Source organism: Neoarius graeffei, chromosome 12 (genome assembly GCF_027579695.1).
Source record: "Neoarius graeffei isolate fNeoGra1 chromosome 12, fNeoGra1.pri, whole genome shotgun sequence".
Lineage (NCBI taxonomy): Eukaryota > Metazoa > Chordata > Actinopteri > Siluriformes > Ariidae > Neoarius > Neoarius graeffei.
In genome coordinates this window covers 81,519,755-81,574,735 of record NC_083580.1, presented here as the reverse complement: position 1 = coordinate 81,574,735, position 54,981 = coordinate 81,519,755, and the positions used below count along the sequence as shown (strand labels likewise).

Below are 54,981 nucleotides of genomic sequence, written 5' to 3'. Positions count from 1 at the left end.
ACTACAAATCAGCACTTTCTTATTCTGGAGTTGTTCGGCCCACTGCACAGCCATCAGGATGGCATATAATTCTACTGTAAAAACATTTAAAAAGTTTGAGGGTCGCTTACAAGCATGAATATTAAACCTTTGAACAATGAAAGCTGCACCTGTAACACCTGTGTCTTGGTCTTTTGATCCATCAGTGAATACTAAAATATGATCCCTGTATCTTTCACCCACATGACAATGAAACTCATGTACTAAATGAATCCACTTCAGGATTATCACACTTGATTCTAAGCAATCCTAGATCAGTCTCTGGAGCCAGTGGCGCGCCGCCTGTGCTGGGGCCCCTAAAAATGCCCGCGCGGCGCGCTCGAGCTGCTCAAAAACGGAAAAAGAAGCGGATGCTGTATTCTGATTGGCTTGTAGCTCGTGTCACCCGGAAGTTGCCGGACCAGTCGAGTTGTGTCAGCGCTCCCTAAGATGGCGGGGGTGTTTGAGGTGGAGGTTGACGGCGTAGAACACGATCACGGGCACGACGATGAACCCGTTCAGGTAACGACAGCTCCGCGGTTTTACTCTCGGACTCTCCGGTTTTGTCGGAGCGAGACGCGGAGCGAGTTTCTAGTTCTTCCAGGAACGGAGCTAAATGCTAACAGCTCTGACTGGAGATTCGACAGGCGAGAGGCTGTGTCCCAAATCACTCTTTATTAGACAGGTAGCGCACTAGAATGCGGAAGCAATCTTTTCCCCCTACGGCATATAGGGTATAGTATGTAGGGTGTAGGGATCGGGAAGAGATTTGGGATTGGTGTTCAGTTGGCTGGTTCCTTGTGTTTAGCCCTCTGGGTTTATTTTTTTAATTTTTTAAAGTGTTTAAGCGAGGTGTTTATTTCACGTATTGTTTCTTCCTAATAGGAAAATAGTCAGATAAAAAAAAGTTAACATATTAGAACATTGACCTGAAAGATAAAGTAAACATTTACAGTACAGAATAATCTTTGCTATTGAGTTGTGGATCATGGTAGAGTTGGGCGATATGATGGTACAATATCGATATCGTGATAAATTATCACAATAACCTCCTTTTTTAAAAAGATGTCGTTTATATCATCATTATTAAAACTATTTATCTATGTACAAATTCAATAGAAGGAGCTGATTTGATGACAGTTTTGTATGTAATATTTAAAAAAAATTTAAATTCCCCAATCATTTTCAGTGTCAATTCTTTTTATTTTTGTGAATGAGTAAATTATAATTTTATATATAAAATATATTTAAAAATAATTTTATTCTTAATCAAATCTCATCTCTAGCCGCTTTATCCTTCTACAGGGTCGCAGGCGAGCTGGAGCCTATCCCAGCTGACTACGGGCGAAAGGCGGGGTTCACCCTGGACAAGTCGCCAGGTCATCACAGGGCTGACACATAGACACAGACAACCATTCACACTCACATTCACACCTACGCTCAATTTAGAGTCACCAGTTAACCTAACCTGCATGTCTTTGGACTGTGGGGGAAACCGGAGCACCCGGAGGAAACCCACGCGGACACGGGGAGAACATGCAAACTCCACACAGAAAGGCCCTCGCCGGCCCCGGGGCTCAAACCCAGGACCTTCTTGCTGTGAGGCGACAGCGCTAACCACTACACCACCGTGCCGCCCTTCTTAATAAAATAAATTTTTAAATAGATATAAATGTCTGAGAATTGTGATGTACAACCCCGATTCCAAAAAAGTTGGGACAAAGTACAAATTGTAAATAAAAACGGAATGCAATAATTTACAAATCTCAAAAACTGATATTGTATTCACAATAGAACATAAACAACATATCAAATGTTGAAAGTGAGACATTTTGAAATTTCATGCCAAATATTGGCTCATTTGAAATTTCATCACAGCAACACATCTCAAAAAAGTTGGGACAGGGGCAATAAGAGGCTGGAAAAGTTAAAGGTACAAAAAAGGAGCAGCTGGAGGACCAAGTTGCAACTCATTAGGTCAATTGGCAATAGGTCATTAACATGACTGGGTATAAAAAGAGCATCTTGGAGTGGCAGCGGCTCTCAGAAGTAAAGATGGGAAGAGGATCACCAATCCCCCTAATTCTGCGCCGACAAATAGTGGAGCAATATCAGAAAGGAGTTCGACAGTGTAAAATTGCAAAGAGTTTGAACATATCATCATCTACAGTGCATAATATCATCAAAAGATTCAGAGAATCTGGAAGAATCTCTGTGTGTGAGGGTCAAGGCCGGAAAACCATACTGGGTGCCCGTGATCTTCGGGCCCTTAAGGCCAATTTATGCTGACAACCCAGTCCTTGCAGATGGCGTCGCAGACAGCGTCTGCATAGCTCCCCCACCTTCACAGACGCTCTGTGCGCACCTCCCAAAAATTGTGACCACCGCAGAAGCCTCGCAGACAGCGTCGCAGACAAGAGGGCTCTGATTGGTCCACTCTACAGCCGCTGTACACGCACTTCCACTTCCCTACTTTCCCGGTTTGTTTTGTTTTCACGACCGCCATTTTTAAAAACACGAGCGAAGATGGAGCAGCACGAAGAGCGGTTGATCAAGGAAGTGAGGAAGTACGTACATCTATACGACTCCAGTTCTAGTCATTATAAGTAACCAGAGGATAAACACTCCACTAACCACACCCACCAACTACTCCTAGTGATTTCGCGACTTCGCGCCCCCTTGCGTTGTGACGGTGAATAACATCGCGCACGCCTATTACTCCCCGCTCAACGATAAATTATAACTGTCTGCGAAAGCCTTGTCGCAAGAGCATGCAGAGGCCCTTAGACGGCACTGCATCACATACAGGCATGCTTCTGTATTGGAAATCACAAAATGGGCTCAGGAATATTTCCAGAGAACGTTATCTGTGAACACGATTCACCGTGCCATCCGCCGTTGCCAGCTAAAACTCTATAGTTCAAAGAAGAAGCCGTATCTAAACATGATCCAGAAGCGCAGACGTCTTCTCTGAGCCAAGGCTCATTTAAAATGGACTGTGGCAAAGTGGAAAACTGTTCTGTGGTCAGACGAATCAAAATTTGAAGTTCTTTATGGAAATCAGGGACGCCGTGTCATTCGGACTAAAGAGGAGAAGGACGACCCGAGTTGTTATCAGCGCTCAGTTCAGAAGCCTGCATCTCTGATGGTATGGGGTTGCATTAGTGCGTGTGGCATGGGCAGCTTACACATCTGGAAAGACACCATCAATGCTGAAAGGTATATCCAGGTTCTAGAGCAACATATGCTCCCATCCAGACGACGTCTCTTTCAGGGAAGACCTTGCATTTTCCAACATGACAATGCCAAACCACATACTGCATCAATTACAGCATCATGGCTGCGTAGAAGAAGGGTCCGGGTACTGAACTGGCCAGCCTGCAGTCCAGATCTTTCACCCATAGAAAACATTTGGCGCATCATAAAACGCAAGATACGACAAAAAAGACCTAAGACAGTTGAGCAACTAGAATCCTACATTAGACAAGAATGGGTTAACATTCCTATCCCTAAACTTGAGCAACTTGTCTCCTCAGTCCCCAGACGTTTACAGACTGTTGTAAAGAGAAAAGGGGATGTCTCACAGTGGGAAACATGGCCTTGTCCCAACTTTTTTGAGATGTGGTGTTGTCATGAAATTTAAAATCACCTAATTTTTCTCTTTAAATGATACATTTTCTCAGTTTAAACATTTGATATGTCATCTATGTTCTATTCTGAATAAAATATGGAATTTTGAAACTTCCACATCATTGCATTCTGTTTTTATTTACAATTTGTACTTTGTCCCAACTTTTTTGGAATCGGGGTTGTACTACTTTTGTCATATTGATCACTCTTAGTGTTGATGGTTTTCTTTTAAATTTTCTCCTTTTCAGTGTTTATTTTTTTTTTATAAATGAGCTTTTCAAAAACTGAAAAATGTGAATCATATATGAAATGCTGAACTTTTTAAAATTTACTTTTAATTAATTTTTAAATTGCTGACAGTTTGTGAGCAAGTCTGTATTCATTAGTGTGGGTTTTTAATTAATCCCAGATGTAATAAATCGATAATAAATAACATGGTAGTCTGTAACCGTGTCTCACACTCAGTTTGAAATAGTTATAATGGCAAATTATGGGCATGTAGAATAGTATTTCAGGATAATTTTTATTTATTTAATTTTTTATTGTATTCATAAAGTGAAATTTGATGCCACGTGCGGTCGTGTCGTACAACAATGTGCAAAATAGCCAACATTTTATCAACCTGATTTGAAGAAAGCAGCATCGAACAAAACTAACAGATACGTCATGAAAATATTACAGACAGCAGATCTGACAGCTTTTCAGAGGATATGACACATGATTTATTACAGAATATTTATATCCCATTTATAAATGGAAATGTAATTCTAACACAGCTGGATTATTCCATGTTGGGTCTCATAGTACTGTTACTGCAGATTTTGGTTGTTTATTTTTAATTATTTGTTGCTTGTGATCTGAAACCAAAGTCTGTAGAATATTTTGGATGAGTTATGAATTTTTTTTTTCCAGTCCTGTGAAATATTCAGTGTGGATTGTTTTTTATTTCTCATTCAAAAACATTTTATCTGGGGAGACATGTTTAGGATTTATTATCTCCAGAAATATTTATTTATTATTCTGAGCCACTTGAGCAGATATAAAGACGAATGTGTTTTCTATCACCACAGAAGGCCGGAGCGGTATCAGTCGTTTAGTCACAAATTCTGAAAGTCAGCACAATTTGTAATTAAACTACTATTTCACTGAGTTTTTGACTCAACTGGTTTAAAATCTGAGCTTTGAACAAACAAAGTTCAAGATATTGACAAAATGACAAGATTTCTAGTTTAAAATTTTGACATTCCCTGGTGGTGATTTACGAGTAGAATCTTGAAAAAATGTGTGAAATGTGTTTAAAGAGAGCTCGTGTGATGTTCCATGGGATATTCCAGTTCTAAAAATGAAATCAAGGGAGGGAAAAAAAGGTTTGCATATTCAAATAAAGCACAGCTGTTGACGATAACTTAATGTTCCTGTTTTTATTCTTTCTTTCTTTCTTTCTTTCTTTCTTTCTTTCTTTCTTTCTTTCTTTCTTTCTTTCTTTCTTTCTTTCTTTCTTTCTTTCTTTCTTTCTTTCTTTCTTTCTTTCTTTCTTTCTTTCTTTCTTTCTTTCTTTCTTTCTTTCTTTCTTTCTTTCTTTCTTTCTTTCTTTCTTTCTTTCTTTCTTTCTTTCTTTCTTTCTTTCTTTCTTTCTTTCTTTCTTTCTTTCTTTCTTTCTTTCTTTCTTTCTTTCTTTCTTTCTTTCTTTCTTTCTTTCTTTCTTTCTTTCTTTTAACAAGAGAGATACAATTTCCTTTTCAGACGAGCCATAGCCAAGAAGTTTATCACAAACGCCATTCACACGCGGGACAAAAAATTTAATGCGTAATTGTAAAATTTCTGTTTTGTATCTTGACCAGAATGTAATTTCTTTCTCTAGATCGATCTCTCACACCTTTCACCAGAGGAGAAGTGGAGGTTCGTCCTCTTTATTTTATTTATTTGTTTATTTATTTTAATAAAATCAACAACTTTTAGCATATGGTAACATCTCGGATCCTCTTATCCAATCACGCACTGCTTTACGTCACGAACACATTAATAACGCTAATTATCATAATGTAATTCCAGCATGTGTTAACATTCAGTGTACAATTATATTACATATAATTTGAAATTATTTAATTATTATTAGCACATTATTGTATTTAATAAAATGGCATATTTGAGGACATTTCAGATGTTGGCATAAATAGTGTGCATTTAGATCCAGTGAATTATTATATTATGATGATTATATGACAGTCAATGAGGTTGAAAGGACAGATCTAATTCTTGATAATTTTTATTTTTTATTTTTATTTTTTATCTGATGCTATTTATTTCCACTTGACCATATAGTTCTCTTCTGTTTGAGTTTTGCTTCACTTCCTTCACAGGAAGCCATTTTTATGAATTAATCCAGGTCTTTATACGATCTTGATATTTGTCTCATCTGCACGCTTGCTCATACTCTGCGCCGATATCTCCTCCTGTCTTTGGAGCTTGAAACCGTGGCTAGTATTTTCACTATGAACATCAAATCCGCGATAATGAAGCCAGGTTTCTGTTTTGATTCTGTCTTGTACTAGTAAAGGAAACCTCAGGTCCTGAACTTTTTTTTTTTAAATAACAGACTGGAACATGCGAGAATGCACGCCAAACACAAAGGGCACGAAGCCATGCATGCTGAGATGGTGCTCATCCTCATCGTGACTCTTGTTGTCGCTCAGCTCGTCCTGGTGCAGTGGAAACAGCGCCACCCCAAATCCTATAACGTGAGTACTCTGTGCACACCTGCTTTAAAAAATAAATAAAATACAACATGATCTCATAAAGGTCCCAGGGCTCAAGACTCACTCGTGTCTCTGAGTACTTGTGGCTCTCTCACCCGAGGAACACCATCATCCTGTCATTTAAGGATTCCACCAGTGTCTCTGACAACATTTCTGACAATGTTTCCCCCGTAACCTGGACTGCAATTCAGCCAGAGAGAAACCAGATGGGTTTATAAGGTCATTCTTACACTTGTGGGTTTTTTCTGGAACTCACAAGCACCTGAGTTCGGTGACGTGTGAATGCTGTGTTCCAGAGATCTGATCCCTGAAAAAGGTGGTGCTGTTGGATTCACTTCAGTCGATCTGCAACATGACGCTTCGCATCGTGTGTGTGTGCCACATGAATTTATACTTTTTTTAAAAAATCTATTTATCTTAAAAAATAAATAAATTGCCTGTGTGTTGGAACACAGGACAGAAAGCATTATGCCTGAAATTTTAAACAAATTTTGAATGTGTTTATGAACAAACAGTTAACATTCAGGACTAAGTTATTTAACATTGAACAAAGTGACAAATTATTCCTAACGAGGTCGAGCGCAACCAACACTGTGGTAATAATAAGCCATCTCTCCGTCATCTTCCTGTTCTATTTTTTTTAAACCTTTTTTTTAAAGATTTCTACACAAAATACCAAATGACTTTTTTTTTTAAATTATTAATTGAAAATAGATTTAATTTACCTTTGAAATCAGCTCCATCATGCAACAATCCTCATATCAAGAATGTCACAATATTTTGTTCAAAAAAATTTTTTTCTGGGCTCCCCATCCTCCAGTGATCAAGACTTCGAATCTCAACAGTAGCAAACATGTCCCTGTGTTCTCAGGGTGGGAGGGGCATACTCTCTCTCCTGTCAATCACAGTGACACTAACCAGTCGTGCATGTCTGTGAGCTCTTGTATGCAGAAGAGGGCGGATAGCGCTCTCCTCGGTGTGTGACACAACATGAGCAGCAGTTCAATGAAATCATACGGTTGCCTGAAAGTACGTATTAAAGGAACAGTCCACCGTACTTCCATAATGAAATATGCTCTTATCTGAATTGAGACGAGCTGCTCCGTACCTCTCCGAGCTTTGCGCGACCTCCCAGTCAGTTAGACGCAGTCAGACGCGCTTTCACTCCTGTTAGCAATGTAGCTAGGCTCAGTATGGCCAACGGTATTTTTTGGGGCTGTAGTTAGATGCGACCAAACTCTTCCGCGTTTTTCCTGTTTACATAGGTTTATATGAGCAGTGATATGAAACAAGTTCAGTTACACAAATTGAAACGTGGCGATTTTCTATGCTATGGAAAGTCCACACTATAATGAGAGGCGTACTAACACCTTCTGCGCGCTTCGGCAGCGCATTGATGCATATATCAATGCGCTGCCGAAGCGCGCAGAAGGTGTTAGTACGCCTCTCATTATAGTGCGCACTTTCCATAGCATAGAAAATCGCTACGTTTCAATTTGTGTAACTGAACTTGTTTCATATCACTGCTCATATAAACCTATGTAAACAGGAAAAACGCGGAAGAGTTTGGTCGCATCTAACTACAGCCCCAAAAAATACCGTTGGCCATGCTGAGCCTAGCTACATTGCTAACAGGAGTGACAGCGCGTCTGACTGACTGGGAGGTCGCGCAAAGCTCGGAGAGGTACGGAGCAGCTCGTCTCAATTCAGATAAGAGCATATTTCATTATGGAAGTACGGTGGACTGTTCCTTTAAACTTCACCCTCTCCGGTTGGTATCTGTCAAGAATTATTTTTCATAATTTTGTTCATCAACAAAAACTTAGACATGAATGTTATCTATTTTTATTCCGAAATCTATTTGATTTTTTTTTTCAGGAAAAATGTTTTCTATAATGTATTCCTACACATACAATTAATTTACTTTTGAATGTTTAAGTAAAAAATTCACATAACATGCAATTTCAAGTGATACACAAATTCTTTAGATGCATTTTTGTTTTAAAATGTTAAAACAAAAGGATATGAAAATGACGTCAGACTCGGATATATTCTGTGCTTGACCACTAGGTAGAGATGTTACGTTTGCAAACTTGATGGCTCGTGCGTCTCTGATAGAGCACTTTAATATGACGCCATTCCCAGATGTTGTGTAACTCGCTGGTGGAGTAACCCATGACCTCCCTTTTTTATGACAACAAACTTTATTACGGTAGTTCTAGAGAATAAACTGGTTTTCCAAATATTTGCAGCACTGAGTCACACGTCACCTTTTAATATTAGGGTAATTCCGCCTAAGGTTTGTAACTGTATTGTAATATGCCTTAAAACAGCATTTCCGTCTATCGTAAAACATGCCGTAATTGACACCTTAATATTTATAGTTTGGTTTAGGGTACCAACTTCATATTTTGTGCATTTGCTAATCAAAACAAGCTCTTTCCAGTGGTATAATTGTTTTTATGGTAGACCTTGTCATACATTTGTAATATGCATTTGAATTATAGGTGCAATATTTTTTATTTTTTTTTAAAGCCTAATAAATCAAGGTTTTTTATTTCTTTTGAACACATACCAAGTTGTCTGTGTCTGTGTGTCAGCCCTGTGATGACCTGGCGACTTGTCCAGGGTGTACCCCGCCTTTCGCCCGTAGTCAGCTGGGATAGGCTCCAGCTTGCCTGCGACCCTGTAGAACAGGATAAAGCGGCTACAGATAATGAGATGAGGCATACCTAGTTGCCTAAAGAGTACTATAACATGAGTAATAAATAAGAAAATTTGAAAGATCTGGTGTGCTTTAATGTGGAGATATGGGGGGTCAAAGTTGCTCCAAAGCACATTTTGTAATGATTTTCAGCAAGCCATAACTTGGCAAATACTGAACTAGGAACTTCCTATTTTAGTATTTAAAGGCATCTGGCATTGAAGAACAATCCTTGAAAATTTCATGTATCTTGCATGAATAGTTTAAACGTAATGACTTCTGGAAGTTAGGTCTGTTTTCTGTAGCACACATTTCAACAGTGAAATTGGGGCCACGACCCTTTTTTAAGCCCCTGTATCTCAGAAACTAATGAAGGTACAAGCCTAAAATTTGTACACTATTTATTGGGCACACTGACAATATTTCCAGAAAGTATGAAGCAAATCTGAGATGGTCAGTGGCGAGGCCTCTGGTGATATCACATGGATTGACCCATTAAATATTAGTCTTCAACATATAGAAACGGGTTTCTCACAGACTAAATTAAGATGATTGTTATTTGGTGAGGTGAAAAGTGAGTGAGTCATCCTAAAGCACGTGCTTGCTGTTGTGCAGTTGGTGACCCTCTTTCAGATGTGGGTGGTTCCTCTTTACTTCACCACAAAGCTGCACTGGTGGCGATTCTTGGTGACGTGGTCCATCTTCTCTGTCGTCACTGCTTTCATCACGTTCCGTGCCACTCGCAAACCGTTGGCATGCACCACACCAAGGTAATGTGAATTGTGATGTGGTAGGATTTAAAAAAAAAAAAAAAGAGCTTCTTGAGGCTGGTCATGAGCGTCTGAGGTGGGGAAGGGATGTGGATGGGGCTTCTGAATGGGTGTCAGTTTTTTATTGGAGTATTTTTGAATGTGAAAACTTGTGCTAGATAAGGAGGGGTGGTATCACTGGATGTTATCGTGTCCTGTAGAAACTAAGAACTAGCACGCAGTAATAGAAAGGCAGTGACACAGTGACTTAATGATGTGACTTATGACTCACAGGTTGATGGTCAGCGATTGTGTAAACTCTACTTGTTGACACATCTGTAAAGAGTAAGCAATAATCCCCACTCCTCCTTCTGCAAATATTATCTCATACAGCTCACCTGTTCTTTCTCTTTCTAGATTGGTTTACAAATGGTTTCTCCTCTTGTACAAGATCAGCTACACGACAGGCATTGTGGGATACAGTGTCGTCATGTTCACACTCTTTGGCATCAATCTGATATTTAGGTGAGTGTTACACTCGGTGAAATCAAAACCAGGACATCGTTGTAGTATTAATAGCCAGTGTGCAAAATACACTCCAATAACGAAAGTAAGATGCAGGGCAGCTTGGCTGTGAAATACAAAGAAGTGGAACAGCTCATGACTTGGCAATATTTTTATTCTACGTCACAATTACTACACATAACCTCAGTCAAGGAAGTGCTGAATGAAATTGTGACAGTTCGTATGGGTGGGTGGAGCACAGAAGGACGGCAGGCCAGAACTGAGTTCACAAAACTCTTTTTATTTTCACTTTTCAGTGCACAACTTTGGCTCTCCCAGCCACACACGCACACACGCACACACACAAGTCGTCTGGTTGGGGAGAGAGCTCCCTCTCCTCTCCTCTGCTCTCGCTCCCTCTGCTCTCGCTCCCTCTGCTCTCGCTCTCCTTAAATAGGGTGCGGTCACTGGGGAAGACACACAAACACATTAATCAACCTCAGGTGCAGTGATTCTGCCACTTACCTTCCCTGACTCCGCCCTCCGGTCACAGACCGACGCTTGACCACGCCCCCGCTTCCACAGAAATGAATTGTCCTTGTGAACAGGCAGGATGACCTTTCACATAGTGCTTATAATACATGGGGCCAAATTACAGGTAGTCGTCGACTTACGACCGATCGACTTTACGACCGTCTGGTTATGACTGGCAGGTGTTTCCTAGCTGAGCGTACGGCAGTTTCCGCCCCAGCTCCCGGCAGCGCCTCTCGCCGCGTACGGCAGTTTCCGCCCCAGCTCCCGGCAGCACCTCTCACCCCAGCTCCAGGCACACGCGCAGTCTCTCTCGCACTCCGTCATACAGTTTCCGCCCCAGCTCCTGGTTTATGAAACGAGCAAATCCTCCCGCCAGCCCGAGCGCTGCAACAGCTGATGACGTAGACGACCCACACCCAAGCACCAGTGATGCCAGCGGTCACTAAATTTTGTATTTTGCTATGCTTTACATTTGTATTTTGGTATGTTATAAACTAAAATCTTTTCTATTTTTCACACCTGTATTTCGTATTTTTTGTTTTGCACACATTAAACGAATTGCACTGTACGCAGTGTAGTATGCAGTGTTTGATTTAAACCAAATAATGAGCCAAGGTAATGAAATAAGAAAATGTTGATAAAATAAGACTTTAAGATGATTACAATATCATTACACATCACAATATACTTACGTTCATTTAACATAGGCCGACTTACGACCAGATCAGTTTACGACCGGTCAGTTGTAACCAAACGCAGTCGTAAGTCGACGACTACCTGTACTCAATTCTGATTGGTCAATCAAGGAGGGCTTTTTTCCTTAAACACGGGGCCGTATTTCTGAAATGCTATTGGCTAGTTCGTTGCTTGGTTATGGTTAAAAAAATTAACAGATTTTGTCAACAAAATGGCTGACTCTGCTGACTCAGCAATGCCATGTTTCGCTATATTTGACAAAGAAATGATAAACCAATTGAAAGCTGCAAGCGAAAACGAAAATACCAAAAAAGGTACGAATTTTTGGCTTTCCGCGTTTAAGAAACGGGCCGCAGAAAGACAAATAAACGACTCTCTAGTGGCATATGAATGCTACGAGTTAGACAAGGTGCTATCGTAGTTTTATGCAGAAGTGAGGAAAGAAAATGGGGAAAACTACGAACCAGCCTCTTAAAGTAATGCAGGCAGCATTGGATCAGCATCTGAGACGAGAAATATCCGGGATCAATCCTGAAAGATGTTACTTTTCAAGAGTCACGAAAAGTCCTCGAGGGAAAAGCGAGAGATTTGCGAAAACAAGGAATGCTTTAGAAACTGATTCAAACGTGCAAGATAGTCTCGCGCCCTGATTGGTTCAGAAAACGTGAATGACAAATGTTGTGAACTTGAATGGCTTCCGAAGTATGAATTTGGCCCTATATATTATAAACAAGTAATCGTATGGAGCCGAGTAAAATTAAGGATTAATTTCACGAGTGATTTCGAAGTTTTGAAAATTGCCCGAGTCGCGAAGCAATGTTGCTTCGCGACTCGGGCAATTTTCAAAACTTCGAAATCACTCGTGAAATTAATCCTTAATTTTACTCCGCTCCATACGATTACCTATACAAACAGAATAAACCACATGAATCAGGATTTATAATTAACAGCTATTCACTTCACCTTTGGAGAATATCAGTAAATAATATTATGAAATCAAGGTGGATAATTGTTTTAGTACAAATACACAGGTGATTATTTTTAAAAAATCGTATTTAAAAAAAAATCGCTTACTTCAAAAGCTTCGTGTAAATGTAATAACTTTGCTGTGCAGACTTGTCACTTCTCTACACCGAGTCACACAGAATACTTTGTTCTGAAATATTGATAAAATAAATCACAATTCCACCTTCCCTTTGAATAGTTTTAGACCAAACTTCAGAGCATCTTTTAGTGCTTTTAGGAACAGCGTTTTCTTTCATCAGCTGTAATTCTTCCTCACTTACGGTGACAGTGATTGATTGGCCGCCATTATGCCAAGTTAGACTAGCTTAGATAGAACTTTATTGACCCCTTTGGGAGGGTTCCCTCAGGGAAATTAAAATTCCAGCAGCGTCGTTACAGGATAAACAGAGAATAGAAAATAGAGAAAAACTTCTAGATAAATTAAATTAAGTATTTACATCTACAAATCTAAAAAAAGAATAAGATATGGGGGGGGAGTCCAGCAGGAGAGGTATTGCACATTGTCCTGTATTGCTTATTGTTAGGCTAGGCTACTGCTCCTTCCCATCCTCTGTCCTCCTGTTACCCTTCCTCCCCCCCAGAGAGGAGTTGTACAGTCTGATGGCGTGAGGGACAAAGTGATGGTGAGGTGATTTATCAAGAAATAGTTGGAATTTCTTGACCAATCAGCACGTGATTTCCTCTAATCACCTCCGCATTTATTATTAAATGCATCATAACATTAAAAAAAACCTCGATCATATGTGCTGGATATTTTTTAAAATTTGCATTATGTTCATACGTTTTATTTGCTGTTTGTTTGTAAATTAGCTCATGATTTAATAGGATCATTAATAATCAAAAATAGGCATCCATGTCACCAAGTAAATATTGATCACTGTGTTTGAGTTTTCAGAATGTTTTACCTTTCTTCCTGAATTGAAACATGGCCCTTCTTCGTGTTTCTTGCTCAGAATAAAGCCGGAAGATTCCATGGATTTTGGTGTTTCCATGCTCTTTTACGGTCTCTATTACGGCGTCCTCGGCAGGGATTTTGCAGAGATGTGTGCAGACTTCATGGCTTCCACAGTAGGGGTGAGTATTTCCTGTAGACTCCTGTCCTCAACATGACGCATCAGGAGATTGTGAGCTTGAATTCTGATGAAGCCACAGAGATCCGTGGTTAGGAGAGAGTTCTAGAGAGCATGTTTGCACTGAGGTGAAAATGGTTGCGTGACTTACAAAACCTCATCTCATCTCATTATCTGTAGCCGCTTTATCCTGTTCTACAGGGTCGCAGGCAAGCTGGAGCCTATCCCAGCTGACTACGGGCGAAAGGCGGGGTTCACCCTGGACAAGTCGCCAGGTCATCACAGGGCTGACACATAGACACAGACAACCATTCACACTCACATTCACACCTACGCTCAATTTAGAGTCACCAGTTAACCTAACCTGCATGTCTTTGGACTGTGGGGGAAACCGGAGCACCCGGAGGAAACCCACGTGGACACGGGGAGAACATGCAAACTCCACACAGAAAGGCCCTCGCCGGCCCCGGGGCTCGAACCCGGACCTTCTTGCTGTGAGGCGACAGCGCTAACCACTACACCACCGTGCCGCCCTGTCAAAACCTGACCGCCAATAATCATTTGAAATATGAAGTATTTTAGGAACGCACTTTAATATTAAAAAAGCTATCAAAAGGATATCAGCATTTTCTTATTCACCAGCACAGACACAAACCCTTTAGCTTACATACATCCTGTTATTTTTAGCTCCATGTCAATCCTCAGTTAATTTAGTTCAATTTTCATTTGGGTGTTTTTTTTTTTTTAAACAACAGTTTCATTATGACTAAACACTTTTTTTTTTTTTTCCATTTACTTTTTATTTTATGGACATTTGAAGGTTATTGTTTGTTACCAGCCACAATTAAATGCAGCAGTTATTCATAGTCCAAAGTAATAACCATAAATCAGCAGTTAATCATAGTCCAAAGTAATAACCATAAATCAATAACATTATATACAACATTATATATGGGTCTCATCAACAATGGCGATGAGACAATCTACAGGAGTGAGGTGAGCCGCTTGGCCATGTGGCGCAAGGACAACAATCTCCGTCTGAACGTGGAGAAGACGAAGGAGATTGTTGTGGACTTCAGGAGAGAGCACGTCCAGCATGCTCCACTATCTATTGATGGTGCTGCAGTGGAGAGGGTGAGCAGCACCAAGTTTCTGGGTGTGCACATCTCTGAAGACCTGTCCTGGAGCAACAACACCGCATCACTGGTCAAAAAAGCCCAAAAGTGTCTGTACTTCCTCCGCAAACTGAGGAGAGCAAGAGTCCCGGCCCCCATCATGCACACATTCTACAGAGGCACCATCGAGAACATCCTGAGCAGCTGCATCACCGTGTGGTACGGCGCCTGCACCGTGTCCTGCTGCAAGACTCTGCAGCGCATCATGAGCGCATCATGAGAGCAGCTGAGAGGATCATTGGTGTCTCTCTCCCTTCTCTTATGGATATCTATAACTCCCGCCTCACCCGCAAAGCCATCAGGATTGCAGGTGACCCCACCCACCCATCTCACAGCCTCTTCAGCCTGCTGCCGTCGGGGAGGAGACTGCGGAGTCTCCGGGCCAAAACCAGCAGGCTCAAGGACCGTTTCTTTCACCAGGTGGTCAGGAGGCTCAACTCCCTCCCTGTTCTGCCCCTCCTCCCCCCTCTGCCCCCTGCCACAGATTCTGCCCGTACACCCCCCTGCCCCCCCTTCAGCATCTGACATGTCACCCTCACAGTCCCCCCCCAACACACATACACATATATATATATATATATATATATATATATATATATATATCATCATTCATTAACACACTGAACTCAGGGACCGCACATCTCACTTTACCTCGCTCATTTGCACTATTCCGCACTACCTCATCTTAACAGCTGCTAGTTTGTTTATACTGCTTATTTCATGTTTCATGTTTACCTGCTATACCTCAAGTGCCCTTGACTGTTTGGTTATTTGAACGTGTGTGTGAGTGTTTAGTCTACGTCTAGTTCATATCTAGAGTGTTTATACTGTTTATATTGTCTGAGTGTTTAGTCTATGTCTAGTTCCTATCTAGAGTGTTTATACTGTTTATATTGTTTGTTTGGTTTTTTTTTCAATTATTCTATTTTTATTTATTGCATCGCCTGTTTGCACCGTGGGTCAGAGAGGACTGATATTTCATCTGTGCTGTATGTCGAGCATGTATAGCATATTTGACAATAAAGTTGACTTGACTTGAACATTCCGGACCAACTTAGTTTTAACGGAAGGTGCTGAAGGTGGCCTTGAGGTTGTTTTGTGCTGCACAAAGATTTACATCAAATCCTCTGATATTTCTGTTTTGGTTGCTTTGGGGCTTTTAGAAGTAAAAAAAAAAATCCAATATTCTTTTCTGCACCATTGATTTACACTTTGACCCGATGTGGTGGTGATTTAAATTTGTGCATTTTGAAACTTTTTTTCTCCATACAGTACCAGTCAAAAGTTTGTGCACCCCTATTCTCCTCATTCATTCAGAGGTTTTTCTTTATTTTGTATTCTCTACACTGTAGAACAAAACTCATCTCATCTGTAGCCGCTTTATCCTGTTCTACAGGGTCGCAGGCGAGCTGGAGCCTATCCCAGCTGACTACGGGTGAAAGGCGGGGTTCACCCTGGACAAGTCGCCAGGTCATCACAGGGCTGACACATAGACACAGACAACCATTCACACTCACATTCACACCTACGCTCAATTTAGAGTCACCAGTTAACCTAACCTGCATGTCTTTGGACTGTGGGGGAAACCGGAGCACCCGGAGGAAACCCACGCGGACACGGGGAGAACATGCAAACTCCACACAGAAAGGCCCTCGCCGGCCACGGGGCTCGAACCCAGGACCTTCTTGCTGTGAGGCGACAGTGATAACCACTACACCACCGTGCCACCCCATCTGGAACATATCTGGAATTATGTAGTAAACAAAAAAGTGTTTAAAAAAAAAAAACATTTGATATTTTAGATTCTTCAGCATATCCAGCGTTTCCCTTGATGATGCTTTAGGCAGCTGGGCCATAGAAGGTTCACGCTGCATGCTGCACGCTACACGTTCACGTGAAGAACCGGACCCTGGGCCATTAAACTTCATGCTTGGATGTTCACGTGTTGCGTCTGTTCTACTTTGACCGCAATATGGACTCTTCGGATGACGACGATTGCCTCATTCTGCTTTTACTGAGACAGAGGAAGAGAAAAAGGAACAGAATTTGGAGCCGAGAACACTTCCTTCTGAGAGAAACCCGTGGTGAATTTCACCGAACATTCTATAATCTGCTTGACAATCCCGATGAAGAACTATTTTTCAATTATACCATTCAATTATATTTTTTCTGAAGTTTTCCCCTGAAAGCATAGAGTTATCTCCCTAGACCCGTTCTGATTGGCTAGCGCGGCGGTGACCGCATGCATTGACTGGAATTTCCATCTTCACGCCTAGAAAAAAGTGTGCATGTTCATTTCACGCTTCACGCGTGAAGCGTGCATCGTGCAACGTGAACGCCGTTCTATGGCCCAGAGCAAGTCATGCTACGTTTGTCCACTTTTCTTTACACGCGTGTAGCGTGTAGTGTGCAGCGTGCAGCGTGAACCTTCTATGGCCCAGCTGCCTTACACACTATTGTCATTCTCTTAACCAGCTTCATGAGGGAGTCACCTGGAACGCTTTTCAATTAACAGCTGTGCCTCATCAAAAGGTCATTGGCAGACGAGTTTCTTGCCTTCTTAATGCGTTTGAGATCAAACAGTAAATGATAAATAGTGTTCGAAATACCGGTCTGCATTTTGCAGAATGATTTTCAAGATTGCAGAAGAAAAATTAAACAACCTGCAATTTTGCAGAATGAAAAAATCAGGCTCGGGATTCAATGGTTCTCAATTTAGCAAACTAGCGGCGCTGTAAATAAACTGAAAACTGCGCCGCGCAAACCTGACGGCGTTTTCCAGGTCAAAGTTGAGCAATATTTACGTAATACCGACGAAAGGTGACGACAACCAAATAAGGGCAGTTGCCATTTTCCAATGTAAGATTTCGTCACTTTAAATACCCGCCGGGAGGACCCGACAACTACCGCGGCAGTGTTCAGCAGTTTCCGCCATGCATCTCCCAGAATTCAATGTGGCACAACAAACATGGCTCCCAAGAAGAGGATTGTTTCTTCGGGGCAAGAGTCCGACAAAAATGCCAAGAAAACAAGGACGATTTTATCGTATCTCGGCAAAACCGGCAGCCAGCGTAACAACAACGACAGATCGCGCATCTGCGAGGGGGACAGAAATGAAGACGGTCGCTGTTATAGTTGCGCATATATATATATATATATATCATATTGGTAAATTGTATAGGTTTGTATATATTGTATTGTTGAATCATGCAAAATTATACTGATATTATATCCCTTTTGAAGACAGCAACAGTATTTTACCTTCATTCATAGATACTTTTGAATATTTTGTTTTCTCATACCAAGCTGCACTAATACATGTTTTGTGTACATGTTCTATCTCTCTCTCTCTCTCTCTCTCTCTCTCTCTCTCTCTCTCTCTCTCTCTATATATATATATATATATATATATATATATATATATATATATATATATATATAAAATATATATATATTTTTTTTTTTACTAGTGCTGTCTTGCCTGTGGTGCAGACTAGCACAAAGCAAAACAGTTGCCCTGTAAGACAAAGCTCATAGGTTCAGTTCTGTAGCTCTCAGTAGTTCTGTAGCTCTCAGTTCTGCCATGATTAGTTTGTACCCAGTTCTCTGTTGTTAGTTTAGAGCAGTGAAGCCCCTGCAGTAGTTCTCAGTTCAGTTCATGACCTTGCACTTTAGAAGCCAGGCAAACACAATGAACCCAAACGTCTTTCCATTTGCCAGTTGGGTTTTATTCCTTAATGGCATCAATTCTTTGCCTCATCGTAAGATGTAACAGAGTGTAGAATTGAAACCTTGCTTTCAATTTAAAACTACAGGTTGCAGATGCAAACACTGTGAATGAAGTACATTTTGGGTAACAATCTATTGTTCAAGCTAGAAACTTAATCTTGACAAAATGTAACATGACGTGTAACATGAAAATGAATGTTTTGTTTCTTGAAGAACAGTTGTGTTCTATTTTTTTATTGTGGTGATACCTTTATTAGTGTGTTGTGTGGAAGGATAATGTGTGGGTGTGATAACTAGTACATTTATGAATTAGTTGGTATACTTCAAGTTGTAGGGCGGCACGGTGGTGTAGTGGTTAGCGCTGTCGCCTCACAGCAAGAAGGTCTGGGTTCGAGCCCCGTGGCCGGCGAGGGCCTTTCTGTGTGGAGTTTGCATGTTCTCCCCGTGTCCGCGTGGGTTTCCTCCGGGTGCTCCGGTTTCCCCCACAGTCCAAAGACATGCAGGTTAGGTTAACTGGTGACTCTAAATTGAGCGTAGGTGTGAATGTGAGTGTGAATGGTTGTCTGTGTCTGTGTGTCAGCCCTGTGATGACCTGGCGACTTGTCCAGGGTGAACCCCGCCTTTCGCCCGTAGTCAGCTGGGATAGGCTCCAGCTCGCCTGCGACCCTGTAGAACAGGATAAAGCGGCTACAGATAATGAGATGAGATGAGACTTCAAGTTGTAGTAGCCCGTAGTGTCAGGGCGAGGGGGATGAAAGACCTGTGGCGGTATCATGGAATGATAACTTTGCTGCAGAGAAGGATCTGTGAAGACTGAAATTAAAAATAGAGTGAGAGAATAAAGAATTACAGTAATGCTATGAGTTGTAAAGCTAGATATGATGTAAATATAGGCATTATTAGGTTGAGAAGGGTGTAGTATGGAGGCTTGTGTATTTGCAGAAAATATTTCCAAATTGCAGAACAAAATTTTGACATTCTGCAATATTGCAGAACACTGGAAAAAAGTATTTCAACCACTGAAATACTATAAGTAAATAATACTATTCAACACCACAACTGTAGTAATCCATATTATGTCCAGAACCGAACAACTTGAGTAAAGAGAAATGACATGCATCATTACTTTAAGACATGAAGTGACTTTTAATGAATAAAAAATAAAGAAAAATGTTGAATTAGGAGGCGTGTCCAAACTTTTGACTGGCTTTGTATAATTTCTGAAAGGCACTTTATGATATGCTAGACAAAATTTAAGACAAGTGTTCAGATCACCAACTATTTACATACTGTTCTACCACTTGAAAATAGGGGGAGCTGCAGCCCCCCCCCCCCCCCCCCCCCAAAAAAAGCCACCTGTGCTGTACCCATGGATGGCGCTCTTCTCCAAGATGTGGTTGTCTGTTTTCTCATGTCCCAGAGGAAGTGTGTGTTAGCCTTTACACTCCCCACCAAAAAAAGACTGACATGTTGCTTATTGTGTTTTCTTGTGCCCCCCCCCCCCCCCCCCCCCCAACCCTTTGTGTTCAGTTTTACAGCGCATCCGGAATGCCCACTAAACACCTCTCGGACAGCATCTGTGCCGTGTGCGGTCAGCCCATCCTGGTGAGCGTGGATGAAGAGGGGATCATGGAGAACACCTATAGGCTCTCCTGCAATCATGTGTATCCTTTCAGACACTCCTCATGATTTAATATTACGATCTGATCAGTGCTCACTCTTCTCTCTGTAGTAATTATGATCAGTTCACACAGGACAAACGAGTTCTGGGTGAATCACAGACAAGGATGTTTCTTCACAATGCATGCTAAAAATTGCATGCCATGTGTGTGCACATGTATATCTCGTTTTACAGTCACATGACTATAACGTGGTGTGTGTGTGTGTGAACTCAAGTAGGAACTCTGTAAGGTATTTAATACCCTCATTAGTGTCACTTGTCTGAAATTACAGGTTTTTAAAGGTCGCTTATTATATTGTTCTGCTTTTTGAGCTCAGACCTTTGGGTAGAGATGCACGAGTGCTTCCTGGGGGGAAGCACAAAACTGCCTACACGCAGAGAAAAAATAACTCAGTTTTCCCAGCAAGTCATTTCAGATGGGATATACTGTACTGTGTGTTTGTATTGTTCATGCGCTTCATAAGGAAAATACGACAATCTTTCCACTCATGTATAAAAATTACCATTTCAAGTTCATGATATTTTCCAGGAATAATTACATTACCCACATCCTAAGAGCATGGACACTAAAAGCAGTTTCACCAAGCTGCTTCTGATTAAAGTCCACCTTCAGGAAGCCAGCTTTTGTTGATCTTTTTAAAAAAATAAAAAGATTTCGGGTGTAATCCATCAGGTATTCTGCTAGATACCCAGGTACAATCATGAGGTGAAAATGTGACTTTAATTGCATTTAATCTAAATCTTAAAGGAACCTTAAATTTAGTCGTGTTCAGTTTAAGTTACCTTTGCTGAACATTTTTTAAATTCTTTAAATATACTAGTAACTTTAAGACCCTTTACTGGTATTCTTAAAAGTAGTACGTGGTGACTTTTTAATCCATCCATCTGTTATCCGTAGCCGCTTATCCTGTGCAGGGTTGCGGGTGGGCTGGAGCCTACCCCAGCTGACTGTGGGCGAGAGGCGGGGTTCACCCTGGGCAAGTTGCCAGATCATCACAGGGTGACACACACAGACACACAACCGTTCACACTCACATTCACACCTACGGTCAATTTAGAGCCACCAATTATCCTAACCTGCATGTCTTTGAGAGCAGCTGAGAGGATCATTGGTCTCTCTCCCTTCTCTTATGGATATCTATAACTCCCACCTCACCCGCAAAGCCATCAGGATTGCAGGTGACCCCACCCACCCATCTCACAGCCTCTTCAGCCTGCTGCCGTCGGGGAGGAGACTGCGGAGTCTCCGGGCCAAAACCAGCAGGCTCAAGGACAGTTTCTTTCACCAGGCGGTCAGCAGGCTCAACTCCCTCCCTGTTCTGCCCCTCTCCCCCCTCTGCCCCCTGCCACAGATTCTGCCTGTACACCCCCCTGCCCCCCCTTCAGCATCTAACATGTCACCCTCACAGTTCCCCCCCCAACACACACACACACACACTCACTCTCTCTCTCAACATTCATTCGCACACTGAACTCAGGGACCGCACATTTCACTTTACCTCGCTCATTTGCACTATTCCGCACTACCTCACCTTAACAGCTATTAGTTTATTGTTTATACTGCTTATTTCATGTTTACCTGCTATACCTCAAGTGCCCTTGACTGTTTATTTGCTCCAATTTGTGTGTGTGTGTGGTCTCGTCTTCATCCGCTTTATCCGGGGCCAGGTCGTGGAGGCAGCAGTCTGAGCATGAAAGCCCAAACTTCCCTTTACCCAGACACCTCGGCCAGCTCCTCGGGAAGAACACCGAGGTGTTCCCAGGCCAGCCGAGAGACATAGTCCCTCCAGCGTGTCCTGGGTCTTCCCCGGGGCCTCCTCCCGGGGGGACATGCCTGGAACATCTCCCCAGGGAGGCGTCCAGGAGGTATCCGAAAGAGATGCCCGAGCCACCTCAGCTGATTCCTCTCGATGTGGAGGAGCAGCGGCTCTATTCCGAGCTCCTCCCGAGTGACTGTGCTTCTCACCCTATCTCTAAGGGAGCGCCCAGCCACCCTGCGAAGGAAACTCATTTCGGCCGCTTGTATCCACGATCTTGTTCTTTCGGTCATTACCCAAAGCTCATGACCATAGGTGAGAGTCGGAACGTAGATCGACCGGTAAATCAAGAGCTTCGCCTTTTGGCTCAGCTCCTCCTTCACCACAACGGACCAGTAAAGCGACCGCATCACTGCGGAGGCCGCACCGATCCGCCTGTCGATCTCACGCTCTATCCTTCCCTCACTCGTAAACAAGATCCCGAGATACTTAAACTCCTCCACTTGAGGCAGGACTTCTCCACCAACCTGGAGAGGGCAAGCCACCCTTTTCCGGTCGAGAACCATGGCCTCGGACTTGGAGGTGCTGATTCTCATCCCAGCCGCTTCACACTCGATTGCAAACCGCCCCAGTGCATGCTGAAGGTCCTGGTTTGAAGAAGCCAACAGGACATCATCTGCAAAAAGCAGAGATGAAATCCTGTGGTTCCCAAACAGGAGTCCTTCCAGCCCCTGGCTGCGCCTAGAAATTCTGTCCATAAAAAATTATGAACAGAACGGGTGACAAAGGGCAGCCCTGCCGGAGTCCAACATGCACTGGGAACAGGTCTGACTTACTGCCGGCAATGCGAACCAGACTCCTGCTCCATTCGTACAGGGACCGGACAGCCCTTAGCAAAGAGCCCCGAACCCCATAATCCCGAAGCACCCCCCACAGAATACCACGAGGGACACGGTCAGATGCCTTCTCCAGATCCACAAAGCACATGTGGACTGGTTGGGCAAACTCCCATGAACCCTTGAGCACCCTATGAAGGGTATAGAGCTGGTCCAGTGTTCCGCGACCAGGACGAAAACCGCATTGTTCCTCCTGGATCCGAGGTTCGACTATTGGCCGAATTCTCCTCTCCAGTACCCTGGAGTAAACCTTCCCGGGAAGGCTGAGAAGTGTGATTCCCCTATAATTGGAGCACACTCTCCGGTCCCCTTTCTTAAAAAGAGGGACCACCACCCCAGTCTGCCACTCCAGAGGCACTGTCCCTGACCGCCACGCGATGCTGCAGAGGCGTGTCAGCCAAGACAGCCCCACAACATCCAGAGACTTGAGATACTCAGGGCGGATCTCATCCACCCTCGGTGCCTTGCCACCGAGGAGCTTGAAAACCACCTCAGTGACTTCGGCTTGGGTAATGGACGAGTCCACCTCTGAGTCATCAATCTCCGCTTCCTCAATGGAAGACGTGACGGTGGGATTGAGGAGATCCTTGAAGTATTCCTTCCACCACCCGACAATGTCCCCAGTCGAGGTCAACAGCTCCCCACCCGCACTGTAAACAGTGTTGGCAGAGTACTGCTTCCCCCTCCTGAGGCGCTGGACGGTTTGCCAGAATTTCTTCGAGGCCGACCGATAGTCCTCCTCCATGGCCTCCCCGAACTCCTCCCAGTTCCGAGTTTTTGCCTCTGCAACTGCCCGAGCTGCGGCACGCCTGGCCTGCTGATACCCATCAGCTGCCTCCGGAGTCCCGGAGACCAACATGGCCCGATAGGACTCCTTCAGCTTGACGGCGTCCCTTACTTCCGGTGTCCACCACCGGGTTCGGGGATTCCCGCCACGACAGGCACCGGAGACCTTGCGGCCACAGCTCCGAACAGCTGCGTCTGCAATGGAGGTAGAGAGCATGGTCCACTCAGACTCAATTGCCCCCACCTCCCTCAGAAGCTGAGAGAAGCTTTTCCGGAGGTGGGAGTTAAAGACCTCCCCGACAGAGTGCTCGGCCAGACGTTCCCAGCAGACCCTCACCATACGTTTGGGCCTGTCAGGTCTGTCCGGCTTCCTCCTCCGCCAGCGGATCCAACTCACCACCAGGTGGTGATCAGTTTGACAGCTCAGCCCCTCTCTTCACCCAAGTGTCCAAGACATAGGGCTGGAGATCAGATGAAACGACAACAAAGTCGATCATTGACCTCTGACCTAAGGTGTCCTGGTGCCACGTGCACTTATGGAAACCCCTATGCTCGAACATGGTGTTCGTTATGGACAAACCGTGACTAGCACAGAAGTCCAATAACAAAACACCACTCGGGTTCAGATCGGGGAGGCCGTTCCTCCCAATCACGCCCCTCCAGATGTCACTGTCGTCGCCCACGTGAGCGTTGAAGTCCCCCAGTAGAACAATGGAGTCCCCAGTCTGAGCACCTCTCAGTAGGGTGACCACCTGCTCATAAGCCCAAGGGGGGACAAGGGGTATGTTTTTGAGGGACAATGTGGGACGCCGCCCCCACTGCGCCGCGCCGGCTGCTGGAAGACTCACAGATAGTGGTTTACCCATTTCTAGCACATACTACCTTACATGGTATATCAATAATACCCTAATCTACTGTTATTGGTGATGTATGGTCATGAACAGGCCACCAAATGTGTGTTGTTTTTTTTTGTTTGTTTTTTTTTTTTTTTAAATAAACATTCATAATATTTTGACCATTCAATTATGACTTGACAGACACACTTCCACTTATGATTTACTGAAGCTACTCAATTTTATTTATTTTCCATTACAATTTATTCACTTTAAATCAATCATAATATAATATTGAGTCTGAGGCTTTGCAGTGCATCAGTACAGCAGGAATAGTGACAAGTTTCCATTTAGTTTTCAGTGGATTAACAGGAATTGTTAATCCAGATTAGGGATAAAATTAGCTCATGTTTTAAGTCGTTCAAATTCTGTAGAGCTGCTTTGCGACAATGTTTATTGTTAAAAGCGCTATACAAATAAACTTGAAATGAATTGTAGTGGCTCAGCACCACAGAAACAGTAGGAAAAAAAAAGTCCTTCCCGATATGATATTGCGTGTTGGACAGTGTGATACACACTCGTCACCTCTGCCGCAGTCACTTTGTCAGCTAGAGAGTCGTTTTTAGGTTGGAGGAAAGCATCCATAGATTTAGACGTTTCTTTCTGTTGCACACGTTTCTTGTGAGTCTCCGCGAGCCTGTGTCGTTTCACATCGTATTCCCCGCCATGTCCGATTGAGAAAGATGTTTTGCAAAGGTCACAAAAAGCCCTCTCGGTATCCCCCTCAACCCCTTTCAGCCACAAATATTCATTTTCCCACTCTTTCCTGAACATACACCTTCTCTTTTTAACTGGAGGTGGCGGTGCCTCACCTGCCATCTCCCCGGTACCTTTCTCCATTTTTTAATATGAAAGCAATGCATGCGTTGCACCTGCGTCCCTCGTCACTGTCTGTGCACGTGAGTGCAGTGTCATAGCAACAACAAAAAGTTGACAACAACCAGTCAGTTGTGAGGGGTGTGTGTGTGTGGTTTTGTTCTACAGTCTATAGTGGCGACGGTGGTGTGCTGAAATGTCAAGTAATATTCGTTTGGCTACCTGGGTGGCCCGGGGAGAGCGACATCCCCCTCAGCAAGCATCGATTATGCGGGACACGTTCTGAATTTGCGGGACGCATAAATTCAGCTTCAAATGCTGTACGCGCGCACGCGCTATGCGGGACAGGTGGTCACCCTACCTCTCAGTACTTCTCACAGGGACTCCAAGAAGGCCGGATACTCTATACTGCTATTCGGCCCGTAGGCACAAACAGCAAGACCCGAAGGCGCAGAGAGGCGACCCTCTCGTTCACTGGGGTAAACTCCAACACATGGCGGCTGAGCTGTGTGTGTGTGTGTGTGTGTGTGTAATAAATATATATATATATATATATATATATATATATATATATATATTATATGAGCCCCTAAGAACCAGGGTGGGCCATCCCACGTTTTTTGAAAAAAATGAGTTAGAGGGTCCATGAGGTGAGGCATATAAGTGTAATTCATAAAAATTCATAAAATTTTTACCTTTGCTAGTGATGCCTTTCTATTCTAGTTTTTGTTAAATTCTGTACTTCAGAGATGCAACAAAACAAATTTTAAATTGAAATTTCTCGAAATCAAAAAAAAATGTTGGATGGCCTGCCCTGGTTCTTAGGGGCTCATTATTTATTTATTTATTTATTTATTTATTTATATATAATGTGTGTGTGTGTGTATATATATATATATATATATATGTGTATATATATATATATATATATATATATATATATATATATATAATATGAGTGTTTAGTCCATGTCTATTTCTTATTTAGAGTGTTTATATTGTTTATTTCAATTATTCTATTTTTATTTATTGCATTGCCTGTTTGCACTGTGGGTCAGAGAGGACTGAAATTTCATCTGTGCTGTATGTCGAGCATGTATAGCATATTTGACAATAAAGTTGACTTGACTTTGGACTGTGGGGGAAGCCAGTGCACCCGGAGGAAACCCACACAGACACGGGGAGAACATGCAAACTCCACACAGAAAGGCCCTCGCCGGCCACTGGACTCAAATCCAGAACCTTCTTGCTGTGAGGCGACCGTGCTAACCACTACACCGCTGTGCCGCCCTTAATGACAAAGTTATACTATAAGAATTCTTACAGTTATAAGTAAATACACTGAAATTTAGCATTTTGTAAACTTTGAGGATCCTTTAAGAATATCCTAAAGCTATTAATTTGTCTAGTGTCTCATTCTCATCTCATTATCTCTAGCCGCTTTATCCTTCTCCAGGGTCACAGGCAAGCTGGAGCCTATCCCAGCTGACTACGGGCGAAAGGCGGGGTACACCCCGGACAAGTCGCCAGGTCATCACAGGGCTGACACATAGACACAGACAACCATTCACACTCACATTCACACCTACGCTCAATTTAGAGTCACCAGTTAACCTAACCTGCATGTCTTTGGACTGTGGGGGAAACCGGAGAACCCGGAGGAAACCCACGCGGACACGGGGAGAACATGCAAACTCTGCACAGAAAGGCCCTCGCCGGCCCCGGGGCTCGAACCCAGGACCTTCTTGCTGTGAGGCGACAGCGCTAACCACTACACCACTGTGCCGCCCTTTGTCTAGTGTACAAATTTTATAAACTAATAAGAGCACTTTAAAACCAGGTCTGGATGTCATACTGTTGTTCCTTCAGAAGAGAAGTGATTTTTTTTTTTTTAAAGTTTGTGTTAGAAACTGAGCAGTTGCATTTTTATGCTAACTGTAATATTTTGGGAAGGGGTAAGTCCATAAAAGAAATCAGTACAGTAATCTAATCTACATGTAATAAATGTTATTGGGTGGTGCAGTGGTTATCACTGTCACCTCAAAGTAAGAAGGTTCCAGGTTCTGGATTTGACCCTTGCAGTTGACTGCTGTCGTCTTCTGTGGAGTTTGCATGTTCTCCTCGTTCCTCTGTAGGTTTCCTCCGGCAGTCCAAAGACATGTGGGTCAACTGCCTACTCTGAATCTCCTGTAGGTGTGAGTGTGATGGTTGTTGATCTCTGTGGTAGTCCTGTGATAGATTGATGACCTGCCCAGGGTGAACCCCGCCCCTCACCTGAAGTTAACCTCGACCCTGACAGGTATAAAAAAATGTAGATAGTGGGATGGATGGATGATCTTTTACAATGTTCCTGAAATGACAAAATGCAACCTTGGAGATATAATTGATCTGAGGAACAAAGCTGAGATCGGTCTATAACTATGAAAACTGATTTCATGCTTTTGAACGAGTCCGTCAAGAGGTAACAAGTAGAAAGAGAAAAGTAAGCATCCCAAAATGGATCCTTGTGGCCCTCCAAATGAAATATCATATGGTCTTGGCGACTGACTTCCCGATTTAACATCTACTACTCAAGTATGATCTGAACCAGCTTAGTAATGCTCCTGAGAGACCCAGCAGCCTCTGAGGGCATTATCACGCTGTGGACATGTCTGTTCATTTCTATGGAATCCTACGCACTTTCGTATGGGCGCTGTGTGAGATGGCTGCCTCTCCAGTAGCTCTGTAGCTTTCATCCGTTCCCTCCGTTATCATGGGGAATGTGAACTCGCTGCCGAATAAAGTCGACGAGCTTTCCGCTCTGAACAACCAGCGGATTTATCGAGAGAGCAGCTTATTTATCTTTACAGAGACATGGCTAACACACCTTGTACTGGATGCTAACGTGGACCTGTGGGGATTCACTGCTGTGAGAGCCGACAGAGACACTAACACATGCGGGAAAAGCAAAGGTGGGGGACTCATCATTTATGTTAACCGCTGGTGTAACCCGGGACACATCTCCGTAAAGAGAGTTTTATGTTGCCCAGACTTGGAGCTGCTAGCCGTTAGCCTGCGGCCATATTATCTGCCGAGGGAGTTCAGTCACGTGATCACCATCTGTGTTTACATCCCTCCTAGGGCAGACTCAGCTGCTGCATGTGAGAGGATTCACTCTGTCACAGCAAGGCTGCAGACACAGCACCCTGAGGCATTTATCATCATTTCTGGGGACTTTAATCATGCTACTTTGGACTCTACTTTGGCTGCTTTTTACCAGGCTGTGGATTGTCCAACAAGGAACAACAGGACAATTGACTTGCTGTATGCTAATGTGAGGGATGCATACAGAGTCACACCCCTTCCCCCACTAGGAAAGTCTGACCACAACCTGGTTCTTCTACAGCCAAAGTACACCCCCCCTGGTCCAAAGGCAGCCTGCAACAACTAGCTCCATCAGGAGGTGGTCCCCTGAAATGGAAGATGCCCTCAGAGACTGCTATGACATCACGGACTGGGATGTGCTGCTTAGCCCACACTGTGAGGACATAGAGGGGCTGACACACTGTCTGACGGATTACCTTAACTTCTGTGCAGACGTGGTCTCCCCCGCTAAGACTGTACGGTGTTGCCCTAATAACAAGCCATGGGTAACACAGGAAGTCAAAGCTGTCCTCAACAGGAAGAAGGCTGCCTTCAGGAGCAGGGATAGGGAGGCAATGAAAGCAGCACAGCAGGAGGTAAAACACTGCAAGAGGGAAGCTAAGGACAGCTACAGGAGAAAGGTGGAGCAGAAGCTGAAGGAGAACAGCATGAGGGAGGTCTGGGATGGTGTGAAAACCATCACAGGCCACAACACAAAGACCAGAGTCGTTGAGGGGGACAGTGGAGAGGGCGAATGAGTTTGAATGACTTTTTCAATCGGTTCAACCAGCCCATGTCCCCCCCCACCCTCTCCCTCACTGCAGCCATCTCTCCTTCTTCCCTCAACACACCTCCCCCCAGTCATCACAGCAGCTCCCTCCTCCCCCACCTCAACACAGACTCCTCTGTGCATTACTGCAGACCAGGTCAGAGGTCAACTGAGGAAGCTTCACCCCAGGAAAGCAGCAGGCCCGGACAAGGTGTGTCCCCGACTACTGAAGACCTGTGCTGCTGAACTGGGTGAACCACTCCAATGCATCTTCAACCTTAGCCTGCAGCTGGGGAGAGTGCCAACCCTCTGGAAGACATCATGTATCGTTCCAGTTCCCAAAAAGAATCGGCCCAGCGAACTGAACGACTTCCGACCAGTGGCACTCACTTCACATCTGATGAACACGTTGGAGCGGCTCTTCCTCAGCTTCCTCAGACCCCAGGTACAACATGCCCAGGACTGTCTGCAGTTTGCGTACCGGGCAGGTGTTGGTGTGGAAGATGCCATCCTCTACCTGCTACACTGAGCCAACTCGCATCTGGATAAGGGAAATGGCACAGTGAGGATCCTCTTCTTGGACTTCTCGAGTGCCTTCAACACCATCCAGCCCCTATTGCTTCAGGACAAACTGAACAGGATGCGAGTGGACCCCTGCTTGGTCACCTGGATCTCCAGCTACCTCACTGACAGGCCGCAGTACGTCAGGCTGAAGGACATCACGTCTGATGCTGTGATTAGCAGCACCGGAGCACCCCAGGGCACGGTGCTGGCCCCTCTTCTCTTCACCCTGTACATCACGGACTTCTGCTACAACTCGGAGCTGTGTCACATTCAGAAGTTTGCCGATGACACAGCCATCGTTGGGTGTATCAGGGACGACAGAGAGGAGGAGTATAGGAGCCTGGTGAGGGACTTTGCTGTGTGGTGCAACAGGAACCATCTGCAGCTCAACACCTCAAAGACCAAGGAGCTGGTCATTGACTTTGGGAGGTCCAGACCAAGGTCACGACCAGTTCTGATCGAGGGAGTCGAGGTGGAGGCTGTGGATTCCTACAAGTACCTCGGGCTGTGGCTGGACAGCAAGCTGGACTGGACTTGCAACACCAAACACTTATACAGGAAGGGACAGAGCAGGCTATACTTCCTTAGGAGGCTGTGGTCCTTTAACATCTGCAAGAAACTCCTGTGGATGTTCTATCAGTCTGTGGTTGCCAGTGTCCTGTTTTACACCTTGGTGTGCTGGGGGGGCAGCACGTCAAAGAAGGACACATCCAGGCTGGACAAACTGATCAGGCGGGCCGGCTCTGTGGTTGGCATGAAGCTGGACTCTCTGGTGACGGTGGCAGAGAAGAGGACTATTGAGGTATTTCACCTGACGTCACAGGGTCACGTGACGCCCCGGTGTCCGCCATTTTGAACGTCAAGCTAGCTAATGTCAACAACAGTAGCTGGTATGTTACTGTAGCAATGTTTACGTTCAGTCATTTGGATGACTGTTAAAACCTTTCAGTCTCAAGTTTTTCCTTTACTGTATTTACTAGTTTACTGAGCTAGCGCGCTCGGGCAAGCTGGGAGCTAGCGCGCGCTAGCTCCCCGGCGGCTGGTGCGCGCTAGCTCAGTAAACTAGTAAATACAGTAAAGGAAAAACTTGAGACTGAAAGGTTTTAACAGTCATCCAAATGACTGAACGTAAACATTGCTACAGTAACATACCAGCTACTGTTGTTGACATTAGCTAGTGCTAACAGCTAGCTGCTAGTGCACTGCTACAACTACACCGACCCTAATAATACAGTTCTTGGTCATTGCCTGGTAACAGCAAATTTATAACGGGCCATGTCTCAACAGACTAAGAAGTTATTTCAATGACATTTAATAACATTTTGTTTATCCTAAGGACCGAAAGTAAATGAAAATGTGAACAAACCTTAGCTGTAATCAGATGGCGACCACCGGCTCCAGGGACGACCCGCTGATGTAGGCATGTTACCCAGCCTGACACAAAATATTTGTCGGCATCCAAACTCTTATACGCTTTCAGATCAATACCTGTGTATGGCGATGGGTTTTTAACGACATAGGTATAGAGATCATGTGGACCAAAGTCAGGTAAAGACGAGGGCTTCGTGTACTTCCGTACGTCAGTGAGCAATCCTGGTGGAAGCAGGTAAACGTCGTTCTCCAAGCCTGCTAACCTCAATTTTTGCAAATACCTCTCCCTCTGCCCGCCCTGTAAATGCCCTACGTCGCTGGATAGTGAAGGTGTTTTCTGCATCTCACTCCTTTTTCTTTTGTTTTTCATTTGTCGCCTTCCTCGCATTCAAACTGATTCGAGCCGTGACGTCCAAAATGGCAGCATCACATGACTTGGTCACGTGGGTGAAATACCTCAATAGACAAACTACTGAACATCATGGACAATGCCAGTCACCCTCTGCACATCGTCATCAGCAACCAGAGGAGCCTGTTCAGTGACAGAATGCTCCTTCCCAAGTGCAGGACGAACAGACTCAAAAACTCCTTTGTCCCTCACGCCATCAGACTGTACAACTCCTCTTTGGAGGGGAGGAGGGGTAACAGGAGGACAGAGGACGGGAAGGAGCAGTAGCCTAGCCTAACAATAAGCAATACCGGACAATGTGCAATATAAAGTGCAATATCTCTCCTGCCGCCCCCCCTTCCTCTCTTACCCATATTTTATTCTTTTATATTTGTAAATACTTAATTTATTTTAATTTATCTAGAAGTTTTTTCTATTTCTTTTCTCTGTTTATCTGTAATGATGCTGCTGGAATCTTAATTTCCCTGAGGGAACCCTCCCAAAGGGATCAATAAAGTTTTATCTAATCTAATCATCCCATTGGGCGGCACGGTGGTGTAGTGGTTAGCGCTGTCGCCTCACAGCAAGAAGGTCCGGGTTCGAGCCCCGTGGCCAGCGAGGGCCTTTCTGTGCGGAGTTTGCATGTTCTCCCCGTGTCCGCGTGGGTTTCCTCCGGGTGCTCCGGTTTCCCCCACAGTCCAAAGACATGCAGGTTAGGTTAACTGGTGGCTCTAAATTGAGCGTAGATGTGAATGTGAGTGTGAATGGTTGTCTGTGTCTATGTGTCAGCCCTGTGATGACCTGGCGACTTGTCCAGGGTGAACCCCGCCTTTCGCCCGTAGTCAGCTGGGATAGGATCCAGCTCGCCTGCGACCCTGTAGAACAGGATAAAGCAGCTACAGATAATGAGATGAGATGAATCATCCCATTACTACGTTGTTCATGTGAGAAATTCGTCACAGCAAAAAAAAAAAAAAGGAACTGGGTTTTCAATTCCACATCATTTGATGTTGAATAGCAGCTGTTTCCTAAACAGGTTAATCAGTATTGGGAACGACCTTTATACTTTTCCACAGGAAAAAGTCTGTTATTGTTTTGAGCCTCAGACATTTATTTACTCTGTGATGCCACAACATGATTTAGTGCATCTACTCACGAGGGGCAATTTAAAAGGAAATACTGTGTCCTCCTGGTCTCCAGAAGAGGAGAGATTCATGTAGATTCTAGGAGCACTGGAACACCATCCTCCCAAAAGATTTACTCCTCAGTTGGTGTTTTGATGGTGAAGACTGGTCACTATCACATCCGTCCAGATTCATCCAGTGACGTTCACCAGGTTTGAGATGTGGTGGCTGAAGAGCTTACATAATTGACTGCTTATCACACATCAGTCCATACTAACGAAATGCCACAGAGTAATTTTGTCACATGACTGTCATGTTGAAACAATGACACACATCTCTATTTTTAGATTAGTTCCACATTTCTACATTACAGTATATGACGTTTTCTTTGTTTGTCTTTTACTGTGATTGGGGTTGTTGGGTTGGGTGTTTGTGACCACAATGACCTCATGTTTGTTGAAGCCAAGTGAATATCATCTCCATAACAAATGCACTGAGGTCTGTTGTCCAAAGTCCCACACTTCAATGTGTGAACGTATAAATTAAAGCAATAAAATGCAGTACTGATTCCTCCCAATAACTACTGGCACTACAATGGATTGTCTCATGATGCAGGAAATTATTGTCCAGAAGAAGTCATTAAATTTAAAGAGATTAGTGAGAGCCTTTTACTGACTCGTACGGATGGAGAATCCCAGACACAGTACAAAAATGGCATTCTCACATTTTCCACCATCGAAGAGCTCCAAGCTGGTAAAACACGTCCAAAAAGCATCTGTTACATAACCACCAGCTCATACAAACCCCCCCCCTCCAAACTCCAAGCATGATTTATCTCAAACTGAGTGGTGGTTGGAAAAGAGAATGGTGTGTGTGTGTGTGAGAGAGAGAAGGCGCTCAGCCAAAAACACACTAACGAACCATGTTTACTGCTAAGGAGCTGCTACTGCAGAGCAAGACCCGCTTCCCGGAGGCGGGGCATATACAGTTCAAGAGTGGTTCATTGGACGATCCTGAAGATTTGACCAGTGATGAAGCATAAAATTAAAGTGAATATCTCCAAAACTATTTCTCCCCTAGATCTCGTATTGTATCTGTGTCCTTCGCACTATGGAGCAGGTATAAAAAAACTGAAACGCTGATTTTGATTTTCCTCCTGATGTCTTTCGAAAGGTTAAAAACATTCCTTGTGATTGTAGTAGAAGCAACCATCACTAGATGTTTGTCTTTTTCCTTGATATGATTCAGGAATTCAGAGTCTGATGTGGCCTTCAAATATCCAAGGAGCTGACGGAATCCATCTCAATCCTTTTTTTTTTTTTTTCCTTTCAATCTGTTGGATTATTTGCATATTTCTTGTGTTCCTGTACATAAATACTCTTCTCTCTTGAACAGTAAAATGTGTCATGCTCACATCTCAAGTATTGCGTCATTCTTTCCTTGACCTTTCCTCCTAGATTCCATGAGTTCTGCATAAGAGGGTGGTGCATTGTGGGAAAGAAACAGACATGCCCATACTGCAAAGAAAAGGTGGACCTGAAGAGGATGTTCAGTAATCCGTATCCTTTTTTGGGTGGTTACACAAATTTCTGATGTAATAATAATACTCTGTCAGGTAAAATTAAATCAGTTTACTGTTTAATACACAGACATGCTGAATATTTTATTATGTTTATGCGTGTTCATTTGGATGATAGTTGAATTGAAGAGGACTTGGTTGATCAGAAACAAGTGGAAAATAATTGTGGGGATAATAGAGAGAGAGAGAGAGAGAGAGAGAACAAAAGTCGCATATACAGTGACGCTAAGATTGTGGCGATACACAAAATGCAAATTTTAATGATGGTGGTGTCTCAACTAATTAAAATATTCAGCATTATAAAAGCACAATAATTATCATGATACAGCATTTGTGTGAATTACTCAGATTCTTAGCAGCATGTAACTGAATGAAACCTCAAACCCTGTGTGTTAGAATGGAGCAAATTTAACCCTTTGGTGACTGACCCCTTGAAAATGGTTCCTCCAGGAACGATGACGTTTCAGTTGTCAAGACAACGGAAAAACTAAAATACAAGAGCATTTTGTTTTGTGCACAAGAGCATTGTGACGTATCTTTCTGTTTTTGTATTTTAGTTTTTCCGTTGTCTTGACAACTGAAACGTCATCGTTCCTGGAGGAACCATTTTCAAGGGATCAGTCACCAAATTAAAGGTCATAGGTAAGGGTCAGAGGTGGAACGTAGAATATCAACTTTATTTTCTAGAAGAACGACCCAAAAAGCAAATTCAGTCTTCCTGGTGTCTAATTTGCACCCTAAAATTGAATAAAACAGTTAAAATATCCTGTTTTGCGCAAGGTCCGAAGGTTTGTTTACATCTCTCTCATGCGCACTTTCACCGCCAGGGGGCCGTCGTCATGACGTCATTCAAGGCAAACAGACTGGGAGCAGTTCTGTGTTTACTTGCGAACCGAGCACAAGTGTACGAACTTTGGTTGTGAGAGGCTGTGTAAAATGTCTGAAAGCGAGAGCAATTTTGAAGTAGAAACTCTCCAAATTGAATTTCGAGAGGTGGAAACCATGTATGTATGAACCTATGGCCGTTGCAAAGCCATAGTGGATATAGGTAACGATTACTTGATATTGCGCCAGTAGGCCACATTAGCCTGCCATCCACGGTATTTCCCGGTGTCAGTATATCGGGCCTGACATCTCATCTCATCTGGTCTATCAATGATTTTTTTTTTTTAACTCCTGAGCATTTAAATGAAAAAGGTAAAAATGTTTACCTCCAATCTTCTCCTTTTTGCTTGAGCGTTGCTGGTCCGTTTCTTCTTTGACTGCTTGATTTTGTGCTCGAATTTTGTCAGAACAGCGTCAGGTTTGAGCCTTCTCTGTCTGACACGGACACTTAAACTCTCCAACAGATGGGGATTCTTCAAAAATTAATTGTCGTTGAGGTGATCGGAGCACAGAGCAGCGTATTTACGGAGCTGCCAACCCTCTGGCTTCACGCGCACAATCCACACTCTCCGCCTCTTCACCTCTTTTGGGAAAAGCCAACCCACTCACTCCGCCTCTTCTCCTCTTTCGGAAAAAGCCAATCCACGCTCTCCGCCTCTTCTCCCCATCTCCAACAGATGGGGATTCTTCAAAAATGAATCGTCGTCGAAGTGATCGGAGCATAGAGCGGCGTATTTACGTAGCTGCACAGAGCAGTGTATTTACGCACATGGCTAATTAAACAGTAGCTCAAGGTCGGCAGAATTTTTATTCCCGAAAACTTTCCACCCCAAGTTTATCGCAAGTCCAGGCTTTGGAAGAAGAATTATTTTTCTTTCTGCCTTAACTGACTTCATTTTTTCAACCACAACCTTGTTTCCAAAAACAAGCCCTCATTTGGCATAAATGCTACATAGCTGACAACTCTCAAGGGGGCGTGGCTTAAGTAACATAGCTATCGAGTTAGCTCGAAGAAAAGTAAAAACTTCTTCCTGAACCGGTCCCGTTGTTACAGTTCACTGCACAGCAATAAGGCATGGGGGTTTTCTTTGGAAATTTCCGAACGCACGTCTGCACTCAAGCCGAATGGCAATGCAAGTAAACGGAGGTGGACTCAACTCAAGCGGTTTGTTTGTCTTGAATGACGTCACGCGCCAAGTGGTCACGAAAATAGCCAAACGGAAACTCGCCACGATCCGCACTAACTTATTTTAATTATTACTTATTAACAGTACTTCTTGGGACCAGAAGAAAATTACAGAGGGTTTTTAACATATGAAGTTTCAAATGTCCATAAATTGAAAACCGTTGCCTATGAGCTTTAAACATGGCTAATTAAACAGTAGCTCAAGGTCGCCAGAATTTTTATTCCAAAAACTTTCCACCCCAAACTTATCGCAAGTCCAGGCTTTGGAAGAAGAATTATTTTTCTTTCTGCCTTAACTGACTTCATTTTTTTTTCAACCACAACCTTGTTTTCGAAAACAAGCCCTCATTTGGCATTAACGCTACATAGCTGGCAACTCTCAAGGGGGCGTGGCTTAAGTAACATAGCTATCGAGTTAGCTTGAACTTCTTTTCTTCAGTGCACTGAGTGGAAAGATTCCAAGTTAGTGTACATGCAGTGGGATTAGTGTCACTAGTATGATAGTATTATGTTAACATATTAGTTCGGTGGGGTTTTTTTGTGGTTTTTGTTTTGTTTTAAAAAGGTGTGGTTACGAGAAGCCTTCAACCCCCCCCCCCCCCCCCCCCCCCCCAAGCCCATGTAGCCTCTCCTTTATTCCATCTACACACACAGCAGAGGGTTTTGTTTATTTATTTTTAAACCTCTGACGTTTCTCTGTGTCACTGCTTTGTCATGGCACTGATTTGCCCCAGTTTCGGTTTATGGAAAAGCTTTTAACAGCAGTCCCTGGGTTTCCCCTCCCTTTGTATACAGACTATTAAGTGTTGGGAAGGTTGTGTCGTGAGCTGGTGATTTACAAGAAATGTAATAGAACTTGACTGTTCCCCCTCAAGTTCATGTGTAATGTTCATGTGGAGATGTTTCAGAGATGTTTGTCTATAGGATAAAATTCCACACTGGCTTACTCACCGGCTTGGAAAACTCCCCCCTCCTGTTGTCACTGTGGCATTTTAAAGTTTAGCTTCCAAGTAAAGAGCAGCTGAGTCATCCCCCAGTTATTTATTAATGAAACGCTGCTTGAAACGAAAGTAAGAAACTTCTAATTTTATGGGCACTCCCATAACAAGTCAAAGTAATTAAGTCATACAGTCGTGTTGTGTAAGAGCACTTCCTCTTTCAGGAGAATTCTTTTTCCTTTCAGGAAGGCAGTTTGTTCTAATCTAGCATCTGGCTTAGGTTGGTGATTTTCAGCCTGTTTGCCCCGGTTAGCGATTTCGACACACATTCCAAGTTGTTCCTTGGGTTCAGATTAGCCTAGAACAGTTGCGTTATCCTCTCCTAAATTATGTGCATACGCATCTAACACAGGTCCTCTACTAGCAATGATGAGAGCAGCAGGTTTGTTAAATCCTCAAATTGGCCACTTTAATAGGAACACCTGTGCGGTTATCCAATCAGCTCGTCATACAGGCAAAGAGCTTCAGATCTGAATGTTCACCTGAGGCATCAGAATGAGGGAAACATCACAGCAACTCATCTCAGTGACTTTGAGTGTGGCATGAGTGTTGGTGCCAGTTTGAGTATTTCAGAAATTGAAATCTGATCTCCTGCAATTTTCACACAGTTTAAACAGAACGGTGCGAAAAACATCCAGTTTTTCCGGGCTGAAGAGCAGACAGTAACTTAGATAACCACTCTGTACAACCATAGTGAGCAGAAAAGCATCTCAACACGTCAGGCCTTGAGGTGGATGAGCTACAACAGAAGACGATCTCATCATTTCCTGTTCATGTCATGTTGAGTCAGAGTCACAGAGATGACATTCTGGTGTTTTGATGTGATGTTAGTTGAAGCTCTAGACCTGTGGCTGTACTTCTTCAAAAAAAAAAGGAACAAAAAGCTACCACATGATTGGCTGATTTTGCTAGTTTGTGCAGTTATCCAAACTTATTTGTTTGTTCATTCATCGTTCATTAATTCCAGGTGAGTTTGTGTCCTTAACCAGCGGCTGTAAGCTGGGAGAGGCCTCACGTCATGTACGGACAGTTACTGGACTGGCTTCGCTATCTCGTAGCCTGGCAGCCGGTCATCATCGGACTCGTGCAGGGCATCAACTACATCCTGGGTCTGGAGTGATGGCCACACCCATCCCACAGAAAGAAAGAAAGAAAGAAAGAAAGGAGAGAGTAAGGGAGAGTGAGAGACTATATACACAATCTGTCATGGGATTAAACGGACACTGGTACTGGAACTTTAATCATCAAAAAGTGTAATGTACTGTATTTTTGCACGCACACACATCGTGCATCTGTGTATTTAAAAGAGGAGAAAAAAGAAATCCACTAGAGATCTGGCATTGTTTTTGAAATGTACTTTATTTTGGAATCGTAAGAGGGTTGGGGGTTTTTTGGGGGGGTTGGTTTTTTTTAGGAAGCAACTAACCTGTCTTAATCTTTCTAATCATACCGGTAAGTTATGACCTCAAACTTTTTTTTGTACTCTTTTTTTTTTTTTTCCAGTTACAGTCAAATTGTCTGTTCCATCCATTGAAAAACTTTCACTTCTCGTCAATGAAGTTTATTTATTTATTCCCCCCCATGAGTTTTTATTTTTCACATTGGCCAGAACCTCTCAAACTACAGGAAATGTTTATCTGCGAGACAGCGTGAGTCGGGGACGTTCCCAGGATCAGGATGAGAGTTTTAAATGAAAAAATTCCTGGATGCCGAGATGTTGTTTTTTTTAAAAACAGTTCCTCTTTTACTCCTCGGATTTCACCGTCGCTGGGAGAAGGGTGTTTCAAATTATCTTCTGTTAAAGGATTTTTCTTCATGTTTCCCCGGTTACAATCAGTTTCATGTCATGATGGAATTAGTGTTGAAAGTATTCTCTGTTTTAAAAAAAAAAAAAGGTCTCTAGTAAACTTTCAGAAATGTTGAAGATCTAATCAAAACTTAACTTCACAGCTGCGGAAAATAAAGTGATTAAAGGAGGATATTTTTATTAAAATTGAGTTATGAGCGGATTCGTTTGATCAGAGGAGGATTAGATTTTATACGCAGTAGATTCCTCTGTATTTTACATTACAGCGTGACCTACAGAGTGATCTAATGCTCAGTAACACAAAGCTGTACATCTTCGTCATCATTTCCATTTCAGAACCTTCTCAGGTAGCATTAATCCAGCTCTACTGAAGGTATTAATGTGTAATATGTGATTTCATATGAAAGCAATACACAATATGTACGTTTCCTTACAAACAGCCAGCAGTACGGGTCACGCTCAGTGTTCAGTGATTTGTATTGGGGGGGGGTTTCTTAAATTTTACAGCCGGTTAAATAAAGTTCACTGTTAGTATCAGTCCAGTATCATGTGTACAGTTTGGTAGTTTACTGAAGATATTATTTATTATTATTAAACCTCGCTGTACACTTTCCATTCAATTCCAGTAACCAGTCAAAAAGGCTAATAATGAAAACTCAATAATAAAGTATATAATAACTGGGCTGTAATTTCCATCACTGTAAAAATAAATAAATAATCACTCTCAGACCCCTGGACCATCTTTTGAGGATCACTGCTTTATATTATAATAATAAGTTTAGATTTAATATATAAAGATACATTTATTAAAAAAAGTAAGTTTACATTTATAAAAAGACATACTTGACACTGAAAATGAGAAAAATCTGTATAATTTACCTTTTTATATTCAATGTATAGAGATGTTTAAATTAAATTTTTATCTTTTATAAAAGGTTAAATCAAATAAATATATTAATAGATATGGTTAAAACGTCTATAAAATTACAATAATTTTTAACACTAATAAAGTATAGAAATATGCAGGGTGATAACGCGTCATCATGACGTCATAGAGCCGGTTTAAAAGCCTCGGCGGCTGTGTGGGATTTACTGCAGCCTGAAGCATGAGGCGGACTCTCAGCAGCACAGGTAAGCCTCCTCCTGCCTCCTGGTTCTCTGACTTTTATTTCTGACTCTCCGTGTGATGACTCGCTCTGATCAATTTTAAATAAATTAAAAAAAAATGATTAGATAGATTATTATTGTTTAGAAATCTGCAATAGTCTATAGAAAATTAGTGACATGTCTTTGTGATGAAGTCTTGAAAATAAATCCTTGTGTAGTTCAGTATGATGAGATTAAAATAAAATTAATGAACAAACAGAAAATAATCCCAGATATTATTTGGTCAGATTTGCCTGCAGTTCCTGTTTGTCCGCTAGATGTCGCGTTTTCCGGTATTATGATCTAAAGCTCCTTTTAACTCTAAAATAAATTCTACAGACTTCATTAAGACATTTAATAAACATAATCTACCTGTTCAGTTGTTAGACACGGTACATTAAAATAAAGACATTTTCAAAAGTTTGTGGGCATTTTGGGCATCACTACATTTATTATACATTAATTTTTCACTAAAGATTATTTAAATGTGAACATTCTGACTGTATATCAAATATAATATGAGCTGAGCAGATTTATTTATTAAAACAGAGATGAATAATAAATACTGTTATCTATACGTACAAAAGGTTTTAAATATAAAAAAGATCTGGTATTTATTTTACAGTTAAAAGCTGAATATCTCGTCTCATGGTGTATGAACGTGTGTAAGACAGTGAAGGAAATATTTTTCTGTTAATGATTCACTTTTCATGATTTTATTTATGACTGATTTGTTTCTGATTATCTTTGAGTTATAAATTAAACCTGTTGTTAACTCACTTTTTCTGTATTTGACTATTCTCATATTTTTTATTCACTACTTTCTGTTTTAAACACTCTTACTGCACTGCTATGTGTGAATGTGAAAATAATTTATAAGTGATTTTTCATTTCAGGACATTAATCACGTGTCGCTCATGGTGTATGTTTTCTTTATTTGGCCACACGATGGCGCGCCAATAATTTACTTTCACTTTTTAAAATAAAATTTTTGGGGGGTTTTGGGGCAAAAATTTCAGTGAAGTCCACATTGTAGAAATGTGACACAGCGAATAAATCACACTGCTGAAAGTGTGACATCAGCAGATTATTTTTAGTTTCTGGTGATTAATGTCCTGCTCAGTTTCCCTTCTTCCATCAGCTGCTCTGGCTTTAGTTAATGAGTGTGTGTTAATTGTGGGCTTTTTTTTGGGGGGGGGTTGTTTGTAAGACAGCTCATTGAATTCAAGTTTCAAAATACAGAAAATTTCACAAAACCTTCGAGCTGAACTTTGCTTCTGTATTTCAGAGGTCATGTAGTTGGCAGGAAAAGGTCATTGATCACTTTTTCTTATTGAAAATTAGCTTTTATTATTTTTTAAATGATCCCAATGAACTGATTTCATATTGATAAAGAATAGAGTAGAAATCTCATCATGAATAAATGTTGAAAATGGATTTTCATTATTTTTTAAAATGTATTATAGTCTTATAATCCCCCCCCCCCCCCCCCCCAAAAAAAAAAAATAAAGTACCTAGGGGGTTAATGTTGAAAAGGGAAAAAAAAAAAACAACCATGTGTTGGGGGACCTCAGTGTGGCTGTGTCTGAAAAATGTCACTTTATCCTCAGAATTGGATAATTGTACTTTATTCTGTACACAGATGCATAAATGTACAATTTATTTTTCTAAAGCAGAAAGATATTCCAGTTTATCATCAAACTGTAACAGTAACATCATCTCCAGGGAAAATATCTTCAGGATCATCATTTTCCTTATTTTAGGAAGATTATTAAACACACTTCTGGATGTTTCAGCTCATTTCACCCTTAAGTTTTATGCTGTTGTTCGTTTGTCATTTAACTGTTTATAATTGTTTAAAGTATTTATGTCTAGAAAGAAGTAAAATGATTAGTATAAATGCCTAATGCTCTTATATTTGGTTTATTGCAAACTCATGAGAGGAAATTCCAGATAAATGTCTGTTGAAGAGATTTCCACGGGCTCTGATGTTATTTTTGCTGTGCAGCTTGAAATAAGTGATTTAATCAGCTGTGTTATTGTTCTGAAGTGTGAGGAGCTTGTTGTTGTTGTTGTTGTTGTTGTGATGTGTGTGTAAAATGTGTTGTGTTCTGTCTTTAGGATCTGTGTGTGTGATTCTCAGCACTGTCATGATGCTCCAGTTTTCTCCCTCTGCGGCTCGTTCCAGTACGTTTCAACACCCAGAGTTCACCTTCAGACCAAAGAGCTCCTCAATCAGACTCCTGCTTTAATCCTCTGAAATCTCTCTCTCTCTCTGGCCTTTCTCTATTGTTGTCTCTCTCTTTCTCTTTGTTCTTCTCTTTCTGTTGCTGTCTGTCTCTCTCTTTCTCGCTGTCTGTCTTCCTGTTGCTCTGTCTGTCTCTCTCTCTTTCTGTTTCTCTCTGTTGCTGTCTGTCTCTCTCTCTCTCTCTCTCTCTCTCTCTCTCTCTCTCTCATCAACTCTTAACTCTATCAGATTCTTCTTGGAGTTATGGGCACAACTAGAAGTGTGTTATAACAGGCTGAAATATTCTGGTTTTTTGCAGATACAGAAGTCCGAGCTCCTACAATCCTCAGCATCCAGCACAAACATTTATGTAAGCTTGAGCTTCACCTGCTCTTCATTCTCACATAAACATTCAGTGCATTCTCTGCTTTGGGGTCGTTTCTACACTCGATTTGCTCTGTGAGATTTTATACAGTACTGTAGGGAAGACACTAAACTCTGTTCATAACCAACCTGTCTGTTGTGATGCATCACTTTTCAGACAACCGCTACAGACTGACGTGTAAAGTGAACCCTGGAGGACTCAAGGATGAGACACTGGTCTACTGGTTGGCTGACGGCGACTTTTTAGAGTCAGTTTATAAAGACATCCGCGTGACAAAAACAGAGAAAAGGTAAGAACAACAGACTCTTCTTCATTCTGAGCTTCAGAACAAATGTTATTGAACCACAACGAATGAGGAGGTGGTGATTAATTTTCTATCACAGCAGCTCTGATCAAAGCTCAAAGGTTTATTTATAATCCATGCGCTTGTTCTAAAATGTTATGGTTTCTATGGTAACAGCTCGTTCACAGGGATTCGTCGAGCAGACGCTCCACATAAAGCTCATGATAAACATCAGCATGGTGTCGTTTTAATCCCGAAAAAATGTATAAAACGGTGAAGTTTTGTGGAAGGCTGCATTTATGTACCATTTCTGGAAGGAGTCTCCAGTTCCAGTGCTTTGTAACGGTTTTTTCAATGTTTTCAGATCTTCAATTTCTCAGTCACATGAAAAGCTGTGTGGGGATTGTTGTTGTTGTTGTTGTTGTTTTTTTAACTTCAAGAGAGTAGAATTTGAGACTGGTGAGGAAATGAATGTTTGTAGCTACTATAACGTAAGTGAGAACAGGAACTAACTCGTCTCGTAGACTTCCTACAACATTAAATATTACTGTATAAACAGTTACAATGCTCAGGTGCTTTTGATTAATTAATTAAAATTTGTTATGGTGTAAGAGGAATAAAACACTTCAGAAGCTGTGGTGTTCTCACAGACCGTCCCACCCCACCGTGGGTTCCTGTTGTGGATCAGCCAAACTTGTGGACTTTATAAATGAACAGAACTTTATATCTAATTTCACATTCTAACCTGATGTGTGCAGGTCACATGACGGGACAAAGTACCTCTACAACAAGGTGGTGTTCATGGACCTTTCTAACAAACACTTCCACACCAACTTCACCTGTGTAGCACTGAATCCAGCTGGGTTTGCCAAAGAAAATGTTCAGATCGGAAGATGCTGATCGACCTGCAGCTTTTTTTTTCTTGTTAATTATGTTCTAGTGTTCAGTATAAAGGGTCTAAAAATATTCAACTTTGTGACTGAAAAAAAAAATGCAGCTAAGTGTGTGTCTAAAAAACAAAAAACCCACGACCTCTTGCAGAATTATTTTATGATGTCATTATTATCTCTGAAAGTATTTCTTAAAGACATTTTTTTTGGACTTTTTGCACCTTTATTGGATAGGACAGTGTAGAGACAGGAAATGAGTGGGAGAGAGAGACGGGAAGGGATCAGGAAATGACCTCGGGCCAGAATCGAACCCGGGTACCCGGATTTATGGTATGGCGCCTTATCCACTTGAGCCACGACACCCCCTCTGAAAGTATTTCTAAAAGCTCAGAGAATGTTTGTGTCTGGATGCAGATCTACTTTAAAGCTGGACTGGCAGTAGAAGTATTTTTGTGTGTGAAGGAGTTACAATAGCCTCGTTATATTGTGTTACGTTATTGTGCATTACTGTTTTATTGCAAAATAAAATGTTTGTATGTGTTTGTGAGCATTTTCAACTGTGCTGGAAATCTGCAGAGTCAAATGACTTATTGTACAGAGATTCTGAAATTGTTTACATGTTCAAGATTAATTTTTGCAAGTGTAATTTTCTAAAAGAGAAAACGCAGAAATTGCACTGATATGACTGACATGAATCAAAATAAATGTATTTTCCTATAAATCTCATGTGGTCTTTTATTTATGAGTTTCTGTTTTACTGATGTACTAAATCTCAGGGAACTTTTTTTTTTAACTGTGTGCATTCACACACAATCTGATTTATAAAACAGTTTGTATGTACACCATGTTAAATCTCCTAAATAACCATCAAAATCTCTCAACACATCCATGTTTTACTTATTCATCATCTTGTGTATACAAACAGTGTTTCAACATTCATTCATTCATTCATTCATTATCTCTAGCCGCTTTATCCTTCTACAGGGTCGCAGGTGAGCTGGATCCTATCCCAGCTGACTACAGGTGAAAGGCGGGGTTCACCCTGGACAAGTCGCCAGGTCATCACAGGGCTGACACATAGACACAGACAACCATTCACACTCACATTCACACCTACGGTCAATTTAGAGTCACCAGTTAACCTAACCTGCATGTCTTTGGACTGTGGGGGAAACCGGAGCACCCGGAGGAAACCCACGCGGACACGGGGAGAACATGCAAACTCCACACAGAAAGGCCCTCGCCGGCCCCGGGGCTCGAACCCAGGACCTTCTTGCTGTGAGGCGACAGCGCTAACCACTACACCACCGTGCCGCCCCGTGTTTCAACATTGTCTTTATTTTATTTAGTATTATTTATCCTTTATTTTCCATTGCACAGTGCAGCACATTGTGTATAATAACAAAATTATTGAATATATGAGTTCATTTTCATTCCAAAAATATTTTTGAGCTCTCAGTTAGAGATATCTCTGATCTGATACTCAGCATCAGTATCTGGTCAATTCCAGCAAAAACAAACAAAATTAAAGCCGCTAGCGGCCTTGACGGGCCCTCGCACGTGTGGTTCCGCAACCCAGGACATCCCGCCACCCAACAAAACAGTCACATGTCATATATTCATCAAATGTTCATCAGACAGGCCCGTAACGGCTAAAGAGTATCAGAATCAGAGTCATATTACGAGTTCAACATTCAGCAATATCCTACAGATATCAGATTCAACATTCAGCAATATATTGGCATATGTTATAATATTTTGACATATTACAACATATCAAAAATCCCTTCGCAATTCAACTTCAGCAAAATCTTGGCATCATGTTTGCCAAGTTTGACATGAATTTGATGAACCGTCTAGGACAGTGGTTTTCAAAGTGGGGGCCGCTAGGGGGCACTAGGGGGGCCTCAGAAGGTTGGAGAGACGATAACAAAAAAATTGCGAAAAAATATATTTTTAAATAATTCTTAAATATATTGTAATTAGTTTTTTAATCATTATTATAGAATATAATTATTAATAATAATACATCATATCGAAACATTGTTTGCCATGCTCATCTCTCCGATTGCCTGTGACGTTGCGGTTTGTGCCATTTATCAAGCTGCTTTGCTCCTCAAACTAGCGTATTGTGGAGGAAATACTATTTTGTAAAGCATTTGAAAGAAGAACTACTGGGAAAGACATTTTTCAAGTTTTGGACGATTACATCGAGTCTAACGGATTGGACTGGACCCGTTGTGTGGGGGTGTGTTCGGACGGAGCCACGGCAATGACCGGGAAGATTAGTGGAGTGACCGCGCTCATTAAGCAGACGGCCCCGCATGTAGTGGCCACACACTGCACGCTCTATCGTGAGGCACTGGTCGCAAAAAGGATGGATAACGAGTTGAATCAGGTACTACAGGAGGTTATACAAGTAGTGAATTTGATTAAAGCCCGTCCCATGAAACACAGACTGTTTACTCTGCTTTGTAATGAGATGGGCGCTCGTTTTGAGGGGCTGCTGCTTCACTCGAACGTGCGCTGGCTGTCACGGGGTGCAGTTTTGAACCGTGTCTATGAGCTGCGGAGGGAGGCTGCAGAGTTCCTCTCATCTGAAAAGCGTCAGCTGGCAGATCGGTTCACCGATGCAACCTGGATCCGCAAACTTGCATACATGTCAGACATTTTCCAGCATCTAAACGTACTGAATCAAAGCATGCAAGGACGTGACACGTACCGTACATACTCCAGGTGCAAGACAAAGTGCGTGCTTTTTCCAAAAAGATCATGCTGTGGTCAAACAAGCTCCAGGAGGGAGTTACAGAAATGTTCCCACTACTTCACCAGGAGCTGCTGTCATGTGATGATTTGGGCTCCGTCTCTCCATTGATCCAGTCCCACCTGGAGAACCTCCAAGGAGATTTCAAAGACTATTTCCCTGACCTCGAAAAAATACATTTAAACTGGGTTAGGAACCCCTTTGCCCCCGGGATCGGTTCTAGTCTGGACTTAAAGTCACAGGAGGAGCTGATTGAGATGACAAACTCAGGGGATTTAAAAATGGACTTTGAGGCTCTTCCCCTGTCTAACTGCTGCCTACATGTAAGAAAGGACGATCCCAGCTTGGCTGACAGGGCATTGAAATGCCTTCTCCCTTTTGCAACAACCTACTTGTGTGAGTTTGGCTTTTCAACTTTAAAGGTACTGAAAACCAAACATAGAGCACGTCTACATGTGGACAATGACATGCGTATGGCACTGACAGAGATTAAGCCCAGGGTTGACAAACTATGTAGGAGCCACCAAGCCCATCCCTCCCACTAGTGTAAATCATCTGTCACTCCCAGACACACACACACACACACACAATTGAGAGTGGTTTGATTTCTTTTGTGCTGTTCTTATCAACAGTTTGTTGAAAAGTTTATTGTTCAGTGCAAAAATATTTGTTGAAAACATGTTAGTTAATAATATTCTTATGCTAAACAAATGTAACAATTATTGAATATTGAATAAAAGTAAGAGAAAACATTCTAAAAGTTGATGTTTCTTTACACATTTTGTAGCATTGTCTGTGGGTTTGCAAAGGGGGTCCCCAGCCAGAAGCTAATGCTGTTTGGGGGGCCTTGGCATGGAAAAGTTTGGGAACCCCGAGCCAGTCTCTTTTGTTTTATTTCTTTACTGGCTAGCACTGGCCACTAGGCGGAGTGTCTCATTCTCATCTCATTATCTCTAGCCGCTTTATCCTTCTACAGGGTCGCAGGCAAGCTGGAGCCTATCCCAGCTGACTACAGGCGAAAGGCGGGGTACACCCTGGACAAGTCGCCAGGTCATCACAGGGCTGACACATAGACACAGACAACCATTCACACTCACATTCACACCTACGGTCAGTTTAGAGTCACCAGTTAACCTAACCTGCATGTCTTTGGACTGTGGGGGAAACCGGAGCACCCGGAGGAAACCCACGCGGACACGGGGAGAACATGCAAACTCCACACAGAAAGGCCCTCGCCGGCCCCGGGGCTCGAACCCAGGACCTTCTTGCTGTGAGGCGACAGCGCTAACCACTACACCACCGTGCCTAGGTGGCGTGTATGACTGGTAATTACTAACACTGGCCACTAGGCGGTGTGTATGACTGGTAATGACTAACACTGGCCACTAGGCGGTGTGTATGACTGGTAATGACTAACACTGACCACTAGGCGGTGTGTATGACTGGTAATTACTAACACTGGCCACTAGGTGGGGTGTATGACTGGTAATGACTAACACTGGCCACTAGGCGGTGTGTATGACTGGTAATTACTAACACTGGCCACTAGGCGGTGTGTATGACTGGTAATTACTAACACTGGCCACTAGGCGGTGTGTATGACTGGTAATTACTAACAGTGGCCACTTGGCGGTGTGTATGACTGGTAATTACTAACACTGGCCACTAGGCGGTGTGTATGACTGGTAATTACTAACACTGGCCACTAGGTGGGGTGTATGACTGGTAATGACTAACACTGGCCACTAGGCGGTGTGTATGACTGGTAATTACTAACACTGGCCACTAGGCGGTGTGTATGACTGGTAATTACTAACACTGGCCACTAGGCGGTGTGTATGACTGGTAATTACTAACACTGGCCACTAGGCGGTGTGTATGACTGGTAATTACTAACACTGGCCACTAGGTGGGGTGTATGACTGGTAATGACTAACACTGGCCACTAGGCGGTGTGTATGACTGGTAATTACTAACACTGGCCACTAGGCGGTGTGTATGACTGGTAATGACTAACACTGACCACTAGGCGGTGTGTATGACTGGTAATTACTAACACTGGCCACTAGGTGGGGTGTATGACTGGTAATGACTAACACTGGCCACTAGGCGGTGTGTATGACTGGTAATTACTAACACTGGCCACTAGGCGGTGTGTATGACTGGTAATTACTAACACTGGCCACTAGGCGGTGTGTATGACTGGTAATTACTAACAGTGGCCACTTGGCGGTGTGTATGACTGGTAATTACTAACACTGCCACTAGGCGGTGTGTCTCATCTCATCTCATTATCTCTAGCCGCTGTATCCTTCTACAGGGTCGCAGGCAAGCTGGAGCTTATCCCAGCTGACTACGGGCGAAAGGCGGGGTTCACCCTGGACAAGTCGCCAGGTCATCACAGGGCTGACACATAGACACAGACAACCATTCACACTCACATTCACACCTACGCTCAATTTAGAGTCACCAGTTAACCTAACCTGCATGTCTTTGGACTGTGGGGGAAACCGGAGCACCCGGAGGAAACCCACGCGGACATGGGGAGAACATGCAAACTCCGCACAGGAAGACCCTCGCCGGCCCCGGGGCTTGAACCCAGACCTTCTTGCTGTGAGGCGACAGCGCTAACCACTACACCACCGTGCCGCCCCTAGGCGGTGTGTATGACTGGTAATTACTAACACTGGCCACTAGGCGGTGTGTATGACTGGTAATTATTAACACTGGCCACTAGGCGGTGTGTATGACTGGTAATTACTAACACTGACCACTAGGCGGTGTGTATGACTGGTGGTACACGTACACACCACAAAAAATCGACTCGATGGGTTTACCATTTTTTCTTAGGTATGGTGTTCCGCTGGAGCTCCGCTATTATTGTGTGTGTGTGTGTGTGTTTGTCAGAGGGAGAGAGACAAAGTGTGTGTGTGAAAGAGAGTGTGCTCATAGATGTTGCGTGTGCATGTGAGTGCATACTTGTGAGAGTGTATGTGTGTATGCATAAATATGCATATGACTGTGAGTGTGTGTATGAGTGTGCACAGAATTGTATGTGTTATATCATCAGACTCATGATATCCAATATTTTGTAAAGTTTCAGATCAATCCATCAATGAATTGAACATTTTTCCCCATTTCCTGCTTGGCCAGATGGTGGCACTGTGCAAGGCATCTGAATTACACATGTGAATATCATCACGATCATAACACACAATATTTTGTAAAGTGTCAGATCAATCAGTTAAGGCATTGCCAATTTCTGGCACATTTCCTGCTTGGCCAGGTGGTGGCGCTATAACAGGCAGGCCCATTGGGTGTCAGATTATCATAATAATCATAATATCTATTGAAGTAAGAAGTGTCCGACCATACAGTCAATGCACTGTGGCTTTCTGACACGTTTCCTGTTTATGTGGCAAGATATTAAAATCATAAGGCCATTTCAACATCTTACAAGATATCAAAAATCCCTTCGCAATTGAATATCAGCGACATCTTGGCATCACGTATAACAAATTTCACATGAATCTCCTGAACCGTCTAGGAGGAGCATGTTAAAATTCATCATGTGGCAAAACACACATATTCAAAACCCTATTCTTTCCTTGGCCAGTTGGTGGCGCTATACCAGACAGGCATATTGGGCATCTAGATGTCATAATAATCACATTCTCTAATTACCCGAAAGGTTTTAGCCAAATCATTAAATGTATTATGACTTCATGACACATTTCCTGTTTATGTGGCGAGTATTAAAATTCATAATATTGCCATTTCAACATATTACTACATATCAAAAATCCCTTCGCAATTCAACATCAGCAATATCTCGGCATCATGTTTGCCAAGTTTGACATGAATCTGATGAACCGTCTAGGAGGAGTACGTTAAAAATGACCATGTGTGCAAACGCATATAAGCCCAATTATCTCACTTCCTGTTGGGCGTGGCTAATGCCATGTATATACGAAAGTTGTTCGTCTTGGGACAAACTACATACGTACCGAATTTGGTATGCATAGCTGAAACTATATGCCAATCCAAGGACTCCATGACATTAGGGGGCGCTATGAAGTCCCTGGGCCACGCCCGGAGCCAAATGTCTGTGGCTGAGAAGCGGTTACAATGACTGATGTGTGTATTAGGGGTGGGCGATACTGGGAATTTGGGTATTGATCCGATACCAAGTAAATACAGGGCTAGTATCGCCGATACCGATACTTTTTACTTGAAATGTTATGATCATTGAATAATTTTGTGATTTTGCCTTTTTTAGTTGATTATGAGTATGATAAAACACAGGACAAAGATTTTAGGCAAATAAAAATGTTTTTTTATTAACTAACTACAGCAATATAAAACAATGTAACAGTATATTAATAATAAAATAATTCCCTTATCACCTTCTGCTACACAAAATTGTTTAAGAAAAAAGTCACTAGTGCAAAATAACAAAAAAGCAACAATGTAACAAAAATATAAATATAACAATGTCAACAACACAAAAATACCTTCCATTGCACGCAAATATTTGTGAAAAAATAAAGTCAGTAATAAAGTAACAAAGTCAGTAGTGCAAAATAAGTAAACAAAGGCAACAATGTAATAAATATAACAATATAAACAACACAACAACAACAAAACTTCCATTGCACGCAAATATGTGTGAAAAATAAAGTCAGTAGTGCAAATCAGGTGTAAACTACAAGTGGCTCGTAACCTTTGGCTCTTTGCTCACAAAGCCCTCCAAGGAAGTATCCCTCGAGGTGCCCTTTTGGCTCTGTTCCCATGTTGATAACAGATTTAAAGGTTTTTGTTCAGGAACAGTAACATGTTTACATTCTTCCCTTTTATTGCACTTCTTCTCTGAGTTATTAACTGTCCCGCCTTAGAGAAAATCCTTTCTGCAGGTACGGATGTTGCAATTACTCCCAGATGTTTTTTTTGCAAGCTTGCTCAGAGAGGGAAATGTAGGTTCATTCATTTTCCACCAAAGAAGTGGGTCTCCATCCCGTGGAATTGGCTTCTCTTCCGTGTACCGGCGCATTTCAATAGTCACATCAGTGCCAGCTGTGCGATGCTACTGCGATTCCAGGATTTGAGTGTCAAACTCTGTCCATATCCCACCTTTTGCTGCAGCTGGGGATGGAGAAGCTCCTGCAGGGTAATGTGAGGTAGTTGCAGGAGCCATTGCTGAGGCAGTGCTGGTGGCAGAGCTTGTGCTAGGTTGAGGATCTGATTCTGAATAGACTGAGGACTGGCTCAACAAGTTTTTTTTATTCACTGTGTTAACATTTGCCATGTTCCGGAACCCAAAGTTTTTAAATCTTGTGTCCAGGTAGGTGCTGGTACTGAGACCGTAGTGGGTTTCAATATTCCTGAAACGGTGCTGGCACTGTGCTGACAGCATAGCAGCTAGCTTGCTGCCTTGGGCCTCATGAGATGCAGCTGATCTAAGAAGTAATGTTACCAGGGGGATCACCTTTGAAACTGACACGTGTTTCTCAGATGATATCTCCCTCGTGACTTCTTCAAATGGTCTCAAGGCATCAAGGGAGAGACGAACCATGGACCAATCCTCTTCACTCAAGTACAGTGAGCTCTTGCCAAGAAGGCAAAGTACGGTGGTCACTGCTTCCTCTTGCTCACAAAGTCTCTCAAACATGTAAAATACAGAGTTCCAGCGTGTTTCAACTGATTGGATCAGTTTGTGCTCTGGAAACTTCAATTGTTTCTGTATTTCTTTGAGCTTCTCTGTTGCTTTTGTGCTGTGATGGAAAAAAGCTACAATAGCACTGCATCTGTGTTGGATGTCGAGAAGCTCAGGGAGGGTCTTAATGGAGTCTTTCACTACCAGATTAAGGGTGTGTGCAAAACATGGATAATGTGCCCAACCTGCTCTGTGTACAACAGCAACCACATTGGCAGCATTATCCGTGACCACAGCCTGAATTTTGGCAGTTATGCCCCATTCATCTGTCTCATCTCTCATCTCATTATCTCTAGCCGCTTTATCCTGTTCTACAGGGTCGCAGGCAAGCTGGAGCCTATCCCAGCTGACTACGGGCGAAAGGTGGGGTTCACCCTGGACAAGTCGCCAGGTCATCACAGGGCTGACACATAGACACAGACAACCATTCACACTCACACCTACGCTCAATTTAGAGTCACCAGTTAACCTAACCTCTGGGAAACCAGAGCACCCGGAGGAAACCCACGCGGACACGGGGAGAACATGCAAACTCCGCACAGAAAGGCCCTCGCCGGCCCTGGGGCTCGAACCCAGGACCTTCTTGCTGTGAGGCGACAGCGCTAACCACTACACCACCGTGCCGCCCCCATTCATCTGTGATTCTTTTTAATTCCAAGCAAATATTATCAGCACTGTGCTTTCCTGAGAAACTATTGGTTTCTAGCACATATGCTTGCATTTGCCAGTTTTCATCAATAATATGGCAAGTGACAGTTAAATAAGCCTCTGTGGCTCTTGATGTCCACATATCAGTGGTCAATATAGCACTGTCAGCAGTATCCAGACATTTTCTTATTTTTGAGCGACACTCTTCATACATTGAAGGTATTTTCTCTCCCGTGAAAAATTTCCTACTTGGAATTCTGTAGCGGGGATCAAGTGTCTTGATTAAACTCTTAAAACCCTCCTGTTCAACCACAGAGAGGGGTTGTAGGTCCTTCACGATCATCTTGGCAATGCTCTTTGTGATATCCATGGCTCTTTGTGAATTATCTAGGTGACATAACAAAATGATCTCATCTCATCTCATTATCTGTAGCCGCTTTATCCTGTTCTACAGGGTCTCAGGCAAGCTGGAGCCTATCCCAGCTGACTACGGGTGAAAGGCGGGGTTCACCCTGGACAAGTCGCCAGGTCATCACAGGGCTGACACATAGACACAGACAACCATTCACACTCACATTCACACCTACGCTCAATTTAGAGTCACCAGTTAACCTAACCTGCATGTCTTTGGACTGTGGGGGAAACCGGAGCACCCGGAGGAAACCCACGCGGACACGGGGAGAACATGCAAACTCCGCACAGAAAGGCCCTCGCTGGCCACGGGGCTCGAACCCGGACCTTTTTGCTGTGAGGCGACAGCGCTAACCACTACGCCACTGTGCCGCCCTTAACAAAATGATTAAGATAATTAATTCTGTAACTGTAATCTGCATGTAGCCTAAATAGGAATATTATTTTTCCTTCAACAGTTAACACAAAAGGGTTTTTGTATTTAGCCATATTCATATTTCAGTTTTGAGACATATATCTTTATATAAGTGTATATTTTTTAGTTTCAGTAAAACAACGAATTTTTTTTCAACTGGCTGAATATATGATAATAGTTTAATTAGTCTGCTGAAATAGCATCTCTGATCACCAATTACACTGTGAAAATATTACTTTATGCTGGAGATTCCTGAGTTTTGGACACTCCTGGTTTTCTTTTTGTTAGGATTGATCTTAGTATATGTATTCTGTCTTCTATTTATTATAGTGACAATATAAGTGATTTTTGTGTGAAAGAGTTGAACTGTGAGGTGTTTCAGGTCAAATAAAACATTTTAAAGCTTTGTAGTTTATCAAGAAAACAATGTTGGATGGGTTTCAGTATTGATATCAGAATGTACTATATCAGTGTTGCCACCTCTCTCAATCCATCCTCATTCAACTTTTAAAAAACTAAATAAAAAGTGACATTGATTAGATTATTTATATAATAATAATAATAATAATAATAACTGTTTCTATTGTCTGTTTGAGTGTTTAGTCTGTGTGTAGTTCTTATCTAGTGTTTACACTGTTTATATTGTCTGAGTGTTTAGTCTGTCTTGTTCTTATCTAGTGTTTATACTGTTTATTTATACTGTTTATATTGTCTGAGTGTTTAGTCTGTCTAGTTCCTATCTAGAGTGTTTATACTGTTTATATTGTTTGTTTTTTCAATTATTCTATTTTTATTTATTGCATTGCCTGTTTGCACCGTGGGTCAGAGAGGACTGATATTTCATCTGTGCTGTATGTCGAGCATGTATAGCATATTTGACAATAA

The 54,981-nt window shown here is 42.6% G+C and overlaps 1 protein-coding gene and 1 long non-coding RNA gene across 2 annotated transcripts; one reads left to right on the top strand and one right to left on the bottom strand.

The window, feature by feature from the left end:
- The first annotated feature begins 429 nt into the window (after positions 1-429).
- On the top strand, positions 430-39,400 carry rnf121 (ring finger protein 121). Its single transcript, XM_060936535.1, has 9 exons — positions 430-540; positions 5,510-5,547; positions 6,245-6,386; positions 9,724-9,878; positions 10,275-10,382; positions 13,571-13,691; positions 20,122-20,255; positions 34,217-34,318; positions 38,407-39,400. Exons 1-9 carry the CDS (start codon positions 469-471, stop codon positions 38,525-38,527), a joined length of 993 nt encoding a protein of 330 aa, XP_060792518.1. The 5' UTR covers positions 430-468; the 3' UTR covers positions 38,528-39,400.
- Positions 10,664-37,532, bottom strand: LOC132895721 (uncharacterized). The gene is made up of 3 exons (XR_009655814.1): positions 37,361-37,532; positions 13,523-13,754; positions 10,664-10,828 (listed from the first exon to the last, which is right to left on the bottom strand). It is a non-coding gene; the product is annotated as an uncharacterized LOC132895721 (long non-coding RNA).
- Positions 39,401-54,981: the final 15,581 nt, after the last annotated feature.

Bases quoted from the DNA above. Each gene is read 5' to 3' on its own strand.
- rnf121 (XM_060936535.1), top strand. From the start codon at position 469: ATGGCGGGGGTGTTTGAGGTGGAGGTTGACGGCGTAGAACACGATCAC. The intron at 20,256-34,216 runs GTATCCTTTCAG...CTTTCCTCCTAG, and splicing joins AGGCTCTCCTGCAATCATGT to ATTCCATGAGTTCTGCATAA. The intron at 34,319-38,406 runs GTATCCTTTTTT...AGCGGCTGTAAG, and splicing joins AAGAGGATGTTCAGTAATCC to CTGGGAGAGGCCTCACGTCA.